Raw genomic sequence first — 72,089 nt, 5'->3', positions numbered from 1 at the left:
ATTATGTGCAAACCACTGTTGATATAATAACTTCTATTTTAGGTTGCTAGCAAAGAAAAGAACAATGTGACCCATTTAATAACTGGCTCACAGAAAAATATTAGCAAGCCATTTATCATTTCTATTTAATTTTGGTGATAAGTACCTTTTGATAGAAACATTTCTTTGTTACAAAACTAACAGTAGCATAGGATACATTTGACCATAACACACGTGCTTTGCAATGGTAATGAGAAATGGACTTTCTGTTTGTTGCCAATCATTTGGAAAATAAATTAAAAAAGGGAAAATTCTCACCTTTGAATTCTTTAGCAGATGGAGCCTGATTTTTGAAATCTCTGATTAAGAGGCAAATCACACTCAGCTGGAGTGTTGGATACAGCTAGAAAAAAGCAATCCAAGAGGTGTCTAGAGTGCATTGAAGGACAATAATGCAAAACATATTACAAAATTAATAATAATAATAATGATAAGAACAAAACAATAATAATACTAAAATTTCTGATACAGGTGACTGAGGAGGTGAAGAGAGGAGATGCTCTGCAAGATCTGAATTTCACAATTTAAGATGAACTGGTTGGGAATCACAGAATCACAAGGTTGGAAGAGACCTTCAAGACCATCAAGACCAACCCAGCTCTAACACCTCAACTAAACCATGGCAGTGAGTGCCACATCCAGTCTTTTTTTAAACATATCCAGGGATGGTGACTCCACCACCTCCCTGGGCAGACAATTCCAGTATTTTATCATTCTTTCTGTAAAAATCTTTTTCCTAATATCCAACCCATATTTCCCTTGGTGCAGCTTAAGACTCTGACCTCTTGTTCTGTCAGTTGTTGTCTGTGAGAAGAGACCAACCCTCACCTGACTACACCCACCTTTCAGGAAGTTTCAGAGTGATAAGGTCACCTCTGAGTCTCCTTTTCTCCAGGCTCAACAACCCCAGCTCCCCCAGTCATTCCTCATAGGGCTTGTGTTCCAAGCCCCTCACATGTCTCCTCTGGATGCGTTCAAGCATCTCAACATCCTTCCCAAACTGAGGGGCCCAGAACTGGACACAGCGCTCCAGCTGTGGCCTCACCAAGTGCCCAGTACAGGAGAAGAATGACCTCTCTGCTCCTGCTGGCCACACTACTCCTGATACAAGCCAGGGGCCATTGGCCTTCCTGACCACCAGGGCACAGAGCTGGCTCATGTTCAGTCGGCTGTCAGCAGTACCCCCAGGTCCTTTTCTGCCTGGGCACTGTCCAGCCACACTGTCCCCAGCCTGTGGCACTGCAGGGGGTTGTTGTGGCCAAAATGCAGGTCTTGGCACTTGGACTTATGAAACTTCATCCTACTGGACTTTGCCCATCCATCCAACCATTCCAGGTCTCTATGCAGAGCCCTCTTACCTTCCAACAGATCAACACACGCTGCCAGCTTAGTGTCATCTGCAAATTTACTAATGAAAGACTCAATACCCTCATCCATGTCATCAATAAAGATATTGAACAGGCCCCAGCACAGACCCCTGACTGTGAGTGCCAGGAGCAGATGGAACTCAGGATCCTGAGAGAAGACAGCAATTTAACAATCCTGGACATCAGGAAAGCAAACAGTGGGACCTGCTTGGAAGAATCCCATGTGACACCCTCTTGCAGGACAGAGGAGTCCAGGAGGGCTGACTGATTTTCAAGGATCTCTTCTTCCAGACTCAAGGGTTGTCAATCCCCACTTTCAGGAAGTAAAACAAAGGTGGGAGGAGGTCTGCATGAATGAACAGTAAGCTCAAAGGTAAAAAAGAAACATTCAGGAGGTGGAAGAAGAGTTAGGTGATATGTGAGGAATATAGAAACACTGACCAAGCATGCAGGGATTAGGTTAGTAAAGTCAAAGTCATTTGGAGTTAAATCTAGCTAGAGATGTGAAGGGCAAGAAAGGAGGTTTCTATAGGTACACCAGCAGCAAAATGTAGACTGGGAAAAATGTTGGCCAAGTGCTGAACAGGGCAGGTGACTGGGTGACAGGGGACACAGAAAAGACCAGTGTACTCAGTGCTCTTTTCTCATTGGTCTCTACTGGTAAAACCAACCTGCAGGGATCTCAGGGATCTCCATGTGTCCCTAAGAGATATGGAAACATCTGGAATAAGCAAGAATTGCCATTGTTGGAGACGGATCGGATTAGGGGACATTTACACAGCTAGAACGAATGCAAATCAATCTGATGGGATGCAACCACAAGTGCTGAGGGAGCTAATATCACTGCAAGACCTTTCTTGAAATATCATCAGGGAAAGGTCCTGAGGACTGGAAGAAAGGCAGTGTCACTCCTTGCTTCAAGAAGAAACTACAAGTCTGTTGGAGCAGTAAGATGTTATCTTGAGTTTAGCAAGGTGTTTGACACTGGCAGCTGTAACATCATCCTTCCTGGTAAATAAGTGATGTACAGACTAGATAACAGGACTGAGCTGGACTGAAAATTGCCTGAACTTCTGTGCTGAAAGGACTGTGATCAGCCACACAAAGCTCACCTGGTGGTCACTCATCAGAGGTGTACACTGCAGATTGATATTGGGGCCAAAAGTGTTTAACATCTCCATAAGATAGCTGGACAGTGGGACAGAGTCATTCCTCAGCAAGTTTGCAGATCACAGAAAACTGGAACGAGTGGCTGCTATACCAAATGTTTGTGACTGGAGAAACATGCTAACAAAAACCTCTTGAAGGTCAAAAAAGGGAAATGCCCTTTTCAAAGGAACCCACAGGTTCTGCAGGTACCCAAAAAAGCTGTGGGGTCAACCAGCTAAAAAGCAGCATTAATACTAAGGACCTTCTGGGCTTCATTAGGAAGAGAGTTTCCAGCAGGTCAAGGGAGCTGATCCTGCCCCTCTACTCAGTGCTGTTGAGTCCACATCTGGAGTTCTGGGTCCTACTCTGTCTCTGTCCAAGACAAGAGAGATGTTGAGCTACTGGGGAGAGTCCAGTACAGGGCCAAGAAAATGGTTAAGGAACTGGAGTGCCTCCTCTAATAGGAAAGGCTGAGATAATGAGATAATTGGGGTGATTGAGCCATGAGATAAGAAAGCTCAGGGGGATCTCATCAGTGTGAATAAATACCTGGAGGAGGTGACTGAAAAGGATGGAGTCAGGATCTTTGCAGTGGTGCCTAATGGCAGGACAAGAGTCAACAGAACAAACGAAACAGGAAATTTCACTTAGGTGTAAGAAAAACAATAATTTCTGTGAGAGTGGTTAAACACATTGGCACAGTGTTCTTGCAGAGGTGGTGGATTCTCCATCCTTGGAGATATTCGAAACCAAATAAGACATGGCCTTGAAAATCTGCTTTAAGCTGACCCTGCTTTGAGCAGGGGCTTGGGACTAGTTGGTTTCCAGAGGTACCTTCCAACCTCAGCCATTCTTTGAAATTATAGCTTATATAATAAACCAAAAAGTGTTGGCTCTGTAGGAAGCCCCATGTCACAGGCTGGATGCAATCATGCTCTTCTGCTGCTAATAAGTTCTGTTAGAAAGAATTAATGTAAAAACCTGCAGGGTGTAAGTGCATGTTGGATCCTGGCATTGAGGGAGACAGCAGGGAGCTTTTGGCACCTGATTCTGGGGTAGATGGGGCATGCTTTGCTGCTCCTCACCAGATGCATTCCCTAGAGGCTGGGCTTTCCCATCCTCAGGAAGGGATCACAGTCAGCATGATGACCTTGGTCTGTCAATCTGCTGGAGAGCTGGCAAGAGCTGCTGGTGGGGAACAGCTGGCTCTGCTGGCATCGGGGCACCTGGGGAGCCCTTCTCTCAAGGAGAAGCTGCAGCTGATTTTTCCAGCCTACTTTCTAGACCTTTTGTGCTGATCTCACAAACCACAAAGGGAATAGAGCAGGCCTGGGAATATGTGTGAAAAAATATCTCCCCCAGCCTTTTTAATACTGAAAGAAGGAGTATGTAGCAGCATGACTTTTTGTACCAGTTCCATAGAGATAAAACCACTTTGGAAATCAGCTTTTTCGTTGCTTAGGAAAACTAATTTTGTCCCCAGGTTTGAATTAGACAAAGTAATTTTATTTTCTGTCCAATTCCTATTACTGTTATGACTATTATCAGCAATGAATTGTTTTGAACACCAAGCATAAGAAGAAAGCTATATTATTTTTTTTTCCACATCATCCTTTCACTAGTAAGTTTTGGCCTAGACCACTTACTCTGTTTAGGATTAATGCATTCATGAGTCTTATTTTCAGTAGATATGAAGAAAAGACATTTTAAAGCAAATTTAGGTAGGTGATATCTTCTCTAATGCATTTTTAATGTATGAGATGTTGTAAGGACCAGAAGAGCATGCTGTGCTCTGCAATACAGTTTGACAACTAAAAATAAAAGCAAACAAAAACCAACCCAATAAAAAGGAAAGTAAGATAAAAACAAGAAAACAGAACATATGGGAGAGTGAAAGATACAGCCATGCTATTAGTGTCCAGTTAGCTAATTTTATTATGATTTCCAACATGTGAAAGATGAATATGATAACTGGTGGGGAGTATGAAGATGTTGTGATATTAATAAGAATGTAATTCCATAAGAAATTGTCTTGTGATTTATATCTAATAATATTACTGAAATGAGGCTAATGAAGGCAATCAATCCTATATAATACATTTTTGTAAATCTGATTCTCAAAGCATTTCTGATAGAAAGAGGATAGGTTTGTCTTCTCCCAGCAATCCCTGCTGATGTGAGAACTCCCACTGTAATCAATCGACAAGCAGACAGGGGAGTAAATAAACCTCTGTGGATGCACTTGTGCTCTGCCTTGGCTTTGTAGTTCCTCTCTCATGACAATGTCCTTAGAGTCACATTTTCTGTAAGAAAACTTCTCCAGTGGATCTGGAGTGCAGTCTCAGACCTTACTGATCTACTAATGAACTCTGCCTTTGCTCTTGCTGACTTGTGTACAGATCACAAAATCCTTTGCTGTGCTATATCAGTCTCCCCCTACCTGTGGGTATTTATGCAATTAGCTGGTCTTCACTGCACCCCATGCTGCTTGGTTTTACTGATATTACACTAAAGGAAGGCAAGCTTAATTGTATTTACCTGTTCTGTAGGAGCACTGCAGACTGCAATACATGTTTTCCTACCCCAGCCTCCCTTTCTCTAAGCAACTGAAATCAGCTTCAGTAAGATTTAGCAGATTCCTGAAAACATGCAGAGAGAAACTTGTTTCCTTCTTTGTCCCCTTCCTGGTCTGTTTCATTACCCATTTTCCTTGGAAAGGACAATGCGATTTATAACATGTATCTTTATAGCATTTGGAAGAACACCTATTTCTTCAGAGAAATGTCATGGGATATATATAAAAACAGAGATATTTTAGAAATCTGGCACTACTTTACATTGCTTGAAGTACAGACTCATAGTTCTCCTTATGAGGGGATATCTACAGTGAAATTACTAATCTTGGGAAAAAAATTGTGGATGTTAAAATATGACCTCTGTTCTGAGTACACTGTGAAGACAAGCTTCCACACGCATTTATCTCCTCATGCCCAACACCTTCCTCTTCAGGATTTTGGAAATGGACATTCTAGCAGAGGTTTCTGTCTCTGTCACCATGCTTATTTAAGTCAGTGGCAATAACCTTTTTGATGTCAGTGAGGCAGGATAAAATCTTGTGTAGACAGCCAGCACTCACATCTATCCCCATGTCAAGAACCTTGCTGACATCTGCTTAACACCTTACATATCCACCTCACTCAAATACTTAAGTAAGCACAGATATGTGACGGCAAGGAGGTATAATGGTGAAGAAAAGGATGTGAATATAAGGTTGGATTGAAGGTGTAGTGCTATAGACAAGATCATACCATCTATTCTTCTGTGCAAGTTTTTTCTATATCTCAGTCCAAGCAGCTGTTGAGACAAGCAGTGTGAAGCACAGGAGATTAGGGGCAAAAATATATTTGAATCATCAGATGCTTGGAAAAACTGAAGTCTTATCTGAGCTTGGTGAGAAGAGTCTGAGAAATAACATTGGACTGGAGAAACAGCAGTGACATGGCAAACAACGAAATGGCTACTGGTTTCAAAAGAAAAACAGTTGATTATATTTTGTCAGAAAAGGAAAGGTTTTATTCCTGGCTGGTGTTTTGTGTTTGAGGTTACTTATGAAAACCACTTAGCACAGAGCGAATTAGATCCCGGCACTGTTGTGCTGTCATCAGTGTAAATTCATTAATGTTTCACGGAACTGTTCTAATGCCATTAGATTGCCCCATGTCACATGTGTTGTGTCTGTGAATGCTCTCTTTGTCTCCCTGCCTAGCAAGGAAGGTGAAAGGCACTGGAATTGAACTGATTCTTCAAGCCGAGAATCTTTGCAATCCATAAATAAAGTAAGTCCCTTCAGCTTAACATTCATTGCCTCCTTTCTCATTTAGAAACAGATGTCAGCACAAGGAGAAGGCAGGTGCAGAGTGCCTCTTTCAGCTGCTTTTGAAGGAAAGCAGGAAGTGAGTAAGTTACGGGGAGCTGTGCTGTTTGGATCTTTAGAAAGCATTTATAGCTTCTAGATATGGTCCTGCTAATGAGGGTGTGAGATGCCAGCTCTTTAGAAGTTAGAACATGAACTGTTGCACTCTCATCAACTGATGGATGTAGTGTATATGGGAATATAATTTAAACATGAAAATATGAGGAATGATTTATTACCACAGAAAGTACTTAAGAAAAAAAAAGTCTAATACTAGCAAAAATGTCTGGCGTAGTTGAATGTTATATAAACTACAAATTTAGTTATAAACTGGAAACTCTCGAATGGCTGCTCTCCGTACACTGCAGCACTCTCTGAAACTGCATATAAATATTCTCTATAGTAGCTGTAAAATATTACAATTTAAAACAGCCAGACTCCTGAACCAGATGAAGGCCACAAACTGATTGTTGCAAATCGTACCAGTGCTGTTAAAGCCAGCAGCAATGTTATCTAAAAGCACACTATGTATTTGGGTGTGTAGTGAGAATCTGAATACTGCCGTTTTCCCCCTTAGGCAGTCCAACTTCCACACAAAACTGTGTCCTTTTTTAATGAGGGCAAGATCAGACACAATGTGATCCGTGGTCTCTACAAGACGCCAGACTGAGGTGAGCAGGAAAGAATAAACAGCACTGTAGCCTCTCTCTCCTCTCTTTCCACATCTATCAAGTTTGATGTGGGTGGAGACACGCTATTCATTGTAAAGAGCTGGCACAATTTGCCCTCATTAGCAAAGCATGCCCACTTTTTTTTGCCACTCTTGCTGTACTTCATTCAAAACACCACACTGCAGGGATTTTGCAGTGTCTGGGATTTTAACTATGAAAGGAGAAGTTTACAAGAAAAATGCCTGCAGCTTCCTGAGCTTGATGCACGGCATTGTCTGGCATGGATTTCACTTTCCCCGTGACACTGAAAAAGCACTGCCACAGAACAACTTGTTTTGATGCCCTATGCTAGCAAAGAAGTTCTCTGATAAACAAGCTTTTAATCCTGTATTTCCACACTTTTACTTAGCAAATTGCTGCTTGACAAAGCTGTGTGTCAATGACTGTGCCAAAAGCTCAGCCCTGAACAGAGATGGTAAAAGAGGGTAGGAGAGAAAGGGCTCACAGAAAGCACACAGAAGTATTGTACTTTAGAAATTTTGTCACTTTGTCAGTGCTTTGATTTAGTGCCATCAGTCCTACCGCAGCAGGCCTTCTACTAAGTGCTAGTGTAGACAGTCCAGAAAAACTCCCAAGAAGATATAAATGATGCTTGTGACCTGAAAAGCATCTTCTGCCTCCCTGAATTCTAAGGAGGGATCTGCCAAAGCAAAAAACGTGCCGGAACTCACGAGGAGTCTGCCCTTTCATGTGATAAGGTCTTTATGGAAAGAGCTGTAGTGTAATCAAAGTAGCCAAATCTCAGCATTAGATTTTTGGGAAAAAGCCCTGTTGACCTCTTCCATATGACACCAGTCCACATGTGTCACAGGGAACAGCCGGTGAAGAGCCATCTTCTGCATGAAGGGAACACCCAGCACTAAAATATATGTTAACATGCCCAAGACAAAATTTTTCAGTGCCAAAATTAGCAGTTTGGGAAGCAGCAGAGGAATGTATGTAGCAGAGGACCTTTTCTGCTTACCTGAAAGTAGTCTTGTTGCCTGAAATCTTCACAATATCCTGAAGTATTGCACTGTCTCCTGCTGCTACTCCTCTGTTCCCTTTTCAGATGAAGAGAGGCTGAGCTTATCTGCTTTGCTGATGCAGATACAACAAAGCACACTATGCTATGAACTAACTCCCTTCCTGTGGAACAAACATTAGAAGCAGCGCAAGAGATATTCAAGACTCAGTGTAAACCAGAAAATATCTGTTTTTAGATTCCTAAATAGGAGGGTGCAGACTGTTATACAGAATCTAATCACAAGAATAAGAAGTCTGATATCAAACTCTTTCTAGTGAAGAAATCTTCTCTGATGCTCTCCCCCCTGCCCTTTTTATACAAAACTGAAGTACACAGATGCATTGCAGGACATTGATAAAGTATTAGAGTCACTGCATGGCTCTAAATTACTGCACAGAAATCTGGAACATTTTTGGAAAATATTTCATATTCAGTGTGGGAAAGTATTTTTATTTTTATAGGTTTGAAGTTGTTCAGTGGCTTGGAAAGTTACCAGTTCCTTTTCATTTCTGAATATGAACATTTCTGTGTCTGTGCAAGATCTCAAATTTTGAGGCTGTGGTTCTTTCTACCACACATCTAACGTGTGCCAATTTTTTTACATTGTTTTTGATGATATTTCCATCCTGGAAGAACACAAATTCAGGAAATCAGTGTTCAATGTTTCTATAGAGAACATTTAAATTAGAATAAAATCAGTTGCTTTTTCCTAGTTAGCTACATGACACATGATTAATGATTGGTAAAATATAAATCTGAATGGAAATATCTCCTCTTCCAAGGTTCCAGTTGATCAGTTTTGAATTGCCAGACTGAGGATGTGATCTAAGAGCCTCTCTAGCAGCATTACAGTGACACACTGCCTGTCATTTACTGCCTCTCTTCCTTTTAAGTACTTGCTCCTTCATAATTATTATCTGCAGTTGGCCACTGGACTTTGAAACTGCAAACTGCTTTCCATATCTTTTGTTTCCTGCTGTGTATACATTGAAATCACACAGTTTGTTATCTGTCACTAAGATTACAAGCAGCATGACTTAAAAGGAAAAATGTAGAAAAATGTCAATGAAAAGAGGGAGCTCTTTACTGACTATAAAATGTGACACATCTCTGTAACCAAAAATAGAGCAGTAGTACTTGGAATCTGGTGAATAGAAAAAAAAAAATTAGCAGAAATAAGTAGAAAAAGCCTAAACAAATATTGATATGTGGTAGAAATTTCAGGCTATAAAAATATTGATGTACACTTCAGGAAAAATCAATAACCAGGTTTCACACAAATTTGTAACAATTTTTAGCTACATTAATTAGAGAAGGAACTCAAAGTCATTACTGGCTGAGACTGTGCATTTTTTGATGGTGATAAAGAGATAAAATATTCATAAATATTTTAGGAGTTTTATTTTTGGGTAGGAGTCTGATCTGCTTACATCATGAGTGGGTAAAGATTTTTTTATTTTATTAATAACTGTTATTATGCAATAACATAAAGTTAAAATCTTATTTAAATGTATGTACCTAGATAGGAACTTACCAGATTCTCTCAGAATCCTGGAGTTTTACAGGAACTGGCTGAACAGATCCTTTGTTCTGTAAAATTTTAACGAATACAGGAAAATGTTATAAGACATAAAAATTGTTAGCATTATGTAAATATTAAAGTAAAAAAGAGAGACATGAGATAATTTAGGTAATTACTCTCTGGTTTGACAAAACTAGCAGGAAAACTACAAAAAATATGGGACTACAGTTATAAAAACTTGATGTAGAGGACTAATTCTAGTGACAATAGTTTTATTAGAAGTATGCCTTGCCAAAGAAACCTATAATGAGATTACAGATTTGTTGAGGCATATGATTTCCTAGTGTAAAAACAAACTGATTATAAAGGAATGCTAGGGCTCATTCAAATGAATGGCATTTTAGGTCAACATAACACAAAATTATAATGCAGCCTGTCCACATTCTGTAGACTGGCTCCTGGATACCCTGACTCACAAAGAGGATTTTATGTTTATACTAAATCACAGCAAACAAGAGAGCCAATATTTGATTCAACAGCAAAAAAAGCCTAATGTGAATCCTAAATGTGCTGATAAAAAAGAAATAAATGTGTACCTAGAGGTGAAACAAGAGCCACACAGGAGGATTCCAGTATCTGTTTTTTAATGGGAAAAATAGGAAAATGTGCAGAAAAAAGCTAAACCAAAGATATCTTGGTCTTAACCCTCTATTAAGTGTTAATGACTTCTTTTTGTTTAGACCTCACAGAGGGGGCCAGACTAACACAGGTGAGTACACTAGAGAGAAAACACAAAATAATAAAGGCTCTCCTGTCAAGGCTAACAAGCATAACATGAACTGAAAGTTCAAGCTGGAAAAATTCAAATTAGAATTGAATACCCATTAGTTAACACTGAAAGAGATTAACCACTGGAACAAGCTTTCAAAGTAATGAATTCTTCATGTCTTGATGTCTTCAGGTCAGGCATTTCTGAAAAATGTGCTGTGGCTAAACACAAGTTATTATTTATTGATAGTCAAATAATTAGCTTAATACATGAGCAATTGCATGAAATGTAATAACTTATGATACAGGAAGACAAATTGTGCTCTGAATGTACGATTTCATAGCTTTTCCAGAACGGGGCACATGAGCACTTTGCCAGCTATGGATGTATGGATGTTGGCACATTGGTAAGTGAAACTTAGTAGAATGAATGATGAACTGACACCCCTTTCACCATCGTTTTACAGACTCAAATATGTTGTTATCTCCTTGTCACTTCATGCTGATCAGTGCTTCCTCTTTCTCACAAGCTTCCCAGCTGAAAAGGCAGCACCTGTAAGCCAACACCTGCTTGTGCTCTTCTAGTGAAAAAAATGATCAGGCCCATTATTTAGCTCATCCTCTCCTTTTATTTTAAACTGTAGAAGGTATTATATCTTTCCCTGATTCAGTGCTTCTCTTTGAAACATTTAATTTACAAGTGGTAGATTTAACATTTATCAGTTCCACTGACAAAAAGCCACTCCTTTTCAATAGCTATTAGATGAAATTCATAATCCTTCAAGAATCTCATTTAATGTTAAAGATCTGAAATTATTACAGCTAGGTAAGTACATATTTATCATCTCCTTATTGCAGATTTCCCCCCTGAGCTTCCCATCTTCTTCCTTTAATTTGCATCTGGGTGTATCTTTAATTTTGCTTCCTTCCTAAAGAAATAAAAAAATAGAAGTTTTGCCATGTCAGGGCCCTTGATTATCATTTGCATTCTGTGTTTCAGAAACATCTTATTTCATCCTTTAACTGCCTTTTCCTTTTAGCCTGGTAGCAGAAAAAAAAAATAAATCTCACTTCCCTTCTAGTCTTCTGCTGTCTTCAGGAATTCACTTTTTTTTTGTGCTTACTTTACTTCATCAGCAATTCCTTTTGTGTCTACCATTTTTTCTAATTCTTTATGCATTTTTTTTTCCCAGGGCTAGATCCCTTTAGGAAAAGCAAAAGCTCCAGGAGACTACATAGATTACTCTCTAAATTTTTTAGTGTGCCCTTAAATATACTGTACTTTATTATTATTTCTTCTGTTCCTTTTTGATGGTAGTTTTTTCAGTCCTTAAAAATTACTTTCTATTACTTGTGTTTTTTTTAAAAATCTTGACAGTATCCCCCTGTAGTTTTAGTGTCCTCAAGCTGTATGTCTAAATTCTCATGGGCATCCACATTAGTCCTGTTTTATACATTTGAACACTGGGAGAATACCAGGTTTCTGGCTTGTTCCCATTCCCCCCCCTCATCTCTTGTGCATGTAAAAGGTTTATAACTATACTATAGAAAAACATCTGTACACACTTGCAGATCAATATGTTGATCTTTAAATTCCCCACCCAAACCATGCATATTGTAAAGTGAAACACGTGAAGTGTGTTTAGGGCCAGTCTGCTGTGCTATTAGCTGGCAAAACCAGGAAGCACAAATTTACACTTACAGACCATAAAAGCATACAAGGCCATGGAAACCACCCTTTGGTGTAGATATAAGTGGAAATTTGGATTCAGCTGACATATTTTTGCAGTTTGCAGGATGGCATTTGCCAATGTAAATCTGACTTGCAAAGATACAGTGTCTTTCACTGTGAATGTTTCATTTTTTGCTATAAATGGCCCCTTTATTGGAAATGGTCTCCCTTTATTTTTTCATCTTGGGCTGTTTGAACTACCCAACCAAATTTTCCATTCTGTAACACATTACTACAGATGAAGAAAATATAACCAGGGAAATATTATTATTCCAGGAATTCTGGAATATTACTCCTCCTAATGAACTACTTCCTTTTAAAGCATGCAGAGAGATTTTCAATATTGGTACACATAAGCTTGTGCTTTAAAGTTCAAAGGCAGAAACTCTGTGTTTACACTTCTAAACTTGGAAAAGAATCAAACTTATTTGAGACCGTAATCTGGCAAGAAATAAAGATAGAAACAAGACCACGAGGGAGATATTTGGGGGTCAACCTCATAGTCAACACAGAAAGAAAAATAGAAAGCCCTTTTCACTGGAAAAAATACATGCTCCAGGTCCCTTCAGCTGCCTGTCTTGCTGTATGGGCACTGTCTTTTCTTTCAGGACACCTTGGCAAGAACGGAGATCAGGCTTGCAGAAGCATAAATAGACATTAAATTACCCCAAATGGAACGCTCTGATATTCCATTGAACAATTCCCTCCTTATCAAAATATTAAAACCTGCATGGCTTCAACTACTCTATGTTGGCAGCAATGTAATAAAGAATAAAGTGGATAATACAGTAAATACGATCATCTCAGAGTCTGAATTTCTCATCCCATGCACCAAGGAAATAACTGTCAGTTCTGCAGCTGCAAAGAGCCATGCAGGTAGGAATATATAGTCTAAAATAACTTATATGTAATTCTGCTTTTCTTTTTTCCTATAGATTTCTTAGTAACCTGTACAGCTCTCTGCACTGGACTCTCCTTTTTCAGAGTAGTGAAAGCAGTAAGTAAAGTTGTGGACATGTAACCTCTTAAAGAAATTTTGCAAGTCATTGATAACAATTGTCACATACAAATTTTTAAGCATTTGGATGAAGAATATTGGTGCAGTTTTCCCAGTATATATAATTTTTAAGGTGTCTGGGGAAGAGATATTCTCTTCTGAGAAAAAAAAAATTAAAAAAAGAAATACAGAATAAAAAGTATATCTAGATATAGAAAACAGAATAAGAGTTGTTTGGGATTTCACCAGGATTAAGTACTATACTAACCATGTTTCAAAATGCCATTTCTTGCTTGACAAAAGGAATGTCAGAGACTACACTGCTTCTGAACTACTGTTGTGTGAGTTCAAAGAGGGACTATTAAGCCCTGGATCTGTGCCTGAGCTTTTTATTCCTGGTACTATCAAAGGGTGTGATCATTAATCCCAGTTAAACAAGAAGTCAGCATGTTCCACAGAATCAAAGGGTGAAGCAGGATTCAGGAGACAGATGTCTTGCTCCTGCTTCTGTTGATGAGGTGCTATGTCACTTATGAAGGTCATGTTGGCTGATCTGCTTTTTGCTCAACAATTTAATATTAGCTTGGGACCCATAACTATACCTATCTATAGATTTTTCAGTGTGTTGAGCCAATATAGTAAACATAATGGGCAATGAATTTTTAAAGAATAAAGTGTTACAAGTATTATAGTTATATATTTAACATCTCATTGTATATGCAACTACTGGGAGATTCTACACAAACCTAAACAATTTTACATTTGCCTACATCATCAAAGGAGATCAAATCCCACTGATCTTGAACAAATCTTAGATCATGTCACTATCTTCATCTGATTGTCTCAGCCCTTTTACTTGAAGCTGGGTCCGTAAACAAATGAGTTGGTTTGTGCAGAGATCAGTAAGGTTAATATCCGCATGTATGATTGGAGTTTAATGTGAGGGCACAGTCCCATGCTTCATTTCTTTGTGGAAAAGTGAACTCCTTTGTTACTTACATACTTCACCATTAAAGAAGACCCAGGAATCTTCAGCGGAATCTAATCTGTTGATTAGATCATGCTATGCCTGACAGATACTAAGGAAGAAGCAGGATCTTTGCACAAAAACTACTCAGCAGACATATGGGAATAAAGAAATGTCAATTATTCAGAAAAGATTTACCTGCTATGCCTAATTTTACAGAGGGATATGGAAAGAATTGAAAGGTTAAAAGGAAGGGCAACAAATAGATGGCAAAGCCATGAAAAGAATTTACTGCAAGACAGGAACTCACAGGTCTGATAAAGTTGCCCCTCATAAGCATGAAATTCTAGAACAGACATCCCACAGGAAAGTTGCTGCAGGAAAGGACTTAATAGAGGGCATGAATGAATGAAATACTGTATTTCAAGGACTAAGGGAATGAACCCAGCCCCCTAGGACTGTATGGTTCATTTTCAAAATATGACACTACTTTTGAAGAAGAAAATTAATTTCCAGTCAGATGGACCAGAACTGATGATGATTTAGCGTAATGTTTGTTTTTTTCCCCATGCAGTTGAATAATGATTCAAAGGAATCTACATTGATAGAAGCAGCTGGTGTGTCTTTTAGAAGTGAGCTGATGATAAAACTTAACTTAATAAAGCCAGTTGGCTATGGGAGATGGGTATTGATGCAGTCACATTGATACCTCCCGTGACTAAAATGCATGTCAAAAATATCTGAGTTTTCTGTTTGTACTGATGTCAGGTACTCAATATATGAAAAATGTCTGAGTTTTTTTCCTCAATAAACTGCACCATGTTGTCATTTGGGTAGTATGATACTGCAGAAGGAAATCTGTGTTTCTTCTCTGCTCTTGAAAAAACCCAACCCAGTAAACTCTACTTCTTTTGCCCTATTTTCTTTTCACCTTGCATGCAGCTCATGAACAAGTATTCTCTTTTTTCATTAATGAAGTTTCATCTCAGTCCTTCTTTTTCCATCTCACACTGACACTGATGATAATTTTTGCTCCCCTGTCAGTGCTACACAGGAATCACAGGTACTGCTGCTGAGTTGGGGTTAATTGAAGCACAATGAGCTCCACATTGACATCAAACCTTGTGAATCAACAGCACAGGATCAAGATGTTATCATCTTGGGATACCAGAATTCAGGGAAGTCTGGTCACTGTCTTTAAGCGGACTAGGATGGTAAGCAAAGGGCACTTCTTACCATTATAGAAATACAATTTGACTGCCTCTGTTACCTTTTCTGATTTCTGTCATGGATTGCAGACTGCCAGTACTACATTCCCGTTTCCCTTCCTGTCACTGATGCAAGTTTTTGGGCCACTGCCTAGAAGAGATCTCTATAACAGAGGTCCCTTCTGTCCTTTTTTCCCCTGACAGAATGAATATTCTCTAGTTCCATACATGTCTGTTTTCAAAGGAGAATGAAGAGTCCTTTCATAACCTTGAACTGAGGCATCTTCATCTTGGGGAGAGAATTTCCTCAAACCCTCTATTTTTGTATTATTTGCAGTAGAAAATGATGCCACACTTCTTCCTTTAGGACAGAAAGGGCAGAAGTGGGCACCCCTCCTTATTCAGTGCCTTCCTTATCCTCACAGAGAGTCTCCACAGAAGGGACACAGTGCTCAGTAGTGAGGAGTAAACACAGAGTCACAGAATGTTGGAAGGAACTTCTGGACATCACCTAGTCCAAATCACCTGCTCAAGCAGGGCTGCCCACAGCAAGGACTGTGTTCAGATTAATACCACCATGGATGGAGACTCCCCAAACTTCTGGGGCTACCTGTGATAGGGCTTAGTCATTCTCACAGTAAAAATTGTTTCCTGGTGTTCAAAAAAACCCCTGCCATGTTTCAATTTGTGCCAAATCACCACTGGTCTTGTTATTGGGCCCCACCAAAAAGAGCCTGGCTCTACCCTCTTCGCATCTTCCCTCCGGCTATTTGTACAAATCTGTGAGATCCCATTCCTTGAGAAGATCCCTGCTTTTCTCAAAGCTGAACAGCCCCAGCTCTCTCAGCCTTTCCTCATAGGAGAGATGGTCCAGCACCTTAACCATGGTCATGACCATTTGGTGGACTCTCTCCAGTATGTTCATGTCTCTCTGTACTGGAGCAGCCCAGATCTGAACCCAGCGCCCCCGGTGTGCCCTCACCAGGGCTGAGCAGAGGGACAGGATCACCTCCCTCGACTCGCTGGAATCGATTTGCCTCATGCAGCTCAAGGTATTGTTCACCTTCTTTCCGGCAAGGGCACACTGTTGGCTCATGATGCCCACCAGGACCAGTGCACTCAATGCCAAAGCGCATTCCAGCCGGGTAGTCCCCCACCTGTCCCGGCGCCTGGAATGTTCCTCCCCAGTGGCCGAGTTTTGCCCATCGCCTTGTTGAAGTTGCTCTCCCTGGGTGTCCCCGGGTGCACAGAACTCCTGTGCCCAGCTGGAGGGGCAGCGGGAGCTGCGGAGACACCCACCCACCCGGGCTAGGGAAGCAGCCTGCGGAGGACGGCGAGGAAGGCGCAGGGAGGATCAGGGCAGCAGCGTCCCGCCGGGCACGCCCGCTGGCACCTCGCCTCTCGCCGCCGGGACCGCGACCGGCTCCCGGTGCTGCCCGGGGGCCACCCCCGGCCCTGCCCCTGCCCCGGCACCGCCGCCAGCCGCGGGCGGGGGCGGAGGGCGGGGGGAGGTCCGGGCGCGGAGCCGAGCGCCGCCAGCCCGCCTCGCCCCGCACACGCTCGCACTCCGCACACCCCGCCCGGCCGCTCCCGGGCCGCCCGCCCATGGCTGACAGGAGCCTGATCGAGGGCGCCGAGCCCCCGCCGCGCCGGGAGGAGGCTCCGGAGTGGGGCTACGAGGAAGGTGAGGAGCGGGCGGAGGGGAGAAACTTTGTCCGCGGCCGGGGGAGGAGGAAGCGGTGTGGGAATTTCAGTGGCCGGGTTCGCTCCGCTGGCGTCCCGAGGCGCCGGGAGCCGCAGGGGCGGCAGGTCCATCCCCGCCGGCGGGAGGGCAGCGCGGGGCGGCGGCCCCTTCCCTGGCCGGGGGCAGCGTCTGTGGGACGCGGGGTGCCGGGTGTCCCCGTAACCGCTTCTCCCTTGTGCCTCAGGAGTGGAGTGGGGGCTGATTTTCCCCGATGCTAACGGGGAGTACCAGTCGCCCATTAACTTGAACTCCAGAGAAGCTAAATATGACCCCTCGCTCCTGGAAGTGCGTTTGTCACCGAACTACGTGGTGTGTCGTGACTGTGAAGTGATCAACGACGGGCATTCGATTCAGATTGCCCTGAAGTCAAAATCAGGTATGCTGATTTCCCGGGTAAAGCTTGTGTTGCTTGAAGACTCCCTGTGCTTATGTCCCGGGGTGTAGGAAAAGCAGGCTGTCCCAGCAGCGAGCAGTTGTGCCCATTCTGCATGGACTATGCCCGGTGAGAGTGTTGCTGTTGACTTTGGTAGGAAGAGGAGCAAATTTTGCAATGGGACTTACAGATTTCGATGCCAGACTGGATGGTCAGTGAGATTGCTTCAAAGTGTATCCAGAATTTCCTCTTGTGGTGTTGGTATCCAATTCATTGGCATTAACAGCTGCTCGCACTCAGAAGCAGTACAGAATATTGCTAAGACAGTGTAGTGCCAAACTGTTCTGTAGAGCTGGCAAGATTTGTTTATGGTTCAAAGACCATGTAAGTTAAAAGTGCTTTTTCCCATTAATTTGAGTGGGTTCTGAGTACTAAGTACAGAATTGGACAGCTTGACATAGATACACCAGCTATACATGCTCGCAATATTGATGAGGACGAAGTAGAAGGCAGTCCTCATTCCTTAAAGGATGACATTTTTAGTATCACTCATCAAATATGATTTAGTAGGAAATAACAAAAGAAACAATTCCAACTCAAGTGAAGTTGCAATATCTGATTCAGACCTTTCATCTGGGTAAACTATTCTGTATGATGAAGTCAAGAAAGTAGGGAGGAAAAAAGTCCATTTTGCTTTCCAGCACTGCAGTAGTTCTTACCATGTGTTTGGAAGAGCTTGTTATTCCATGTTATTCCAACTAGTCTTAGCTAGTAACAGCCCTTTGGGGGCATTTAAACAGCTGAACATTGTCAAATCATGAGACATTCCAACTTTTGTTTCCTTCTGAGAACTCAGTAGTACTGAGAACTCAGTAGTACTGGGAACTACAGCTGTGCTAAGTGAGGGAGTCAGTTCAGATTTATACAGCTTTTTAAAAAGGGTTTATTATTTTAATAATGATGCTTTCCTTTATAACTTCCTTTCTATGATAATTTCCGTGTATTTTTGCAACACAGAACATTTCTTTCCATGGAATTTTGCAGATTTGTAATAAAAGAGAAATGTTCTACTTCCAGTAAGTTTTACTGCCTTGATCAGAAGCAGAGTTCTTTTCCCAAGGGATAAGGTTCTCCCTGCAGGATCAGAAATTCTTAAAATCTCCTGTGGAGTAAGTGACAGTGACCACAAGTGACCTCATCATTTGCATGCCAAAATGCAGTTCCTTCCATCCTACCTGTCCCAAGGGCAGTTTGTAACATAGTAGTGATAGTTAGTAGGATGGGGCTAACACACCTAAATGTCTTTGCAAAACCATTAAGAGAATTAGAAAAAAGGAAAGACTTTTATACTTGAATGCAATGTGATGCCAGATGAGTCTTGAAACACATTAAAAGAAAATGTGAAAATAAAAATGTGAAGTAGAGAAGAAGTTTATGACTGAAGTATGGAGTTATGATTTAGGAAATCTTAGTTTAGTTTCAACTTTTCCTTAGATTTAATATTACATAATTTCCCATTTTCTATTTTTAAACTGGGAATAATTTGGGAGGGAAAAAACAACATTTATTAAAACTACCAAGAGGAGAAAAGAGTTAATAAGCTGTGTTTGAACCTGGCCTAGTATTCTAACCATTTTTCAGAGATTGCAGAAACTCCTGCAGTTTCTTTTCCTCACAGGAGATCTCTGATGACAAATCCGTTCAGCCAGATTATTTTGTTGGGAACTATTGAGCACTGAATGCTTTTGAAACTGTGTCCAATTAATGTGCAAGAGCTCCTCATCTACTGTAATGTTAACAGTGAAAGAAAAAGTTCTTTATGGAAAAAAGTAAACTGATTAGGATACATATTAAAATAAATTTGTCATTACAGGTGAATGTTTTTACCCTTTAATTCAAGACACACAGTCCATATGGAATTCCCAAATCCTTCTCATTATTTAATTGCAAACATTTTCACAGCTGCTTTCATTTTGATGGTGGAATATATGTCGTGCATTAGGTGGAAGAACCATGACCAAGTATGAAATAGTTTTATCATGGGATCAGTGTCCTAACTGAAGCCTTGAAAATAAACTCTTTGAAGCTTCTGGAGATCCAGAACTGCATCATACAGAGAACATTTGTTCTTGTTACAGTTTTTCTCAGAACAATGTTTTAAAACAGAGAAAGTGCTTAGTTTTCCTAATTGAGATTATTATTATATTATTGCCCTAATTGAGCACTAATTGAATATCATGATTTCTATTGTTTGGCCAGATTTCTTAAATACTTCAATTGGTTGTTTCCCCAGGTGTTCACCAGATTTGTAGATTTTCCCTCTAGGGCATATAGGTATAGACAGAATATAGATAAAACAAGGTTAATAAGCAAATCTGAATATATAACTACATTTAGGACATTTCATTTTAGAAACTCTAATGGCTGTTATATTAGTTGTAAAGAATTATTAAAGGAGGAATGATTGGAATATTTGACTTTTTTTTCCCCCCTCCAGTATAATTGCTTATGAAAACCATAATTGATCTGTTTTCTCTCAGTTTATTTACAGTTCCATACCTTTGGTTTTGTGTTTGTACAGTTGTAATATGATTCAATTGCTAACTTATGTTTTAGTATTACACTACCTCTTGTGCTCCAAGCTTAGGTGGTATAGTTTGTGTGTCAAAATAGCTATATATTATGGAACTAATTCCCTAAGTCTATATTTCATGCAGTTAAATAATCCTTATCAATTATCAGAGATTGTAAACGATTAATTCCAAGTCTATGAAATGTAAACCAGAATTTAATGGATTCTGGGGAAGACTGTGAATGCCCTTAAATAAAACTCAGCCCTGCCTAGAAACCAATATTCAATGATTTTAGTGGGAAGTTACCTCCAGCTTGTGGTGTAATATTTGATCTAAAGCAGATTCAGAAATCCCTGGGCGAAATGTTTGTGTTGATTAATTCCATAGCAGATCGGGCCTCACAGTTGCTTGCTTTTACTACTGGTGGAAGTCTCAGTGCAGAAGTACTGAGCAACTATACACGTTTTTTGTGTGTGTGTGTTGCTATTGTGGACAGATGCTTTTTAAGAAGTTCCAGATGTTTAAAAAACTGAAGTAAGGAAAACCCATGTCTGCCTAGAAGCTGTTTTTAAGTAAATGAGGTATACTGTTTTTGCTCCAGTGTGTAGGTTTGATTATATTTCAGTATGGAGGCGTTCAGTGTCTCAGAAGCCTGACAGGTGGTATATGACTGAACACCTTTACCTAGCAAAGTATTTGCAATCAAAAGTTTTCTATCTATTTCTGTGACCCACAGTAAATATAGGTGATGGAGATTAAACACTTGGACAACTTGGAGGTAACTTCCCAGTTCAATTCAGAACCCTTGCCATCTGTTTAGAGCACACAATGTCTTGATTAGACCAATAAACATTCCCTCTTCTGACTGGTAAAAGTACAATGCTTTTATTTGGTGTTCTGCATCATAAAGAGTTTAGTATGACAACAGTTTTACTGTTTTTCGTAACTGCCTCAATTCGTGTTCTGTACCTGCAAGGTGCTTCAGAAGTAAAGGTGACAAGTCTGTCAACTTAACTTTTCTCCTATCTGGTACCACTAAGAATATAGAAAATTGCCACAAACTCCTTGTTGTATTTGGTGAATATATTCAGTGGCTTGTCTGCTTTGAAAGGCAAGTTCTTTACCACTTATCTTCTTTTCCAGTGTTAATAGGGGGGCCATTACCTCGGGGACATGAGTTTGAACTACACGATGTTCGATTTCATTGGGGGAGAGAAAACCAGCGTGGTTCTGAGCACACGGTTAATTTTAAGGCCTTTCCCATGGAGGTAAGAGTGCACCACATTGTATAACACCCGTGAAATTCAAAAGATCTTATTTCATAGCCTGAATTATTGGCAGCCCAAAAACTACTTCCTTTTAGCTCTGCATGCTTTATATTTCAACCACAAAGCTATCTTCCTGAGGTGTGCTTTAGTGCAGGTAAATTAGGATGTGCGTCTGGAATAGAATGCCTCCAGCACTCATCACACTGTATGATTAATTAGTCGTAAAGTTAACTTGCAGAATTATTAACTTCTTTCTTATTAGTGTTCTAACAAGATCTGCCATTTCAACACTTCCTATGTCACCTTGACTAATAGCTATAGATGGGGAGAACTAGCCACTGGAAATATTTCCATGGTGAGTAATAACAGTTTAGGTCAATTTGGGATAAGTGTAGAGCAATTTGTTCATGAAACAGCTTTACATACTTGAAAACTGAAGATTATGTGATAGTCCTCTGTATGTTCTGCAAGATCTGGAAGAAGTACACAATATTGAAATAAAAGCAAAGTGATAATGCAGTCTTAAAAAAATCAGCTCCTCCTGGGGTTCATGTCATAGGCAGCACAAAATGCCTTTTTCTCCTTCCCTCCAGCAGTGGTTTGTTGTACTACTTCACTTCTCACTTCTTCACTTCCATTGTTTACAGCTGTCAAGGAATGGCTTGGAGTATTCCTTAACCCCTGGGCAGCAAGACTACTTTTAACAGATACCAGCCCTGATGTTTAGTGACTTTGGCTTTGCATCTTTTATTTCATTTGTTGTGCACTATTTGTTTTAAAGAAACTCAAGATTTTTCAGAGTTCTTTAAGTTAGTTTTGCCTTCTTTATCTATCATAATCTCTCATGAGTTTGAAACTGTTTATTTTTTTCACTGTGCTCAGTGCTAGGAAATTTATTATTGTAGTGTTGATGAGTGCCTGACTACTGGAAAAGAAGTGCCTTATGGAAGAGAATATAAAAACATTGAAGAGTATAAAGCAACTACTGCAGAAATAAGTGTAAAACTCTTGTGGACTTACATCATCCATCTAATTCTTAGGGTTGTTAAAATACTTTTTTTTTAAGAGCTGTGGGTCAGATTTTGGTCTCTGCTGTTTGCTACTTTGCACTGGTCTATCATAACCTCTCACATATGAACTTACTCATATGGAGTTTTCAGGTTGGAAGGAGTAATAAGATCATAGAATAATTTAGGTTGGAGAGGACCTTTATGATCAACAAGTCCAATCATAAACCTAATACTGCCAAAGTCCTCCCCTAAACCATATCCCAAAGTGCTGCATCTATGTGTAGATCCCCTCTGCAGGTTGATTCCAGGTAGGTCTTGGAAATGCAGAATTGATTGAATAAGACTCATCAACAAAGGGAAAACAAGGGAATGATTCCTGCATCCTGGTTACATGGCATAATATATACAATATGATTTATATGGGCAGTAAGAGCTTCAGGATACTGCAGTGCTCCCCTGAGGTAGGAAGTAGCGAGTTCATTATAAAATAGCTCTGCTTAGTGCTTCTCTTCAAGACTGATCCAGCATGTGGTGATGCAGAGAAATACTCATATGAACTATGCTGAGAACTGTACTTGGGAATCTACCCGGGTTTCCTGTCTCTTTGTTTATTAGAGATCACTTGCAAAAAATCTTGGTGGTATGTGGGAACAGTCTATTGATAATCTGCCGATAACATAGAATTATCTACTCCAGATTGGCCCAGAATAAAATATGCTTGACCGAGAGATACAAAACAACAAACTCAGTAAGTCATGAAGGGATTTCATTCTTCACCTACTTTGAAAGCAGTACAGCAGCTGCACAAACAGGATTCTGGCACAGTTGAAAAACATCACCTGGAAGTGAGCAAGCCAGTGTTTTTCTGTTTCCTGCATCTGAGCAGCTTTCAACTAAACTCTAACTTCCAAGAAATAATTACGGGTGCAAAAATTCTCTAGCAGAAAAACCTGACCCATAATACACTTTGAGTACAATTTGAATGTTTCATTTTGTAAACAGATAAATTCTTATGGCGGAAAATGGCCAGTTTGTCATCTTCTGCCTTAAGCTGTAAGAAAGTGCAGAGCAATTTGTTTTACAGATGAACTGCATTTCCTTCTGCTATATGCACAAAGAGCTGTTATATTAATTCCCTCTCAAATTGTCCAAATCAAATATTAGACTTGAGCAATAATAAAACAGGTGTTTGTGACCACTGTAAATGTTTATGTAGCACACCTGAGACTCCAGAATGGAAGACTTGCTGTTTCCATTCAAGGCATAGCCTTATCTGTTATATTATTATTATTATTTTTTAAACAATAGCTTTGATCAGTGGACCTGGAAATCTTATTTTCTTAGCTTTTGACATTGGCATTGGTTTGTACAGTTGTTGGAAATCATCATATTCTGAATGTATATTTGCCTTGATTTCTATGGGGTTTCACAGATTGACAGAATGTCCTGACTTGGAAGAGGCCCACATGGATCATCCAGCTCTTAAGTAAATGGCTCATATGGGGATTGGTCCCACAATCTTGGTGTTAAAAGTGCCATGCTCTAATCAGCTGAACTAAGTTTATTGGTTACTGAACACAAATAACAATTGATGCCTATTTTGGCTACATCCAAGCAATCTTGTATAGTTTATGCTTTCATACAAAATAAGCTGGCAGTTGTTTGTACATCAGTGCATGCCTAGAAATATGTTGAGCACCAAATGCACAAGTTTGGGTCTTTATCAAGTGTAACAAATCTAGTAGGTCATCTTCCTAAGGAGCTAGAAATTATTTCCATGGCAAATGATAGGGATTCTCTTCTCTTTATGAAAGGAGATAAGCAGTAATATGAAAATGGAAGTGCTTGGTTTAAATGGGTACATTAACAACCCAACAGGTTGGCCTAGGTGATACACTCTGCTGATTTTAAGACCTGAGTAGTTCTACAAAAAACAGCTTTTATTTTGACAAGATCCGAGATTACTGTCTGACACTAATTCACTAATTATTGACTAGAGCACCAGTCTGTTTTTTTTAGGGCTGAAGACTATACAGCTTTATTTTATTACACTGGACAAAATAGTTGTGAAAGAGCTTCAGATTGTCGTGTAATGACCTTTGTAAAAGACTGAAAAAGAGTGTAATTTTTCAAAGTTTGGAAGACTAATCTTCAGTTACTTCCTTAATCTCTTCATCTTTGGTACTATAATTTCTAGAAAAAAATTAGGCAATATACCGTATTTGTTGAATAATATCCCACATTTCTTAGTGCAAAAATCCATTACTTCTTACTGCACAGCCGGGGCCTTTGCATGTGGTTAGGATATGTAGGTTCATGGTGAAGTTGGTTAGATTATGAAGCTTGTGCAACCTCTGGAACAGCTTCTTGAGATAATACATATTGTCCGCAAATGTTGTTCACGTGTCTTGGAGGCTGAGTTCTTTGGTTTTTTATTCTTACATGAGGTCCAGCAAAGCTGTGTTTTCCACCTTCCTTGACTGAAGAAACCAGAATGTAGACAGTGGTATGCCAGTGTTTTCATTTTCACTGAAAAATCTGTGTTTGCAATAAGTCAGGAAAGCAGGACAAAACAAAAATATTTGTCAAAATTAAATACGTTAATACCTCTTCTTAAGCCAAGGAAAGAGCAGAGGGATGTACCTACCAGTACCCCTCTCTTTTTTTCTCATGAAAACAAGAGCATGAAGACCACTCTTGCCCTTTGGCCAGGAACTGGAAGGAAACTGCAACTTTCTCTAGAATTCCTTCTCACCAACTACTTCTGCTGCATGCAAAAGAGTGCTACTTTGCCTTTTGGCCAAAGATACTTTGGCCATGACATGTGATAGATGTTTAGTAATGGTCTCAAGACTGAGAGACTGTTTCTTGCGAGTAAATGGAACAGGGTACCAAATATCTGTGCCTTACAGTACAAATTTCCACAAAGCAGTGGAATCCACCTTTACACATGTGATTTACCTGAAGCTGATTTAGGTGTAGGAAAGAGAGAAAATATTTGACATCTTTATTCCTCTCCTTGATGCCAAGAGTGTGGGTTGGAGAAGGAGGGAAAACAAATGGAGAACTAATGAAACTGACTCTTTCCCTTACCTCTGATGTATATAACAGGGAGATAGAAGAGGACAGGAATTGCAAATTGCTATTACTTATTTTTATTAAGAAAGTGAAATGGGAGCAGTTAAAATGAATTCCCATTGTATCTGATCTCTGTATAAACACAGCATATCATAGTGCCAGGCTGAATGAACTTACTGTCAAAAAAGAAATGAAATCCAGCAGGAGAAAGTAAATCACATGATAATATCAGTACAGGTTTGTGGAAAAAAAAATATTTTCGCTACTTCTGAAATGAAGGGAAACAGGGAAAAATATAAGGGGGCCTTAAAGTTGTCTCTTCCTCTTAGGTTGACTTAATTAGTCAAATGGTGGTGTGACCAAAGGCACAAACTGACCATAAAGGCACAGTTGTTTCTGGGCTACTGCTCTAAAATAAAACTGTATCAGGGAAAATAAAAAGGTTCCTTTCACCACTTGCAACATATCTGGGAGGATAATTCTCTGTAATCCATCCTCTTTAAAATGTAGGATTACATTAGCTGAGAACCATGTGAAAGCTCTCAGTAGAGGGGGGTTGGCAGAAAATAAATAAAAAAATGTTTCCAAGATGTGCAGGAAGATTAAGAACTATTAGTGTCTGTCCTCCTTTTTTTTTTTTTTTTTTGAGTAGAACAGAAGGAAATACAGTTGCTGGAAGGACCAAAATCAATTCTGGACAGGAATAAAAATTGTTCTTTTCTTTGTTGCATGACAAAGAGCGGACTAATTAATTCTGTAGACTTTCAGAGTAACAGAAATCCTGCTGCAATGAAGGTAACATAGTGCAGAACACATATCCTACCCTCGATTTGATTTAAACCACTTTTTCCTTTGTTAAGAAGAAATGGTGCCTAAAGTACTCACCGAACAGAGCTTTAAGGCTTCAGGTTAGGCTGTTAACATTACACTTACCTACTAAAGCCTTTACAGTCTTCAGCATGGGGTTTTCTCTGTGCCTGGCCCTGAAATCAGATATCTACATACAGTGCAGTGCCCTTTCTGGCATTTCTGGGGTGAAGATATCAGGCTTTCAACAAAAAAAATTATTTTTGCCACCTTTTAATATTATTTGCCAAAGCTATTTAACCTTTTAATTGTTTTCCTATTACCTTATCTGGACTAAAAAATAAACCAGAGTATTTGTAATTGTAATAGAAAGCCTGGGAAACAGTGTTCTTGCCAGCCTGTCTCTCTCTCTTTATTCAGAGATCTACAAGCTGCAGAAGGACTGGGTAGGTGTGAATGGCAAGCAGAATTCAAACCACGATGACAGTAATTTCTTTATTAGGACTATGATCCAAGTAATGAACTCTAAAAGATAATTCAAAGAGTAAATCCTGTTGCCTTAGCTGGTTGCATAGATTGCCTGCTTGTGAAAAAAAGAATTAATTTCACTCATATTGGCAGCACAAGACCTTTGAATGAAGGATATCTATCCTTCATTCCTGTTAGATATCTATCTAGGATATCTAACAGGAGGCAAAAATAACAGATTCCAGAAGAGTTTATGTAGCATTGTGCTGAGGTCTGGAACTCTGCTCAGACACTGTCCAAATTTTCTGGTGGAATATTAAGTTGTTACTAATACTTTTGGGCAGTCTTCTAAATTTTGGAATCATTGCAGGTGAACACTCTTAGCTGTAATTAAACACAGTGTACTTTATAAGGAAATGATGACATTTGTGTAATAGCTATATCTTTGTCAGGTTATGAATAAGACTAGTAATTGTTTAAAGTAGATATTTTCATTGGACAATATCTAATTTTTGAGGACAGAATTGTGGAAAAATACAGGAAAGTCGTGCCAATATTTAAACAGAAGTTTTCAGATTTGTTTTCTAAATCTCAGTGGTTTCTACAAAAGCAATTTTTTACGTGTTGTGTAGATTTACACAGCACTCCGTGGGAAAAATTGGTCTAAGCACCAATTCCAGGACTATCAGTGAACTGTGTTATGTGGGATCCTAGTCCCAAATGTGCCAGTGCTTGAGTATTTTTTTGCATTTTTCTATGTGTCATACACTTGCAATCCCCTAATTAATGTGACTTCTGTTTGGATTTTTTGTGGTGGCACAAAGCTGTGCGGTCTTTGTCTCCTCCCAATGTACAGGGAAACATGAAACCAGCAACAAGATAAAAAATTGCCATCATTGTAAAAGCACACATGATCAGCTTATGACTCCTGAGATTGCTAGTGCTTTAAGTTCTTACAGTGTTATGTTTTTATTGTTGTTGAGGGTTAATTTGACCTAAGTAGGCACATGCAGTCTCTGGAGTATACTTTCTTTTTTGGGTAATTTGCCAGCATGGGCTTTTATTGGCCCTTGTTTTGCTCACTCACACATAGCTTTTTCAGGAAGGCACCTATGTGCTTTCTATTGTGAATTCCTGAAAGCAGGTGCAAAAATGGGCTGATGTACTTGCACAAACATGCTTTTGTCTTGTCTGACACCTGAAAAAAATAAGCCCTGTGGAAAAAGGTACACATCTTTAGAGGTAGCCAATGTGATTTCCCTTCTGTGCAAAATCTACAATATATTTAATGGATTGTGGAAGATGTATGAGTTGCCAGACACCAGGTGAAAGAGGAGTGGTGCTAATACTGTGAGAATACTTCTCTGTGAGAAGACTCTTTATCTTTTTGTCTGTTTTTTAAGAGTCATTTGAGTTTTGTGTAGAGAACCTTTGTGGCCCATATTCACCTAAACCACTTCTGAGGTGGTGGTTGCATCTACTAGGATGGAGAATTTCAGTACTCATTGAAGAAATAAATAGTTCAAACTAAAAATGACTGAGCAGAGGAGAATGGGACAAACTAACAGGAAAAAATTTGCAAGATGAGAAAAGCTGGGTGAAGGAAAAGAGAATGAGAAGAAAACGAGGAGCAACTGAAGAGAGGAGTTCTTCTCTGGGCTTCCTATTCTACCTAATCTCAGTCTATTGGTGTAGCTCTTCCAGAAGCTGCAGGCACTCTTTGTGAGTGGTTTTGCATCAAATTTTCTTGCAGCCCGGCTGGGCTAAGGTAAGATATTCAGTTGCAGCCTGTTTGGTGGCACTGCATGCTTGTGGAGGCAGGTGTGTAACCTTGGATAGAGGAGCTCTTAGCATACCCTGTTTGTGGTAACAACAGCCTCTGACACTTATTAAAAATATAGGATTCTTTTCTATTCCTTGAGCAGATTTACAGCTTTGCCTTCTTACTCTACTTTCTTATGCGATTGTCTTGCTGACAGTACTTGGATTCATGGATAGAGAGGTTGCTATCAGACAAACCTTATGGAAAACTGTTCACAACTCTAACAGAATGGCTACTCATTATGTAGGTGCTGTGGGAGAAGACCTTCTGTAGTCTCTTAGCGGACTTCTGAAGAGGATTTAAACCTAGTTTGGAGCACAACAAGATTGCTGCTCCACTCTGCCATTTTTCTTGGCTGTGTGCCCTTGCTGTGATTTACTTCAGTTGTACATAATTTTCTAATTTCTGCCATGATCCTTGCTGGCACTCTGCTCGTATTTTGCTTCAGTTTCCTGCTGCCTTGGTTTTCCTATTTGCTTTTCCTTGGCACTTTGGCCTAACCATTAGGTCTAACTGTTTTGCTATATAAAACTTATCAGCTGTTGAAGAAGGGGAAAGGAGATTCCTTATTTTGTTGTTTTCCATGCTGATGCTTGAGTTCCAAGACTGGCCCCAATGCATAAGTAAAATCTCTAAAAACTAGAAGTAATAGCTTTCTGATGCTGAATCCAAATGTTGTGTTATTTGTGCTAATGGTGCAGTCATAGCCCTCAAGAGGCAAAGGATGAAACTTGTAGATCATCTAAGATCTGAAAACCTTGGGAGGCTTCCACAAGTATTTGCTGTTATGCCTGAGTGCATCGCAAGCACAAATAATATGATCCTTAAAACATCAGTGCAAAGAAGATGAGTTCTGCTATTGCTAAGGAACTGATAGAAAACAAGTTCAAAGGGATTAAATTGTTTGGCCATGGTCACACATGATGCCTTTTGTAGAAGTGGGAGAGAACTGACTCATGATTCCTAGATGCTCAAATTCTAGTAAGAGTTTCAGACACTGTAGTGTTGGAATACCTAACTTAGGTTGTAAATCCTGTTTCAAGTAACTTAACCACGGGGCTATCTGATGTCCATAGGCCACACTGTTGTTAATGAGCTCATTCCTGACTTTTTACTGTCCCAACATTAAGCCATGTAATGAACTGAACTGGGAAATAGCTGAAGTTTAGCAGAATTTATGGAGTTCATGGAACTATGGAAGATGAGACTATTACACAATCTGCAAACTTGAAATTCAAGAGAAAACTATTGGAGAAGCATAACAAAGTTTATTATTTCAAAGGAAGCTTAGCCAACATTACAGGAAAACAAAAACCTGAGTTTCCTAGAGGAGTGTATAATGGAAGAAAACTGCTCACTGGATAACAGTCAAGATTATGACTTAAGAAGATAATATGCAGCTGCAGATTCTCATATCTTAAGACAGACCATTACCTTTGAAACACAGAACTGTGGAATACAAATCAGTTATTAACAAAACTTGGCAAATTAACAGGGAAGGAGTGTTTTCTATTCTGCCTTCATGAGAGAATCTACCACTAAAAATTAAATTGGTGATTTAAAACCTTCCACATAAGAACAGTCTGGTTTTAAATCCCAAGACAACAGATTGCAGGCAACACTTTAGAGCTGTTCATATTTTTATTAAATGCTTTGTCATATAAATAACACTTCCAGAATTAAATGCGTAACCTAGCTCTTTGTGTTTTCTGTCTTCTTGATGATATTGCTAGTCTGTAATATCATCAACTATCCATCAAGGTCCAATCTTTTTCCCAAGCTTCACTCTGTCTAACTGTGGAGCTTTAAAAGCACATGCAGACATGTGCTCACCCTCTCAGGCTGGCAAGAACCCAGAGTGAAGGTAGGCTGGAGAATCTTGCAGTAAAAGCCTTGCTTTTTCCTTCTTGGCTTTTGTATTTCAAAGGAAGGAAAAAGAAAGGCTTGAAAGTATATTTGTTTCTGTTAGCATAGGTAAAGGCAGACCCAGGGCACTTCAGCCTACATGTTTGCTGGGGCCAAACACGGTAGGGAACAATAAGCTGCTCTGCAGTGCTCCTTGCTTCGCACACTGAGCAGAAACTTGGCACAGTGAAGAGGCTGACCTATGAATCTGACAGTAATAACTGTGTAGTTGTTTAGTTTCTTATCATTAGGTTGATATTGAAAGTTGGCAGCATAGAAACTGGCACATTTTGTCTTTTTCAGTCCTTTTCTTAGCCTGTATACTTACATTACAGTTAAAAAAATGTTAATTTTGATTAATTCCTGTTTTATTTTAACATGAGTGCCAGTAGACATAAGCTGTGCTTTTGATTTCAAATGTGAAGAAAAAATAAATACACACAAGTGGCAAATTGTGGATCCTCAGTTTCCCCTATACTCTATGATGGTTTTGCCAGTGATTTTCCTTAGAAGCAGGCAAGCTAATTTTATATGTCAGGAGCTTCTGTGGGCAAACAAGGAGACAGGTAAAAACATCTATGTTGTAGTTGCATTAACCATGAAGATTCTTTTTTGGTTATTTTTATTTTTTTTTTACTTTTTTAGACCTTGTGACTTCTTTTCCCAGAATAGAAAGAAGATTGGATCGGGCTGGTTGGATTTTTATGATTCCCGTTACGTTTCTTTTTAGCTTACTGCTTGTAGCTGTCGTGTCTTGAGGTTTTCCGTGTACATCAGTACTTCCTGCTGTTAATTTCATTTTTTAAATGGACCAATAGTTCTTTGTGTTAAATGAAATAAGGATGCTGCATGTGATTAGACTTTTCAAAGGGAACAGAGATTCCTGTTTAATTATAGATGTTGCAATGTTTTTATTATTGTTTTGTAGATACTTTAGTGAGTTTGCCAAAAGAAACTGCAATAGTGTTTCCTGAGATGCTGCAAATAATTCAATAGTCCCATGATTCGTTACCTTTTGAGTGGCACATCTGAAGGTATGCCACACAATTGCTTAGACTACTTCTGCTTTCACTAGGCTGGCTTGTTTGAAAAGAGAATAGATTTTGAAAGGTGTCTTTGCAGTCCTTCCTTTCATGATTCAACAAAAATAACTTTTTTTACAGCTGTTCTTCTTTCTTTCAAAGATGTTCATGGAGAGGGGAGCACCAGTCAGCAAAGCTTCTGGACTATCCTGGTGTCCAAGTCAAGCATATGTTCAGCATGTTTTAGCTGTGAATTTAGCTTTTGACCTGAAACATGTAATATCTCACACTGTGATTGTGAAGTTGTTTGAACAGTGTCTCCAGGATACCTTGCTCCATCTTGATTTATGTGCACCTAATTTCTCTGATCTTAGATTACAGACTTCTTTGTTCAGGGAATGTCATCTTGTTCTGAATGTACTTGGAGCCTGACGATTAATGCACAGACTAGATCTGCTCAATCTTTAACACTTTCAGTAATTTATAACAAGCAAAAGTTCAGCAGAAATTGTGCTTTCTCTTCTCCTACATTGTATTAATCAGAAGATTTTTAATGCCAACAGTGTTGTCATCTGTGTTCATTGGCACTGCTTTCAGTTGCATCCCGTAGTGGTGAATTTAGTGTTTCAAAGATAGGCAGAGAGTTCCCTTTATGTAATTTTTTCATTACAATGATCTATGTATGGAATTTTAAAGAGGATTTTAATTATACTGAAATTCATTGGCATTTTGGCACCTATCCACTATAGAAGCCTTGAAAAATTGAAGTCTGGAAGCATAAGCCAAGTGCACTAGCTTATAACCTAACAACATTTTCATCTTCTTCATTTTGCCCAGAGTTCACGATCTAGTAATTTGTTCCTATTTTCAAAGGAAGCATGTTTACATTGACTGAGCTATAATGTTTAACCATGAAGACTTTGTTACTTTATGGGTATTTGTTTTGTGGCATGAAGTATGTACACGTATTCTTTCATCTCCTGAGACATTTTCAAACAGTCTCTGTATCAATTCCATTAACTTTATTTTCTTAAACCTCTCCTATAGGCTGTTAATAACTAACTTTCTGGTTTTTTAATCACTTTTTCTGGAAGCTGTGTGCCCTGGTCATATCCATGGTTCGGTTCCCTTGTGGGGATTTGAAACTTAATTACTGTATGTTATGGTCACTGCCAACAGCTTAGTCAATTGCTTCCTGAAACAATTCAGTGCCAAGTCAAGTATCAACTCATAAATTCTTGTGCACATGTAAAATAGCAAGACACAATTTTTCCACATTTTGTCCTCCTGAGATGTTGCTTTCGCAATATTTGTGCTGTTGAAATTATACATCATTATTGTACAACTAGACTGTGTTGCCTTCCATTATTATTAGCTGAAATCTTCAGCTTCATTTCATCCCTCTCAATCCAGGAAAAAGCCTTCCTGCCGGCCCTAGTTAGGTAGCCAGAGTTTGCCATTTTTACTCTTCCCTACTCCACTTTTATGGCATGTTGTGTATGAAGTATACTCATCCCTGGCAAACTTGGGTGAGTCAAGGAGAGTATTTTTTATCTCTACAATCTTTAGCAGAAGAATTCTAAAGCTGCTATAATTTACCTTAGAGATATAGATTTATCCCTGAGATGGTGTTTATGGAATCAAGAGTGTTTCAGCTACACTCTTAGCAGTGACAGAAATATCACAAAACCCAGTCTGCTCAAAATTTCCAGACTGACTTGTTTTCATTGTCCCTCTAATTAAGACATCATGATGCAGTATTCCCCTGTTAGAATTTTGATGTATGCATTGAAATGAGAGTTGGGAAGATATGAGAGCAATAAAAAAATCTGTGGTCCTTGAGAGGTTTGTTGAGAGGTCCCTTCTATCCTGTAATATTGTTAGACTAAACAGACTTTTCTGGAACTTGTAACAGCTGGTTGCACAGCTAACAAGGAATAGCTGTATATCCTAGTTCTGAGCAAGGAACAAAGGTTACTAGAAGATTAATTTACACCTGATGCAGCATGCACTGAAGAAAGACGCTTTTGTAATAATTAGCTTCTCAATCAAGAGTCTAGAGAGTGGGAAAAATGCAATAGGTGATCATGCCAGCTGCACAGTTTCAAGCAGGCCTACTGACAATTGTGTCCCAATCAGATATTCTAATTGATCTGAAGAGGAACTATTTAAAAATTATGGTGTTCTACTGTGTGTAGAGCACAAACAGCAGCCTGTTAAACAGAAGAATCCCCCATGTTGCAAGCTCTTGCAATATGGGTTATGGTTACCAATTGAATTGAGGCAGGACCTACACCCAGGCAGGGCAGGTGTTTCTTGTTGCCTCTTGCAGCCTCAGCTGCCAGTGGTTTTATCAGGCCCCTGTAGGTTCTGGTGCCAGGAGGGTCGGGAGGATTTTTGCTGTTGACACATTTCCCTTTGACTCCTATGGAGCGTGGGTTCAGTGCTCTGTTCTGAACTGCTTGACTTAGCCAGTGGAAACACAGCACATTGAACAGAAAATTAGGGTTTAAGTCATTTAGCAGTAAGTATTCATAAAGAAAGGAGTTTCAGCATATGAGCTGCTTTTTATGGTAGCAGGACGTTCCAGACTATGCAGGTTCATAGCAAATTTGCAACAAGAGTGCAGAAATGTTGGAGCAGAGTCCTTCTTCTCCCTTTACCATTAATCAGATACATCACAACAGATGATGAGCCATGATTTATTTCAGGATGTATTTTCCTGTAGGGAATTAGACTGTATCACATTTGGTCTGACATTTGGGTGACATATGCACACCAGCAGGCCACAGTGAGGGACAGAGCTAGTAGCAACTTTCTTGACATTTCAAAAGCTGGGCAAGTTTAGTTGAAAGTAAGTTTAGGTGAAAGATGGCCATTCCAAAAAGCAGATGACTAAGGAGGTTTGAGAAAAGGCATCATTCAGGAGTCAATCATGAGATGCTGATTTGGTGGTCACAGGCAATTCATGCCTGGGCTCCTGAAAAGAGAATCCTGAGGAGTGCAAAATTATAAGAGGCAAGGGACTCAGGTTGCAACAGGTGATTAAGTAGAAGGAGAGATAAATTATGGAGGAGGTCAAGCACAGAACAGGTTATCTAGAGAGGTTGTGAGACCTCCATCGTTGGAGATATGCAAAACTTAGTTGGACAAGGACCTGAACAACCTGCTCTGACTTTGAATTAGTAGCTAACTTTGAAGTTGGTGCTGCTGTGAAAGAGTTGAACTTCAGAGGTGACTTCCAACATAAATTATCCTGTCATTATATGTTTTATATGTGAGCTGGGAATAAAGTAAGGTCATCAACAGAGCTTAAAAGATCATTTTTGCTCTCAGTGAGCTTTAGACCCTGCAGATTTCCACAGAGCAGTCAGTGCCACAGACAGGAGAAAATGTACATTTTTGTAAGTGTGGTTTTTATTGAGAGACACTGGTTTCCAGGATTGATGAATGTGATAGGTCATACGGAGTGACTCTGATTCCTGCTAGAATCTGTCATCCCAGGACTCCAATTTTGTGCAAAAAATCTACCATCAGGCCTTTTCATATTGACATAGGAAGTATTTCTGTGGTAGAGAAAGGAATGGATTTAAGGGATAGGGTTTTCATTCAATAGATGTTTATTGACTTTAAAGCCACAATGTCAGGTCCTTATTCAGTTAAGAGAAAGTCTTGTTTTGAGAGAGGCCCTGTTAATGTCTGTCAGCTTTTCCTGAATAAGGGTTAGGTTCAGTAGCCTTTTGGTTGAGTGGGGACTAGATGAAAATGGAGAAGTTTCTCAGAATTTGTTCCATACAGAATAATCCTTCCAGGGGGTTTGCTCTGCTACCTGGAATGATTTCTTAATCTGCACTGTGTAGGAGAGTCTCTCCAGCTGTTCACAGAGCAAATCAACTTTATCAGAATTTTATTATCATTTGCCTTCATGAGTTTTCAGTTTATCTGATTGTAAAGAAGTTGCTGCTACAATTATTTGATTTACAGCTGTAGTGTTAAAAGGCCCAAAATTATGTTTTTTTTTCAAGAGGAAAGTGGATTTTTTGAGTGCTGAGGATTTTCTGATAGCTTTCCAATTATTTTGTAAAAAATAAACTGGCACGTCAAGCCAGCCACTGATAATCAGTAACAGCATAGCTGACTCGTTTTGGCTATGTAGAACCATCATAACTACCAAGTATGAAAACATTACCTACCAAAGTGAGCAGAACCTTTCCTGCCACACTGACACGTGTGGCTGCTTTGTGCTCTGGGTGAAAACCGCACAACAGGAAGCTGCCAAGGCACTGCAGCTGATGGTTTAAAATGCCCTGCATGGTTATGTTCATATCAGGGGCTGGCACCCCTTTTCAAACAGCTGTCTCAAATGTCAAAATGAAGGTTACTAACATACTGAACATTAATAGCCTCTGTGATTATTCCTAGTTGTGAGATACAGGGGCGTGGATGTGATGTTTTCCATGTGCATAGGCATTATATTTTATTGACAGTTTCAAGATTTGTGAAAGCACTGTGGTTTTTCCTCTGTGCACATCTGATTCCTATAAATATTAACAAGAGTTATAGGCCGTGTTTTTTGTGGTCTGTACTCTCAAGAGTTCAGATTTTGTAATGTTTGTAGACTTGTTGCCATCTTTTTTTGAAAACTGTTGTCTGATGTTTATATCTGATGTTACATTACAAATAAAAAAGAACACACAAAAGTCAGAACAGCTCCAGAGAGCAACAAATACACAGGATTAAACATGATTTAGAAAACCCATACACTTTACTACTAACAGTTACTTCTTCCTTGCTAGCTCACTTTCTGAATGACTTTTTCATGTATTTACCCAGCCCTGCTTTGAGCTACATTTTTCCTGCTTTGTAGAAGAAATAATTTGTCTTCCATTTATTTAAGTGCATAACCAAATGTGTTTAATTATTTGAGTGTGCATGCATGGCATGGCCTTATGGAGTTAAAACAAACGATACGTTGGCTTGCTATTGGAAAGTATCATGGTATTAATTTTTATTTTTCATTAGGTTGCCTTTCTAATTTCAGTTTGTAAATCACTAATGATAGATTATTTTCTGTGAACAGCTAATTCTGATTATCACCTTGAGTCAGGACACAGGAACATAACAAATACACTGCAGTGCATCATCCAGTGTGCGGTTGTTAGCAGTACCAATAAGGGATGCTACGTAGAAAGAACATAAGGGACTGACCACTTTTTGTTGGACTCCCCAGTCATCTACTGTCATGGGGCTAGGAGTGCTCTCTACCTGTTTTCTTTAGTGTTTATGACAACAAGTCTGCAACCTGCTGCTTAAAAAAATAAATCACTAATCCACTCTAATTATGGCCGTCTTTAACTACAGCATCTTAAACACAGATCAGAAGTTCACTCTACTTTGGGTGTTAGCAACCTTGTACAGAATGATGGATCTTGTTCCAAGGATCCTACTATGAAATTTTAACATCCTTGAGCAGACCATCAAAGTTACAGAAACCTTTAGACCAGAAAGTGCTGACTGTCTATTTTTCAGTACCTTTAGTGATGATTATTAAACCTGAATCTACTCTGGGCATGTCAGCATTACCGTTACATATATATGTACTGCTGCACAGACTAATTCTAGAGTTCTTAACATTTTATAGCATTACACAGAGGTTTTGGTGTCATTTTTCTAGGTGATGTGGCCTTATCATAGGGAAATTTGTGCCCTGAACATGCCTGGTCTGAGACAGGACAATCGGTTTCTGCATAAACCAGGGTCATTGCTTGAACAATTTGAAGTGCTTGTTCATTTTCCTCTTTCTGGGGTTCAGCATTTTCTTTTCGGATCTATGTAGAGCAAAGGTGCTGTTGTCAGAGGCAGACAGGTGTCAGGTTGGACTTCACTCCAAGGCAGTGTAACACGCTGAATGCCCCAGCAGCCTTGGCCAAGTCCCGCCTGTTGACACAAAGTCACGGTCCCGCACATGGGGATCGTCCTGGGCGCTGTAGCTCCAGCCACCAAGGGACAAGCTTGCTTTGACGTGTCCAGCCGAGAGAGTCCTGGTGCCACACAGCACTGTCCTCGTAGCAGTGAGCCACTGCAGCCAGCACAACCTTTTTTCTCTCACATTTCCCTGTTAAACTCGGGATTTTGGTGCGGGTTTTGGGACTCCGTGATCCCCCTCTAGTGGGGAGCTGGTGCGAGCGTCGGGCTCTTCTCCGGGAAAGTGCGGGGCTTTGTCTTCATCTTCGCAGGTGGTTGTGGCTCTGAGTCTGCCCACGGGAGCCTCGGAGGCTGAAATCTCATTATTTGATCCTCTGACTTTAAAATCCAAAGGCAAATCAAATGTGTAACAAAGCTTTTTATACGTGATGAAGTGCACACAACCAAGTAAATTCATGGGCTTAGTTGTAGCAGGGAGCATTTGTATGTCTAGAAGTTTTGCCCACTTGCTGTGGGCAAGATTATTTATATTAGTGTTCTTGTGTGAAAGTGATTTATTATATTTTCTAAGATTTTTTTTTTTTTTTGCACAGCAGATGCCTTGGATCAAAATGAATAAAATTATTTGTGTGATAATCTGGAATTTAATTCAATTTACAATGTGTTCATTTAAAAGTTTGTGTTTACTTTTGGAAGAACAGTCATCAAAGGAGTGCCTAAAATTCTTATTGGAAATAATTAAGTAGAGAGTGCTTTCTTGAAGAACTGGTGTTTTGAAATGCTGAGATGCCTGAATGAACTCCTGTAGTGTAATAAGTATTTCACAGAGGCTGTTTCTGCACAGAAATAAAAAACAAAATAGGAAGATACACTGTTTTAAAATCTAATTTTGCTGAAGGTGGAAACAATGTTTGCTATAAAAATGACATTTTAACTTCTTAGACACATGACTGAACAAAACACTGATCATGATTTTACAATGGAAATTAAGTCTAAGTGTTAGGAGATAAACTTCAAAGCTGCTATGCTTAGGATGTTGAAGCTCTGCAGTGTTATCAGACCTGGGCACAGAGATTACATTTACATTTATTTCTGGAAAAACTCATGTTTGAAATGCATATTACCTTTCAGTAGATTCCTTCCTTCCTTCCTTCCTTCCTTCCTTCCTTCCTTCCTTCCTTCCTTCCTTCCTTCCTTCCTTCCTTCCTTCCTTCCTTCCTTCCTTCCTTCCTTCCTTCCTTCCTTCCTTCCTTCCTTCCTTCCTTCCTTCCTTCCTTCCTTCCTTCCTTCCTTCCTTCCTTCCTTCCTTCCTTCCTTCCTTCCTTCCTTCCTTCCTTCCTTCCTTCCTTCCTTCCTTCCTTCCTTCCTTCCTTCCTTCCTTCCTTCCTTCCTTCCTTCCTTCCTTCCTTCCTTCCCTCCTTCCCTCCTTCCCTCCTTCCCTCCTTCCCTCCTTCCCTCCTTCCTTCCCTCCCTCCCTCCTTCCTTCCCTCCCTCCCTCCCTCCCTCCCTCCCTCCCTCCCTCCCTCCCTCCCTCCCTCCCTCCCTCCCTCCCTCCCTCCCTCCCTCCCTCCCTCCCTCCCTCCCTCCCTCCCTCCCTCCCTCCCTCCCTCCCTCCCTTCCCTCCTCCCTTCCCTCCTCCCTTCCCTCCTCCCTTCCCTCCCTTCCCTTTCCAACTTCCTGTTAGTCTGTCTTCCAGCACTTTCCTCAAACACTAATTCTCAAATTCTGCTGTGACACTTCACCACAGCAGACTTTGTGTTTACTATCCAGTGTCTTCTGCCTCCCATGTATTCACTCACATATCAGCTCCTTTGCTCTTTACCATCCCTTTCTTTCAGCATTATCCTTAAGGTGGTCCTCCAGCCACTTTTCCCTGCTTGACTTTCTCTGTGTTTAACCTTCCCTGAAATCACTTCTACTCTTACTACTGACATTTGAATGATTTGTCTTGGGAGGTAGTGTGTGAGACAAGTGACGTTATGATAGTACAGTCAGTCAGTCAGACGTGTGTTTGGACAGCCTGTGTCCATAATAATTCTCCTACCTTGGGAGAGAGTTGGCTGGATGAAAGGCAATGTTGGTGGATTTCATTAGCTGACATTTTTTCAGTATTGAGATTGAGTGAGTTGTTAAATCATCATTACTATAGTAATTCACACTTTTGATGTAGATTTTTGTTAACTGGCTGTACATCACTTTATCTGCAACTTTATCTGTTTTTTTTTCTTGTTATCCCTGATATTTACAATAGTAAATCCAATTAGCCCTTCATGCACAGCCATGAGCATGCACATACGTGTAGTCATGCATGCGCACACACAACATGCTGAGGCTTTGTTAATTGGTGTTAATTGCTGGTGTTTTAAATTACAAAACATATTTCTCTATCGCTCTATTTGCACTACTTTGTTCTAGCTTCATCTAATGCACTGGAACTCCACATTGTACGGCAGCATTGATGAGGCAGTAGGGAAGAAGCACGGCATAGCTATTATTGCTTTGTTTGTGCAGGTAAGTTTCCTGTGTTCCACTTGTTACGATGCACTGTCATTTGTCTGAGGATAATGAGGTCCTTTCCATGTTATTTAATTTTTAATGATTTCATAAAAGAAAACAATGCATGACTGCTGGTATTCTATTTAAAAGATATTTTTCAGTCATGTCTTCTATATGTGTGCTAGCAATCACTTCTTATTTAAACAGGATATTGGAAGTATGTTAGTTAAAGAAGGAATAATAGTAGTTAAGCATCTTTCTGTGACTCTGGCTATAAGCAGACATCCAGTCTTCAGTCCTCTGAGGGCAGAATGAGAGCTGTCAGGTGGGACAAATGCTTCACTATCTCTGTGATGTATTTCTATTAATTCCTGGCTGGGTCTGATGTTTGGGGGGTTGAGGAAATAGGCAGAGGAGGAAATAAAGGAGAGGAGGAAAGATTAAAAAAGAGACCTACTTAACCCATTGGCACTGCTGAAAACTGGTAGTGGAATTGTGCTTTCCTGAACACAGGGACAAGTGTGTTTCTTCACACAGGACAAATGCAAGGTGGAATATTACTCCTTCAGAGAACTGAGAGTGTTAACAAGACTTGGCAGAGACCCCCAGAAAAGCCTGCAATGGGAAGGCTTAAAGCTTCCTGGGGACATGGCATAATGAAATCTGGGAAGTTAACACTACAGTCTAATTGCTGTTGAAGGTTTTTCAAGGTCTGCACCCTATGAAGATTTTCAGTTTTAGTCCTCAAACACCTCATCTTCCTCATGAGAAATGGCAAACTGTTTTATTTAAATGGGTTTGGGGGAAGAGGTTTAGAGTTCATGCTTAGATCAAATGGGTTTTCTTTCACAGTGATATTACTAATTTTTCGTATTTCGTAACGAGTTTATGAGTGCCTTTGAGCTTTACCTCTGAATTTAAAGGTACATTGGTAACTGCCTCAACACTCAGATAGAACTTCTAAAAATGGAAGTTAGGAAGTCTTCAGCTTTGTGTCCTAGAGGGCTGTGTGATAATTGCTTATGTAAGTCACCTTATTCCAGCAGAGGTAACCTTCAAGTCAGTTAGAAAGTTATATATAAAAGTTCTTAAATAAATATGAAACTTCAATGATATATTTTCCATTTCTGGTCTCTCACCCACATCGGTGTTCTTAAGCATTCCAAAAAGGCTTTTTCATTAGCCAAGAAAGGAATCATATAATTACAACTGACCAAGAAAAAGTAATTTTTAAGCTGTTTATTAAAGGAACAGTGAGAGGAAATTTGGTGATCATTTTTTTCTTGGTAAAGGCATGGAAAAATAATTTTGTACCACAGTTCTCAAAATACATTATTTTAAGGTCAGTGAAAATATTTTCACTGATTTAAGTGACAGCCCTTGGGGATTATTAATTTAAAAGCAGCATCTTTGAAGTGACTTCAATATCTTTTATTCACTTTGAAGGTTTGGAATTGAAATTCCATTCTGAAACAAAAGAAAATGCTCTTAAATTCCTAGAAATAACAAAGTACCTTTTGTTGACATTCAGTTGTTTCCTTCCACTGGCTACTGTGTCATTCTATTCCAAGAAAAACAAAAAGCAATCAAATTTTTCAGGGTATAGCTCTCCTATTCTCACTCGTACTGGCTTATTTCTTCACCTCTCTTTTGTACATGTTGGCAAAGAAATTAAGTGGATCAAGAGGCATTCTGCCTCTTCTGATTTTGTTCTGAAGGTAAAACTGGGATCCTGGAATGGGTGATTTGAGTCAGAAGCAGCTGAGTTTAGTGTGCAGAGTGAGCAACGTCCATATAAAATTAGAATCTTTTATTTCTTTAAAAATGTGTGTTTCTTTAGAGCCCCATCTTCTGTGCCTTACAGGCGATTAGCAGAGGCAGTGCTGCAGCCTGCCGGGAGCCTGGCTTTCCCTGGCACGATCCCAGAGATGCTGGGAGAGAGGGAATCTGCTGTTCTGCACTCTGCAGGCAGGAAAAAACTCCCCCGAGCTTCAGAGATACCTTGGGCCAGATTTGCAACACTATGGGAACAAATTCAAAAAGTGTCTGTTATGCTTGCTCACTCTGTTCCTTTCTGTGTACTTTTATGACAAAAACCGTAAGGGCAAACTGTATCCTTGGCATTTACATGCCACAATACTGCATGATTTTGACTCCACATAGGATAGGTGCTGCAAAACAGGGTTAATCAAAACCTACCAGACTTAATTATGACTCTTTTTCTGTGGGTTTCTGTCTCTGCTTTAAAGTTATTTAAGCCCTGTTTACTTTTGGCCGGTGATTTTATAATGATTTAATTTTTTGGAGTTGTCATGTATCAGTGTGTTTGATTAACACAAGGTTGTGTAGCTAAACTGAAAGCAGCTATAGTACTTACTGTTTTGCTTGACCTGTGTTTTGCCTCACAGTTTCTGAAATACCGAGATACTGAAACTCATCTTTGCTTGCTGTGTTTCAGATAGGAAAAGAGCATGTGGGCCTAAAGGCTGTAACTGAAATTCTTCAGGACATCCAGTACAAGGTAAGGCATTTTTGAAGCAATGCTTCCTTTAATGACCAGAGACACAGTGAGCAAAGGGTCTGTATGGAGCCAAGAGAAAGATTTCAGATATTTCTGTAGTAAAACCACATGTAAAGGCCAACATGAAAACCTCAGCATTTTATTCAGATAATATTGTTCAGCTAATATATATTTTTTGTATTTCTTTCTTTTTCTGGTGGCCAGAAAGTTTGATCTATACCAATAACTGCTTGCAAGTCCTGCCTTTTCAGTGATTGTCATGGAGCCAGTGTGAGTGCAAGCACTGCAACGTGCTTTGTGAATACCCGCAGCCATATCTCCAAACTTACCTGGTTTTAATTTGTAGAGATGAATAGATGAACTCAGCACCCATACTAACTTGCAGGGAAATTAGCAAAAACACAATACCAACTTGTCAAGTGGATTATGTGTGGGGATCTTGAAGGACAGATAGTAATCCTAGCAGGACTGAGGAGATTTGTGTGCTCTCCAAAACGTTGACGCTATCTTAGATGACCTTGAGCAAGTTATTTCCATCTCTTTGCTTCATGATCTGTAACATAGAAATAATCATGCATACCTTTGATTTTAAAAGGATTTTGAGGTGTATTGATGACACATTTTTTTATTGATCTGAAGAGATTACCATTCACTTCAGCAGATGTTGAAGTGCAGAAAAATTAGAAAGGAATCTAAATCTTTTAGTCAAATAATATATGGTAAACATCAGTCATAATGTTTAATATTATAAACTCTTTATTTATGAAGATATCAGAGAAAACAATAGTGTATGGATCTCTAATTATGTTACTGAGACAACAGCCAAGCAGAGGAAGGTCAAGAAAGGCCTCACCATTGTGTGACTGCGTTATAATGGTGACTTTCAAAGGGTCAGAATCAAACACACTTTGGCATACGTAACATTTTCATGTATTAAACATGTGGAACCAGCATTACTTTATTAAAAGTCAGTTAAGGAAGGCTTATTTTAGCCCTTGTTTTTTTTTAAACTTTTTTTGTATGAAACTCCTGAATTTCATATAGAGAATTTCAAGGCTGGTACCTGAAAGAAGTCCAGGTGCTAAAGGCAGAAGGTTGACAAATTGCTGGGATAAGCTTGAAAATTAAATAAAAAACAGAATAAAAATATTTGTTTGTGTACCTGCAAGGACAAATGCAATGATGATGAAATGGGAGCTATCAATGAGGTTGCTTTCCACAGGAATTCAAGGCTTAATGTTGTAAGAACATAGAATATGTTTTATCTCGGCATTCATCAGCATTTTAATTAGAAGCTAGTGATGAGATTGATTTGTATTCATTTTTTCAGGGAAAGTCCAAAACAATACCCTGTTTTAATCCCAACTCTTTATTGCCAGGTAGGTGCCTTTGCTTACTTTCGCATGTGTGGATTAGTAGCTGATTGCAGAGGCTGAGACAATCTTAATCTAAAGCCTTGCCTAAACTGCAAGCCTGAGTGTGTCCCATAAGGTGGTAATGCGTTTTGGTAATGCACATCCTAACAGGGATAGTGGTGAAGTCCCACTGGAATTTACTGTAAATCTGCACCTTTGTCATGTGAGTGGGATGTGTTACCGTAGTCTGTGCGCTGCTGACAACACCGTGGCTAGCTTTGTTGAGAATTTACCAGCCCCTCTAGAGAGACAGCTGTGTGTAATTCTTTCTCTACTTGGGATAAACTAGGAAGTGTAAGGCTACCCACTTAACAAGGTAGTTTGTTTGGCAGAATCAAAAGGCAGTGCCATTATGCAATGACAGTTGTATAGCATAAAAGGAGAAATGAAGAAAGGAGGCAAATTCAAACTTATGTAGCTAAAAGTTAAAGGGTAACAGGAAGAAATGTGACTTCATAAAAAAAAAAAAAAATTCTAAAAAGAACAACCTAAACTCTGTCCTAGTGGCAAGATCTTTAATTTTTCAAAGTAGCCCAGGTCTACATTAAGAGACATTAATTATATCAAAAGAATATTGTCTAGGTTGCAAAGTCAAGTGCTCAGCAATTAGGAATTGCAGGAATTAAGGGAGCCTGTGCCTCTCATGCATATCCATTACGAAACATCACCTGATATCATGACCATAAGTTAATTTTTACAGGACCCCTGCCTCACAGTTCCTGTTTGATGCTGATCAAGTCACATAAAATTTTTCACAACTGATCTCTAACTACGTGCTCCTCATTTTCTAGGTGCCCGACTTGAGATCATGGGGTCTGATTTGCAGAAGTGCTGAGTGCTTACACCACCAAGAGAAGTCAATGGGAGCAGTGCTCTGACTGTATTATGTGCCACAGAAAGTTAAATACTCTGAGAAATCAGGTTCTAAGCATGTCATATTGAACACCTCAAATGAATAGATGCATTTGGCCTCATCTTCTCTGCCTCAGTTCCCCAGCTTTAAAGTGAGGGGATAATCTATCCTTCCTCACCACTCAAGGGTATGGGAGGATAAATTAATTCACTTAAGCCCTCAGGCACTGGAGAAGTGAGTGTATTAGAAATGTGAAAAATGAAAAAATATTCTAACAAGCAGGATTTCAAAAGCATGGGAAAAAGAAGACTAAATGCCTCATATTGTTCTGAGAATTCTAAATAATATTAGGTACTTTTAAAAACAGAGTCATCTGTCTTTGCAAGTAAACGCTGAAAGGTTCTTCAGAAAAGACCTGATCGTGTAACAACACTGTATCACAATGCACAGGATGGGCTGAATTAATTCTTGCAGTTCTTAAATACTGAGTGTTTGATAATGCAACTTGCTGTCAATGGATTTGCTACATAATTTCCTAGCTGAGAAAGAAAATTACACAAACAAAACAAAATCCATTTACTGACAATCAAAGGCTTCATTAGCAAGATTTAATTCTACTGATATTCCTCTGAGCTAGTAGTGAAGTGACAGTAACAGGTTAGTTCAACCAAGCAGGTTTATTTGTTTCCAGTCTCCCATTCTGTCCTTGTCAAGCTAGTCACAATCTTTCCCCTGGCTCTCCATGCCGTCATTAACCACCCTTTGTCTCCAGTTTCACACTAGGTTTGTTTCTTGTGCCCTTTTTTACAGTCAGGCAGTTTCCTCTCCGTACTTTTTAGGCTGTATGGCCTACAGCAGCAAAGGAAAAAACTGTGTTGTCTCACTTATGAAGTGTAGTGTGATTGGAATCTATGAGAAATTAAAATTAAAATAATTAAAATAATAATTAAATGTGTTGTATGTAGAGTTAAAACTCGGCATGGGCAAAATACATTTTCTGCAGTGACAATTGTTTATTCTAACTATTTATAAACCTATTAGTAAATACATGAACTTAAAAAAACATGTAATTATAATGGAAACCTTGATGTTTTTCCCCCTCTGAAATTCAACTCACTTTTACAAAGGTAGGAAGCACCAGTTAATGTCAAAAAATATGTCACCAGAATTGCAAAGTGAAACGTTTTTCTTCACCTGAGTTTTCATTGATTTTTTTTCTAAAAAATGAAATAAAATTAATTCTTGAGACATAGCCTTAATGTAAAAGCAAGTTAAAATTCAATCACTGCAGACCCTCCGCCTTCAAAATTCAATGTCTCTTTTAGCTTTTGACATTAACAGGAATTCTTTTATTCCAATAACATTTCTTATTTGCCGTGTTAATTTAAAGAGCTGTGTACTTGTTATTTTTCAGATCTACAAAGTGGCATTTTAACATCTAAAATGCTCATCTGCAGGGTAACTCACTGTAATATAATGACCACAAGCTCATATACATTCATATGTAAGAAGCAGTGGGCAGTGCTTGGCAGGTTATAAATCCACACCTTAGCTTCTGCTTACTAACTTCATCATGCGAGTGAGCCCACAGCTGTCATAACTGAAAGACACCAACAACTTCCTTAATGTCATTAAAATTCCACATTTCTTTTGATTTCAGACCCTCTTCTGCGTGACTACTGGGTGTATGAGGGCTCTCTAACCATTCCCCCCTGCAGTGAAGGTGTCACCTGGATATTATTTCGCTATCCTTTGACTGTGTCCCAAGTGCAGGTAACAGCTGTGCTTAAAGTGACCTTGGAATATGGTTATGAGCTAAAGGTTATAGCGTGCAAAAGTATATATCAGAACGTTATGTCTGTTCTCCTTAAAGATCCCATTAGATCAGTACATGGCTTTTCAAGTAAAGGTTAAACCTTTTGAGTCACTGAAAGCAACGCAAAGGTCAGAGATGAAAAACCTTGTTATCATTTATCATCTGCATTTAAAATAATTCTTATATTTAAGTGAACGAAGAAGAAAGAGAGAACTCAATGGGCAAAAGAATTTCAATTCTTTGTAATTGTAAGCTTTCAAATATCACTGCTTTTTAATGTTAAGGGAACAAAAAAGCACAGGGAGGCACTACATCCTGGGGAATGAAAAACGTTAATGTAGTACAGACTGGCTAGATTGCATTGAACTACATTTAATTTACCTGGCCCTTTTTAAAATTCCGTTTCATAATAAATGTCAAATGAAAACTGCCTATTTAAATTTGATTTCACACATATGTATTTTCAAATGTTTGGGGTTTTTTCTTAAATTAAATCTAACAGTTGTGAGCCTTTCTATGTAAAACTTTTCAAATCTGTCTACAAATAACCCCAGTAAAAACAAAGAAAACTCCTGATGAATATTCTCCCACAGTCTGTGAATCCCAGCTGGAGAAATGTGTGTTTAATTTAAGTGAAACTACCTAGAATCCCTGAAGCTGAATGCATTCATTTTCATTGCCTGCTCTGAAGCATGTGAGAAAAGTATAAAAGGTGATAAATTCAGATTTAAATTATTTCAGCTTTAATAATTTAAAACCTTGCTAGTGATGCCAGCACAATATTTTGACAATTTAAAATTGGCAGCATTTCTTGTTTTATGGAAACTGAACTTGGTCTAATCATAGGATAAAAGCAATAGCTCCCAATAAGTTCTTTGTCTGGTAGCTGCAACTTAAATGCATCCCATCATGAATCTGTTATTTGTTTATGAAAAGGTAAGAGCTGTGGCTGCTTACTACTGAGTAAATGCATTACTTACTATTGAGTAAACAGCATTCTGTTAGCATTATGAGATTCAGAATAACTTTTAAAGACAGAGTGTATTTTGTAACTTGTCAGCTAATTGTCCAGATATGATATTGATAATATCATATGATATTGATAAATAAGGGGACTTAAGCAGGTGTACAAAGTTCACAGCTATTACACTGAGACATAGTATGATATTGCTAGTTGCAGATTTTGTGGTCTCTATTCCCTTTTAATCCAATCAGTGTACAGAGAAGAGCCAAGTTTAAACTATCCACACGTAGTGGGAGACAGCAAGAGGGTGAACAAAAGAGGAATTAGGAAGAGAAGTGCAACTTTAGTTAGTATTACTATGTACTAATTTGCCACTAGAAGGCAGGATGTTGGAATATTGTGTGAAGGGGATAAGACTCCTGAAAGGAATATTGTGCCTGGAGAAAAGACCCATAGTGCAGGGGCAAAGACTGAGATTCACAACCATGGCCTTTGTTAGGTGAGGGGTAGCTGGTTTGTGTTGCTGCATTCCTTTGATAGGCGTAAACCCAATCCAAAACCATTGCAGTGATGAAGGGCATACAAGTCAAGGAGCAGCTTTTCCCTCCCACTGGCACTGTTTGTGGGTGAGAAGTGTCACTGGAGTCAAGTGAAGGATTGGAGCAGACTTATGCCAGGATGATCCCCTATGCTTGTCATAGATAAATATCAACTAGAAAAAAATTCCTCAGTGATATTTATGATCGCAGCATTAAAGTTAACGTTGTGCAGGAAAGATAATTATTAAGAACTTGAAAGGCTTTTACCAAGGTGGGATAAAAAAAAATATATTTCATCAGCTATTTCGTTCAGATGTCAATGAAAAATAAGTATGTAAATAAAATTAATATATAAATGAAGAATAAATATGGGATAAGTGAGAGGAGATGATTCTGGGATTCGTAAATTGAAAGGTATTGTGAGCTCTCCATCATGCCCAAAATAAGATTTTGCTGGTTCTAGAATATTTTGCTATAGCCTAAAATTCCAAGATTTTAAATTGTAATTAGCATTTTGGCTGCAGTGATATACCTGGCCTATTTTGTGCATGTGGGCATGAGTGCCTATGAGAGATTTCATTTAATCACAGAACCGCAGAATGATTTGGGTTGGAAGTGACCTCTGGAGATCATCTATTCCAAATGCCCTGCTAAAGTGGGTTCATCTAGAGCAGGTTGCCCAGGAGAGATTAAGGAGAGATTAGAAATGCAAGGGCTTTTGTCTATGGAAAATAAGAGGATGTAGTATAGGATATACCATTTTGAATCTTCCATGGAAGGCTCGTAGAGGCATTTAATTTTTTTGAGCCAGCTTGTAGTATTAAATCATAGATTTCGGTGCAAATGCATTTCTAATGGGTTTAAATACATTATTTTTACATGAGTCATTACCTTGTAGAACCTTCTTCTTTGGGATGCTAATGAAATGCCAAGTGCTTTATATAAATACTAGTAGCATCTGTGGTTATAGCCAGTGAGAGACAAATTCAATGCTACTTTTATTTTTCAGGCCATGCAATAATCATGTTCTGAGTGTCAATATTAAGCAAATAAAGAATTACGTAATATAATATGAAATAGGTTTTAATTCTTTCCTCTGATCAAACTAGCTCATATATTGGAGACAAGATGCTAATTTTCTGCAATTAACACAGCAATATTGATCAGCTTAATGAAGTGCGGGTCATAAGGGCAAAGAAGTGAATAAAACTGCCATTCTATTTCATGGTCACACTCATAAAATATTTTCACATTTTGTTATTTTGAAGTAATGCAGTTACTATTTTGACAGTCACAATATGCTGACCATTACAAAGTAGAGAACCCTTTTTTTTTCCTGAAGACATTTTAAGATGGTAAAGTTCAGCTGATGAGATGTGTGCTACTGAATTAAGTCAATGTTAAGTGAAAGGAGATCTGAGTATGCTGTTTATGCGAATAGCAAAAGAGTAGTTCAGGACTGCAGCATCAGGATGTGCTTTCCTGGAATCCTGAGAAATGCTGTTTCCTTACTGGAAGTAATTTTCTTTGTCATGAGACTTCACTTGCATCAAAAAAGTCCTTTGTGAGTCATTCTGTGCATATTCCTGTCCTCCTATTGAGATTTTTGTCATCCTCACTTGACTTACGTTGAAATACACTGCCCAGAAAGAACCGTGTTGATTCTTTTTGTGAGAAACCTCACACAGGCATATACACTGGTGAAATCCAGTGGGGGAAAACTCTTATTAGGCCAGTAAAAAGCAGGAAATAATTGAAAAAGACTTGGTTGTTCTTCTCTCCGCTATATTTTAAAAAAATGGGACATTTGTGAATAATCTGCTTTGTGGTTCACTGAAGCCCAGAATGAGTGCACTGTCTAAGCCACTCAGAGTAGGGATTTTAAACAATGATGCAGAAGGAGCTGTCATTCTACTGTATTCATTGTCAGAGTTAACTGGTCTTTTATTGAATGGCAGGGTCTCTAGACCTTTTGTCTACCTCATTCAGAATCAAAAACTGCCAAAGGACAGAAATAGTAACTAGCATATGGAGCTGTAGTGGAAATTGTGCAAAATTTATGTAAACTGTAAGATAAAGCACTCAGAGCTTCATGGTATTCTGGGTGCTGGGAAGTAGGTCTGTGTTCTTGGAAGGTGTCATGGAGACATGTGAAATTGTCCAACAGAAGGATAACACTTTTATGCCTCATATGAAGGAAATGTTTATAGAAAACATGCAAATTCTTAGTTTTGTGTGCTCTATTCTTCAGCAAATATGTAAGTGAAACAGAAGAACACAGTATTCAGGATCTGAACACAATGAGTAGTAAAAAAAATTCTATACAACATGAACATGAACAGTTTTACTCAGTCGAAATGGAACTGTTCACATTGTGGACTTGCCTCTACACTGGTTAGAAGTTACTATCAAATTTCAGTGTGAACAGGCATAGGTCATCCTTAATGTCTTCTGGGCAGGAGAAGAACTTTTTAAAGTGGCTATTCCTGGTAAATGTGTGTGGATATCCAAGGGTGCTTAGCCATATGCCTCTAAAACATCTGTTTCATTGGCAGTCCTGCAGGGTGTACTCCATAGCATTGACTTACAAAGGGTTGGGAGGAGATGATAAGTGGTGTAACAGGATGAGCAGGGCACACATACTACTTTGCCACGTGGAAATGTAATAAGGAAAGTAGTTTTGGCACAGGCAGGGTCCCAGGGAGAAGTACTTCTCACGAGTAGAGCAAACCACCATGTGTGCAGAGGGTCTCTGTCATGGCAGTCTGAACCATGGAAGTAACAGCTAAACAAGGAGGCTGTTGATCTCAGAAGAAATTCCCCCTTGGAGCAGAGCTACAATTCTTGACTTTCCTAAAGACTAAAGAGCAGGCACAGAGATCAGGTCAGTTCTGCCCTCCTGACTGAAGAAACTGGAAGCTGCTTTGTGAGGAGTACCTCCTGGAGAAAGACTTCACTGTGGGAACTGGGACAGAGCATTTGTAGTTACAGTAGGAGACAGCTCACAAATGCCAGCTTTGCAGAGAGTCTGCTCTTCCCTCTCCTTCATCTGTGTTTGTTTGAAGTATCTCATTCTCACAAGATCAAACAAAAGCCACATTTTTGTAAAGTGCTCCTTCCTAAACTGCAATTATCTCAGACTTTCCAGAGTTGATTCAGATGGTGAAAGAGGATGCTTTTACAAAATGATTTCAGTGATTTACCAGCTCTTGAGTTCTGAAGACTTTTCCAATTCTAAGCTGGTAGTGGGTTTGTTTTCAGTTGCTTTAAGTAAATAACAACAACAACAAAAATCTTCCATAACAGGATTCTGTCTCTAAAAGCACCTTCAAGAAGCTTTTTTCATTTTTGCAGTCTAAGCTCTTGCCTTATATCTCAGCTGCCAGAAGCTGAGTTGATTTCCAAGCACGCTGGTTTTTTGAGGAAAATGAAGCAGAGAAGAGCTAAGCTAGCCTCTAAATCAAGTAAATAAATCTGTATCAGTACTGCTATAGAGTGGAAAATAGCAATGAGGGCAGTTGTGTTCCAGGTTGCAGTAAGAAAATATTCTCTGGAAGGAGGCAGGATGAGAATAAAAATTCCATTACCTGCTGTTTAGTACCTCATTTAATTTAATTCTGGAATCATGCTTACATTCTCCCTGTAATATTTCCTAGAGTGTTTTTCATGGAGAAATTATCTCTGTAATGTTTTAGATGTTAAAATGATTGTGTAGGCTCCATTTTACTTTCTGGTATCTTCAGTTTCAAGTTAGAGATGAACTGCATAGTGAAGCATCACAGGGTCAGTACAATTAAAAAGGCTGAGGCTTTTGGGTAATCATCTATTAAGCATATTTGCTGTATCCAGCTAAGAGAGCTTGTGAATAAATCAAAGAAACATAATTTTTTCTAGGAGTTGTAACTATTTAAAGTACCAGACACCACTCAGCACTGGTGAACAGTAAGGAAAAGTGTTTTATCACGCAGCACTTGATGCTAATACCAGGGATGGAGATGGAAGCTGCTCATATTCTTCCCTACACCAGATTTAGATTTAGAAAAATCTAAAAAGAGTCTGTAAGCAAGAAACATATTTGTTTTGGCTCAACTGAAATATTTTATATTTATTTTTTACTGTATTTGACTTTCTGACTGTCAACATGTACAGATCTTTTGAAGCAGTATTTTGTTTTGATCACAAAAGCTGTATTTTTCCATATAAAATGTCAACAGACATCCTCTAAAACTAAGAATCTGTTCAGTATTCTTCTGATTTAGAAGATAACAACAGTTTCAGGCAGTAAATAAATCACTAGGAGAATTTGCAAACAATTTTTAGGCAAGCAAGTTATTCCTGGAATGCACTTCTTTGAAGAAGGCCAGAATTACTACTCTAAGCACACAGCAGTCAGGCTGATTCATAGGATGTAATCTGCAATGGCCAAGATGGTTATAGATCCTAAAAAGAAGTTGTGAATAGGCAAAGGTTAAGTTTGTCAAACCATGTGCATAAGAGTTCTTGTTTTATTCTGTATCTCAAGAGTTTTGACAGTGCTGATAACTATTTTAAAATGTTATTAATGTTATTAATTACTGACCTTACTATATAGCACCTCAACACTCCAGATTTCAAAGCTGTGGAATTGACTGGACAAGGCTGGTTTTGATCATTAGTCCCATGGTAAAGAATGTATCTCAGCTTCTTCATTTCTGTTTTTAGTCCCATGGTGAAGAATGTGTCTCAGCTTCTTCATTTCTGTTTTTCTGTCTTTCAGATAGAGGAATTTCGAAGACTGAGGACTCATGTTAAAGGTGCTGAACTTTTAGAGGGCTCTGATGGAATCCTAGGAGATAACTTCAGACCAACTCAGCCACTTAGTGATAGAGTCATCAGGGCTGCATTTCAGTAGCAGAGGAGGAAGAACAGTGACAAATCTTCAGTCAGGTAAGTAAAAACTTTGAAATAATTTAGCTAAAGCAGAAAATGCACTTAATTTTAGCTAATGTTATGACACGTTGTCATAACTGTAAATTTTGACACTGTAATATCTTTTTCATCCTGTGTACAATAGTTTGGTTATGTCATGGTTTAACTCCAGTTAGCAACCAAGCCCCACAAGCTGCTCAGTCACTTTGACGTGGTGGGATGGGAGAGAGACTCAGAAGGGTAAAAGTGAGAGAATTTGTGAGTTGAAGCAAAGACATTTGATAGGTAAAGCAGAAGGCATTCATGCAAGCAAAGCAATAGAAAACAAGAAAGTCATTCACCACTATCCAGGCAGTGAATCAGGATGCCTATTTACATCACAATTACTTCTTGTAGCTTTAAATTTATCCTGCTGCAGTGAGGAAGAGCACAGTATGCCTTGGTTATGTGGTATATTTCCCCAGTTACCGAATTTTACTGGTTGATTCCTCACCATGTCTCTGGAAGACCAGCCATCATTCCATCATTGGTGGATCTTTTCACCCTCACTACTACAGGGTAGTAGTTGTGGAAGGAGGCACTCTTTTTTTTTTTTTTTTTTTTAATGATGCTGTTCTTTCCCAACAAGACTAAATTCTAGCCAACTCCAGTGAAGGTGCAAGGGGAAACAAAAGTAGTTACTGCTTCTTTTCCACCTTTTTTGACTCACAGAGCAAGAATTTGAGGATGACATAAGAGAAATACACATATGAACCTGCATTAACCGTGCTTCAGTTGTCAAAACGTCTCATGTCATGGGGGATGTCATGTTCCCCCATCCTCTATCAGTTACAAAATAAATCCCCTTAATGCTCAACAGTTACTCCTAATCATTATTATACTTAGTTAAAGGCTGTTTTGCTATAATGAAAAACGTGGCAATGAGATTCAAAGAGAGTAAAAGTCCAGGGAAGTGGTTGAGTCACCATTCCTGAAGGCATTTAAGATGTGTAGATATGATTTAAGGGACATGGTTTAGTGGTGGACTTGGCAATGCTGGGTTAATAGTTGAACATGATGATCTTGAAGGTCTTTTCTAACTTAAACAATTTTATTATTCTAAAGCAAATTGAAATTGAAAGTAATGAGCTGAGGCACCAGCTTTATGGTTGATTTTGAAAAGAAGTGATCCCCCTTTAATGCAAATAATAGGAGAGAAATTCTGGGGAATCTTCAAGAAAATAATCTGTTTGATTGCTTTCTTCAATAAGTACTACTGCTTTTTAACATAATAAATTTTTTCCTCTAGTTTTCAACAAAGAACTTTATTTAAATAATAGAAACATTGGGTATTCCCCGTTACCCTATTTACTGTTGAAATACATCATATAAAAGCCTCAGATTTTCTATCTTCATATTTCTTCAAAGCTAAAAAATAACAGATTCTTCTGGGGTTTCATCTGCAAAGCATGCCACTAAAAAGGTTTTGATAAACTGTTTTGGGTAAGGATATTTATTTGCACTTTAAATTCTTGCCCTTGCTAGTTCGTATCAGGCTCTGTTGTGGAGTTAAGCCCATGCAGAGCATGCTCAGGGTCCAGTCTCCAGTTTCATGTGAAGTAACAAGTGATCAGGCAGCAGATAACCCATAAAAAATTTTCATAATTCAGTGCTTCCAAGAAAGAGATCCATTGAAACTATGTGAAAAGATTATCCTCCCTCCTGCATATGATAGAAATTATTAAATTGACTAGGACATTGACCAACAATTTCATGGTCTTTCCATATAGCATAAACATTCGATATAGTGTATGCATCTAAACATTTTTGAAGTAAGGGTTTATTTGTATTTTATAACCCTATTTAATATCTGCATCCCAGAAGTTAAACAAAAACCCCAAAACATTGATTCATTTTTAAAATATTATTTTCTTATTCCCATATTTAATTTTGGGCATATTCCTAAGACCAATTCTCAATTACATGGTTCTCTGCAGTAACCAAGTGTTGTCACTTTAATCTTGAAATGGATGTTTCAAATTCATCCCAGCTTCTGCATAAAAATTACTTGGGAAAATTGTAGCAATATTAAAGTACAATTTTTCTCAGAGAGTGAATAATGCCCTCAGGCCAGTGCAGGTAATTCAAGTCTGTAACAGTGAAATTACTTGACACACTGAGTTTGAATTTTAAGCATGAAAGAGTTTCCTTTACAATGATGGAATTGAAATGTTAAAATTTCCCTTTTGCTTTCATGTTTGAAATTTTATTACATTTGTCAGTACTTATAAAGATTTGTTCTATATAATAAGATTTATCTCAGCTTTGCTTCACAAAATAATCTGCAGTTTTAATTCCCAAATGATGGAATTTTTAATGCAAAGTAATAGTCCTCACTGTAGGGCCATACTAATTGTGGACACTCAAGCACTGAGGAAGAGCTGTGACTCCTGACACAGTGTAGCTCAAAGAAGAAATGATACTTGTTTCCCTACACCTAATTGAATTATTTATCGGAAGATCTTTTCAGTTTTGTGTGCATCAGTCCAAGTAGCGCTGAACTAATCAAGGTTTCATTATATATCTTTGCTATTAAGTTTAGGGAGCTGAAAAAATGAAGTGTAAAAGGAAATCCCGTGGCTTTGTTCACAGTTCTTCTATGCAATGGGGTAGAAAGGGATGGAAACAATCCTACTTACTTTGTAGTGATTTCCTCACACCTCTCCAGGACGAAGGTGTTGAGGAACAGTAGCTCCTCACACGGACCTCAGAAATCCTGGAAAAGATTCCTTCCTTCACAGGAACAAGGGAAGTCCCTTAAGCTGGGATTGCTGGCAGCAGCTGAATATTGCTATGAAGACTCAGTAGTAGATGGGGAAGTAATAGTTTTCAAGGTAGCATCTTCCTAGTGATTCAAGAGGAGCATTCCTGCTTTTCAAAGCACAGATTACCTTTCCTTATAAAGCTCTGGTATATCTTTAATATTAGAATTACAAACATACTGGCTGACTTTTCTTGCACACTGGCCTCTCTGCCAAGGTTGCTGGAATTCCTGTCAGTAAAATTTCAATTGTTTTTTTTATTTCAAGCCAGAGTGGCACAGCTGGTTGAATAACCTTGAGTAATGTTAGTTTGCCATGACTTTGTTACTCTGTCAGGGAAAGAAGAAGACAAATGTTTCAGCAGTGTATCCACAGGAGTAGAAAGAGGTTTTTTTGAAAGGTCTAATTAATTTTGACTGAATCAGAAGGCAGGCTCTATACACACCATGCTCCCAAAGCTTCAGGACATCTGCTCCTCAGCCTTGATTTAAGCCTTGACAAAACTGAACCCTTTGTGGGTTATGATCAAATGGCATATGTTGGTCTTTGATGTAATTTCTTCTAATTTGTTGAGTAAGAAGCAGAGTTGACACAAACATGGAATATCATGGTGTGTAATACCAAGGAAAGAGCTAATTTTTTTTTTTTTTTTTTTTTTTTTTTTTTTTTTTTAATGTTCCTCTTACATGGAAAAGCCCAGATCTCAAAATACTCCTCTCCAGTTCTAAGACAAAGTTTGGTCAGGCTCTAAAGGGGGCCTCCAGGATGACAGATAACAGATATAACTTTGTAGCTTCTCTGCTTCCTTTAACCCAGTGGGTTTTAGAAAAAGTTTGCTGCTATCTAGTTGGCCTCTCCTGGCTCTGCTTCTTTCCTGCTAAAAACATATCTCTCTCATATAGCTTGGGGTTAATGAGCTTTTGGATTCTGTTTTGGTAGAGTTTTTGACATGCATCCAAATTACATCCCATTAGATGACCTTTTAATCCTCCTCCTGCAGTTGCTGAAGTTTTCAAATACATTTCTTTTGAAAAAGCCATGTAAAAAAGTTCTAACCTTTTTAAATCATAGTGAAAGAATCAGTTGGGTGTTAAGGAGTTTGAAGGAAAAGTTCAGTACAGATTTGCTTTCAGACATGGAAGGTTAAAAAATTGAGTTCAGACTTAGAGAGTGAAGAACAATAGAATAACAGGGTAGTTGTAATTGAAAGGTGCCTCTGGAGATCTATTAGTTCTATCCTCTGCTCAAAGCAGTGTTAACTACAGTGGGTTGCACAAAGCCGTGTCCAGCTGGGTTTTGAATATCATAAGGATGAAGACTCCTTAATCTCTGTAAGCAAATTGTACCTGTGTACTCCTGCAGGGAAAAAGGTTTTTCTTAATTTTAAATGAAATTTCCTGTATTTCAGTTCGTACCCATTGCCTCTTCTCCTTTCACTGGATGCAGCTGAAGATGCAGTCTGGTTCCATCTTCTCTACTTGTTCTCATGAAGTATTTATTAAATACTTTATTTATTATTTATACATTGATAAAATCCCTGTTGAAACATCTTTTCTGGAGGCTGGGAAGTTTCAGCTTTCTCAGCCATCCTTTTATGGCAGGTGCTCCAATCCCTTAGCATGATTGTAGCCTGTTGCTGATCTCCAGTATGTCTGTGTTTCTTCTGAACTGGGGAACCCAGGACTGGACCCAGTGCTCCAGATGTTCTATCAGTGCTGAGTAGAAGCATTTCCCTTCACCTGCTGGCAGTGGTTTTCCTAGTGCAGCCCAGAAAGCTGCAGAACTTCATTGTTGCCTTAGGGTACATTACTGACCTAGCTTGAACTTGAGGTTTGCCAGGACTCCCCAGTCCTTTTCTGAAAGAGAATAGAAGGGATAACATTGTGACTTCCTCAGTGTTAATGCTAGTTTCTTTTTTACTTTCTGCTTGACTCAGAACCCGTGCTATGGTCATTGAGCTATTTCTTGATAATTTCAGATGATCTTGGAATAAGATTTCTAGTTAATATTGTTATACAGCAAAGCCTAACAGTGAGGAAAACAAATGCTGCCACTCTCAGAAATCAAACAACAAAAATCTTAAATCTACCATTTCATTAAAGGCTATTTATTTGACAGCTGTAGGCCTGACACACTATTTCTCAATATGTGAATTGTGACTATTCCAGAAGGCTTACTGGAATTTTGGGCTTTGCCACCTTTTCTAATGGATAAATACTTTTCCAGTGCTGCATTCTTCACTGAAGAAAGCATTATTTGTGGTTTCCAATGGATTTATCACCTCCCCTCTTTAATTCTTGTTGCTTTACATGTAGCTGATAGACATGCCTTTCCCCTCTTTTATGTCAGTTTTATCTGTGAATGAGCAAAACTTCAGATTTCAAATACTTGAATATCAACTTGATGTTGTAATGATAATGAACTCAGTTTGGCATGCCAATGTGTCTTCATCCCTTTATACACCAGGGTGTTGTCGTGGTTTTAAAGCAGTAACTAAAAAAAAACTTATTTCTTGCTGTGAGATATGGATTAGAACAAGAGCAAAACAGGCTTAAAACTTAAAAGGAATAAAGAAAGTTTATTAACTACAAGAATAAAAAAAAAAAAACAAAACCCAGAATAAACTTCCAGAATACTCTTTTATCCCCCACTACTTGACCATTCCTTTGTACATGTGACAACATAGAGAGAGAAAAACTTTAGAACTTTGGTGCTTAAAACAGTCCCAATTCCTGCTACAGTCTTTTCATCAGTCTTTGTAGAGAAACAGAAGTCTCCTTCTGTTAATCTACGGAGTTTCTCACAAGAAAACTATTTCTGTTATAGTTTTCTATTTCCCTGATGCCAGCTGCCCAGAAATCCTGTCATCAGAGCTCACTCCTCCCATTTCACATCACTCTGAGGTGTGTATGGGCCATGAGTCTAGGGATGTCATTTTAAGGATGAGTTATTCAAAGGCAAAAGTTCTCTTTATCTGTCTCTGTGAGCTTCCCTGGAAACAGATTTCTCATTGCTTCAAGCAGCCTCAAATCTTCGCCTCACTCTGTTCCAGCACCTCACTGTATCACAATTACTCCACTTTTTGCTCAAAATCCAAACTTTGAACACTCCATTCCTCCCTATATACTCTGTCATGAAGTAAAGGAGTTTTTTCAGGACCTTATTGTCCATCTCCATAGCTTTAACGGAAAAATATTTCAGCTTATAAAGCATCTCCTTATTCTCTACCTTTTCTGAAGCTTCTTTTCTTTACTGTCTCTGATAGTTTATAAAGTCTCTTTACATGTTGATTACTCTCTTTTTCTCTCTCTGGATAAAAGGATTAATCTGCAAGTCTCATCTAGGTAATGAAAAGGTTAAAATCTTGCCCAGGCTTTTGTAGATGGTTCTGTGATCTCTGCCGGAGCTGGAGCTGTCTTCGATAGAAGATTCTTCATGGCTGCTCTGGAGAGTGTGGTCGCTGTCTCAGCCTGCCGCAGATCAAGAGCTTTTTCCTTTCTTTACTCGGCAGTCTCTGGTGAATTCAGCCACAGCAAAACCTGCAGCCGAGCCAGGGACCGGCCTGGCCCGGCCAGAGCCCGGGGCAAGCCCCGCAGGCCCCATCTCCCGTCCGGGAGCCGCTGGGCCCAGCCCCGGCCCAGGCTGCAAGGCTGGTGTCCTGGTTTAGGGCAAATTTGGGAGAAAACCTCCAGTGGGGCTTCCCCCCCCCTCCCCGGGAAGGAAACTCACGTGGCTCTTTTCCCCCACCCCCCAACCGGTTCGGGAAGAGATTTCTCTGAGAGAAGTGGAAAAAACCTGTTTATTTCACAGGCACAGCACCACCCAGCACAAAAATGAATGCTATCAAATTACAAAACCTCTCGCCGTTCAGAAGAGATGACAAAACTTCAGAGGGTCTCTTTCCTGTGGGTGTTTGCTCTGTTATCAGTCCCTTCGGCGCTGGAAAATGCCGCTGCCCAGGCTGGGCTCCCGGTAGTCCACGGGTGCAAGCTCCCGGTGCTCCCCCGAGTCCCCAGTCCAAAGCAGGTTCGATTTGTTTCAGAAAAGGGAAAGAGAACAGTCCAGGAAGACCTCTCTGCTCCGGCTAGTTGGAAAGCCAAGGCGATCTGTGTCTTGTTGTCTGTCTGTGCTGTAGTCAAAACTCCCGATATGGGGGGGGAGCAAGTACAGTCTCTGATAACAGACTCGGTGCTTCTTTTCCACTCACTTTTAGTCTTAGATGGAATTTTAAGAATATAAAACCTGTCTCTGGGCTAGGTGGACGAATGGGGATACAATTTAACATCATAATCAACCCAGGACAGCTGGGCAGGGAATGGGAGGCCAGCCAGAGCTCTGTTACCTTTCACAGCCAGGAAACAAAGAGAGCAAGAGTCCTCTGACTTTACATCTTAAGGAGGTGTTCACAGGTTGACTTCATTTTTTAATGGTCAAAACTGCTGTCAATTCTTAGAAATGACTGATAATTGGTCAGGAGAAAAGACTCCCATCAGCCACCAGCAGTTTCAACTTCCTTAGCTCCCAAAGCTATCTTAAAGGTAAAGTCACCCCATGACAGGTGTATACACGATTCCATGCAGAGTTGGTAAATGGCATTGCTCCTATTTACTAAGAGGAGGTCAAATAGCTGCCTGTTATAGAAGTCATTAAAAATCACATGAATCTTTTAATACAAGACAGTAAGAGCTTGTTTGAAAAGACAATTTGCTAAAATAATATTTTCTTTTTAAAGTGGTAAACTTTAATTTTCTTTCCTTTGAGAATAATTAATAAGAATGTGATCTCTAGTGTGTTGTCTCAAAACTCCCCATCTCAGACACAATTTGTTATGTATTCATAATTGTCCTCCAAATATGATGGTGTCTCATACCTACTCCATCTATGTACATACACTAGTCAAGTTCTCCTGAAATTTTTTTCATTCTTGACTGATTCAGAAATTCCTCAGAAAGCATCAATTTTTATATATACAAGTTTATATACACACTTATCCATACACATGCATCTGTGGTAGACCTCAGACTGCAAACATCTGCAAGTTTATCCAATGTCCTGTAGGTTATGGTAGCAGAAATTAATTCAGATTAAAAACACGTTTAATATAATGACTGTTTTCCTAGATGTAAATTCAAGATTAGAGAAAAAAAAACCAAATGACATCATTAAAACAGCAAGCTTAGGGGAACAGGAGGGTATAATTTAGGGTGGGAGGAACAGAGACCGCATTTCTGATGCTGCAGAGACTCTTTGCATGATAGTGAGAAGTCTGAGCAGACAAGGAAAAGCTGGCACAACATTAGATCCACAGCAATGAGAGAGGGCGATGTGGTGACTGCATCTGGTGCATTTTGTGAATGGATAATGCTTTTGAAGCTGTTAACAGCTCTGGTGGCAACAAAACCACGTTGCTCCTTTCCCAGGATATTGAACAGGGAATGCCAGTGCGAATGAACTAGAACTAAACAGGTGGTGGTGCACTCTCCTCTTTATGGACTTGTGAATTGTATGATAACAGATTGTAGAATATGAAAGAACATTGATATCCAGAGTGAGCCGTGCAGTTGTACCTTGCCTTTGAGAAATGGGAAGGGTGACGGAATGCTATGGACTGTATTTCTATGTTAAAAGATCTCAAGTGAAAATTCTGTTTTAATGGACATCCACAATAGTAATCCACAATAGTAATAATTACTCTCAGTTTACTAGAAGCATTTTCAATTTGTGAATTCACAAACAAGTTGCTCTGCAGAAGTTCTAACAATTGGTGATTTTATCCTTTCCTGTTGTGTAGGTCCAGAGCTCGAATGAGCTGTCAGCAGCCATGCATCATTAGGCTGCTACAACTGTTCTTATCATTTTCCTGCTTGAAAAAACCCAAATCAACCCAACAGAAGGATTATCAACATTAGTTCTTTAGAAATGCAAACAGCAGTTTCCTAGATTTGTTGAAATATGAGTGTTTATGCTGTTTCTAAGTGAGTGATATTTTTATTGGTCATTGTTTGTCTCCATGAATTTAGAGTTTGTGCTTAGAAGGTAATTGGTTTAATTGTTCAGTTTCAGTTTTTTAAAGAAACTGAACTTCATGTTATCACCAAAACTGATGATTGTACTTCTGTATTTAAGGTCTTATGCCCAGTGCCCAACCTTCTGCTGCCACTTCAGAGTTCTTGAGAATGTGCTTACACTTGAGTGCATGACTGTAGGACAGAGGGCAAAACACCTTTGGCTTGTGAGCCACACACCATAATCAGAGGCCTACTGGAAACAAAACTTTTGGAGACTTCAGGCAACCAGAATCTCCAGGAACGGATGAAAAAGGGTGCCTTTTGAGGTTGTTTTCGTCTACTTCATTGTACTAGCAGGGAGTAGGGTGTGCACTGAAATTGCAAGTGAACCCTGTAATATCAGCATAATTTTTTTCCCACTGCTGATGGTTCAAATTAGTGACTACAAAAAGACTTTTGTTGCTTATATGACATACCTCTGACATGGGGGCCAGAACGTAGAGACTTGGTAGCCAGAGGCAGACAAAAGTCATAAACTGGTCGGTCCTTGCTGTGGTAGGTATATATGTGTCCAGGCCAGGATAGCAGATGATCAAGCCTAAATGAGAAAGAAAACCATTTTGAGTTTTCAGTGTTAGTATCATATTGGAATTGTTCAGCTCCTTACTGAGCTCTTTTTAGAAATACAGGAATTTTGGAGGAATGGAAAATGGTCAAAATGTTAAGAAGCAAGGAGGAAAGATTACTGTGCTTCCTTTTCAAAGCTAAAAACGTCATAAAGTAATCTAGGAATCAGATCCCTGCTTATGCTTCAAATAAGATACTTTATGGTGACAAGTGCTCCTAAATTTTGTGACCTGTGAGTTTCTACCAACATCACACAGTGTTTCCTATTCATAATTCACTGTTGCTGTCAACTTTTCATAAAAAGAGTTTTGAGAATATAATTCCCAGCAGCTTACCATAAACCATGTATGGTTTGTAGACTGCTACTTGGGAACTGAAAATGTAGCCAGGAACCCAGAGTCATACAAAAGACCCTCATAACATATTTATTTGCAATCACAATAAACAAGTTAGAGTCTGAACACACATTGAAACTCTGCCACGGTATTTTCACTTCAGGGGAAAATGGTGCAAATTAGTGGTGTGTCAAAATAGTAGGAAGCTTCAATCATCATTGATAAAGCTACACCCATTTCTAGAAAAAGAGAGTAGAGCATAATATAAAATATAATGCAATAGGCTCTCAAATACCAAAGGTACTAGAAGGACAGGTACATATGTCTGTACAATACAGAGAAGAGAGCCTGCAATTTGCTTTCCTTCTTCACCAATGTTATACAAGTTAGGCACTGGAAGTGCACTCTGTTTTACCTGGATAAAATCACACAGATTTAAGCAGAACGTTATTACTCCATTGAAACTGAAGATCCAGGTAGGCCCAGTTCCTTACTCTTATTGGAATTTTAATTCTGATTATTTTGTATGGATAAAGACAATGCAATGAAAAATATGCAAACTCTTCCTATGCAAACAGATGTGTTTTGTAAATAAATAGCAATGAAAACTACCAAGTTATTTGGATTACTGAAAATGGTTTTGCGACTGATACTTGCCACTCAAGAAACAGTGTCAGTACTAACTGTTGTTAGCAATGTTTTATGGATAAGAGCAGAGATTATGACAGAGCAGTGCTACCCAACAAAACTTTCTTTAAAAACATTTATGCATCCCCATAGCTCAAGACAAACAGAGATATATTTTAGTTAGCTAGATGTAGCTAAATGCCCGCAGAACTTGATGTTGATTTCATGAATTGTAACCTTTTCATGGAAGGAATGCAAAGCGTTTCAAGAAAGATAAGTTTGATCAGGTAGTCAGTTCTCTTTTCTGAGACACTCTGAATCCTCTCCTGGCTGTACTTTCAGCTGCTGTTTTTAGGAAGGTGTAGGATAAAGGTAATGTTTTGTCAGTATTATACTGTCTTTTGTTTTTTAAAAACTTTTTGATTTATCTTAATGTTAGGGAGGAGAAGACAAGATTCCTTCCATAAAGAAAAAGATAGGACATTGTGTGAGACAATGGGGATAAGGAATATGGTAAGACAAAAGAAGTAGAAAAGCACTCCAGAAAGGAGATTGACTAGTTTTAAGCAGCAGAATAAAGGTTTTGATCTTGTGTATTGATCTTGACCTAAAGCTGCTGCAGTGGGACATCTCACTTCCCCCCCATCAGATGGAAAGACTTATTATCATGGCCATCCTGTTTAATTTCTCCAGTCTTTTTATTTGCACTTTCTCAACACTTTTGAAAGACTTTGAAAAATAATCCTTTTCACTGAAGTTTTCTCATATCTTCTCTTTTAAATATGTTCTCTCTATTGCTATAGGAACATTGGGACCTTTGGTTCTTAAAAATATAACAGCTTTGCTCCTTATCTTTGCTCCTGCTTCTTCTCCTTGTTTCTGAGATGAAATTTATAGTGTTCCATTTGTCCCAGTTTTGTGCAAGAAAATTTTCTATATAAAGAGTATAGGTGCATAAAATTTCTATATAAAGAATTAGATATAAATCTTCTTGAAAAATAATGATTTTTTTAAAAAAAAATTCTGAGGTTGATTTCTGAGCTTTGATTAACTTTTTTAATATTTTTTTTTTTTCAAACCATGGGTATTATGAAGAATTCTCAGATTTTGAAGGTATTTGCACTTCATGACACTGATCCTGGAAGGTTTTCTTTGGGAATAGTTATTTGATCTGTAGAGGACCAGAAAGTAGGAAAGTTATTATTAAACAAGAATAAACAAGTGTAAACATGGATAACAACACTACCAATGCATACAGTCTTTTGCCAGACAATACATTAAGTATTTCTGTAACAAACACAGCTGAAATCTTCAGACTGGCTCATAATTAGGCTCCTTTCAAAGAGTAATTCATTAATACAATAGGCACCAAATCCCAGTTCAACTTAATTTCACTGACTTTGACTTTTGGACTAAAAGCATTAAGCTTGAACTAGCTAAAAATGTACAAAATGTGCATTCAATTAAAGAGTAATTAGATACTCAATCACCCTTACATCACACGAGGGATTATCCAAGAAGGAAGAGAGGTACTACTCACTGCAGTGTGTAAAACAATTTTCTTAATTAGTTTAGCACTAATTGAGATTGAAGAAGTGTCACTGTGTCACAGCATTAGTTTACCTAAATGGAATCTTAAAAACACAAAGGTTTTAGCCTCTTTTGAACTTTCTCACGTGGATTGTTCAGTCTTACTCACTGATCCAGTGCTGTCTGGCCATAGAAATGGAAACTTTCTGTTCACTTCAGGGAGGGGGCAGTTGGTCCCTGCACCCTTGTATCAGTAGCCCACTGAAAAACATGCCAAGAGTTTTTCCAGAGATGGAGAATAACTCGTTATTATTACTTGGTTGTTTTGTTTTTTCATGTTAAACCTTTATGCCAAGCCCCAGGAAGAACTTGGAATCCTCTGTGCTGTGTAAAACCTGCTGCTTACAGCCTGCCTTAGGAGGCAGCTGGTAGCAAGCTCTTCAAGTGGACCATCAAATGCTGCTGCTGCCAGAAAACGTGGTTTTTGGGGGCTATTGAGTGATAACCAGGGAGTATGTGGAAATCACAGATTGTCTTGTGGATGGGCACATCTTTGTAGCAGTGCTGCTTGTCACTGACAACCTCTACACTCCCTTCCCCTCTCAGGACCAGAGCAGGAACTCTCTGGAATGTGTTGACTTCCTGCAAGCACTCGTAGTTGTAGCCCCAGGTGACCATTTACACACGAGCACTTTCAGATTGTTATGTGTACACACTGAGCTATTGTTAGGACTATAATAACCTCGGGGGAAAAAAATAAGGAAATGATTAGTACAACAGAATGAAGCAGTCAGACACTCTCATACCCACTGATTCTGAACTGAGAGCACTGGGGCAACCTGTGATTCCTAAGGTCATACCAAAGCACGTGAATACATGTTTGCATGAAATCAAATATTGATTAATGCTGCTGATGGATAAGAATATTACTGCTATTAGGAGAAATTGGGTGGTTCCTTTCTATCCCTTGAGCCTACCTGACTCCCATGAGAGTTAGTACTCAGCATTTCACTTAGTAAGGCCCCTAAAATAGTAAATGGTAAAAAGTTTTCTGTGACCAGTATATTTTTTCAAGTTTGCTACCATGAGCACCAGTTTTAGTTACCAGACTGATTCAGAAAGCCAATTGTAAAACTTTGTTTCGAATTCATAATTTTACCACTGCATTTAACTTTGCATTTTTACTGCCATTTCCTCCATTGCTAGTAAATCTTGCAGCACTGCCTTTACCCTAAAAGAGAAGAATCAGTACCATTATGTCACTGAAGTATATACCCTGAAACTGCTCCCACCTGCTGTCATGAAATCCCAGCTTTTAGTTTTCCCTGTCTCCCTGGCTGGATATAAACAGTCTTTCAGACCCACTGCGGAGGAATTTCAGTAACATAATTGTTCCATTCTCTTTTCAGAGAGGAGGAAGACAATGCTCCCACAGTGCCCGCAGATGAGAAATGGAAACTTTCGAGACTGCTGCTTCAGTTGAACCACAAAGCCTGTATTGTTTGTCTTCATCTAATTCAGCCTTGATAGACAGCTGTGACAGTTGGTCTGTCCACATGGTCCAGTAAAATTCTGGGAATGGGCTGTACATTAAAGGAAGAAAACATATTAAATCTTCCAATTCACACTGTTAACTATTTTAAAATTGTTGTTATTGTTGCTTTTATAGCTACTTCGCCATAGCATTCAATAGTCATCTGTGATCCAAATAGTACTGAATTTAAGCTTGGTATGAATGCTAATATGTAGAAATACTCATTATTGTTTTGAATGTTAGATTTACTTTTATTCCATATCATCTCTTGTGCTGTCGGTAACCATATTTTCTGTAGAGAGGAGATGCATTCTACAAAGGTAATAAAAACATTGTTCACAAAGCGTATTAGAGAAATTCAGAATTAATTTTTTGGCAGAAAGGAGCACTTCTCTGCTAAACATATGCACTTGACATGGTTTATCTGAATAAAGCTGAATGACATTTGCATTACTAGGAACATTACTGAAAAAAAGGGCAGTTTGGGACAAAGTAAAATTAACCAATATAACAATAAACAGAATTGTCTGGATTATTTTCTACTTGGTGAGCCATGGAACTTTGCGATATAGTGCTTGATTGAGGCAGAAAATTTTCAGTCTTTGTTCTCCTGTGAATTATGACAGTTCTATTTGTTCTGTGCATTGCTGAGGATGGTGGTCTGGGGACTTACTCTGCATGTCCTGAGCTCGCTCCACAGCATGGGGATTGCCACTCTGGGCCACACATGGCTTATCTGACAGAGAAGATAAGGCAAGGGTAGTCTGAACCAGCTAGTCAATGTCATAGCTTCTCATTCATGAGAAACAGTAAGATCTGGAAGACAGAGTCACTAATATGGGAGGCAATAGCTTTGATCACCCTAGCTATTAGTGAGGTCTCCTGTCCTAGCATGAGATCCATTGCAGAGATCTGTGTCAGTGGAAGAACCCCAGAGACAAAGATGGTAACTTCCAGTCTGGAGCACAATGAAGATGCAAACTGAGGGCTCACAAAAAGGAGGCCACTCCCTTGGAGCTGATTGATCATCAGTCAAAAAGTCATTCCTGAGCAATGGTAAATGCAGAGTCAGAAGGCATCCTTAATCTACTTTGTCAAGGGTTATGGGGAGAGCTACTGCTGAATAATGAGTTACAAGCTCTCTGAGTAATTTATGTGTATATTAGTGGCAGCAGAAACAACAGGACAAACCCACACAGTGCATGTGAGCTGGGTGAGGGGGACCAGATGTTGCTGACCACTCGATGTCTTTGTAAGTGGATGTACCTCAGAAACATGTGCTTGCTTTGGATATAAGCCTTGGTAGCATGCATTGCAATAAATGCACAGAAAATGTAAAGCAAGCAGCCCACCATGAGATCATCTGTTCATTTGGGCTTCGAAGAGTAGCAATCAGCATGTTGTTCCTTGCGCTTAGAGAAACTATATTTCTTAGGGTTATCTCCACATCCTACCCACATTTAATGAAATATAACCCTGTTATCTATAGAAAATGGGTTCAAGATCTGAGTGCTGGCCAAAACCAGACTTCCCACCTGCAGTGTGTAACATGTGCATGTTAGCAGCTTCACTGGCTGGTGCCCCTCTTCCTTCAGCAGTTACTCCCCAGGCAGCTGCAGCCAGAGCCCAACCCCAACACCTGATTACCAGACCCTGGCTTCCCACTGATCCACATCATAACCACAGGACAGGAGAAGTCTCTGCTGTAATGGCCTGGCTGGACTGTCTGTAGTTTTTGACAGGAGCCTGATAATTTTTCTTAGTTGTCTAAAATCTTGGGAAAATAAAACTCTGTGAGGTGGAAGCCAACTGTTTTCTGCCAGGGCTGGTTTTGTCTCCTTGCACTCAGCAATGAACAAACCCTCCAAAAGTGGAGTGAACCATGTTCCAAACCTGACAATTCTCAGGTTATATGCAGAGCTCATTCAGATCTTCTCCCTTTGCATACAACATATTATTAACTACTGAGTGTTAACTGAAAGGAACTGTAGTAGTAATATGGCAAATATTGACATTATGATGAAATCTGAACTAGCTTTACTGTAAATAAACAAGTTCCTTATCTTGGAGCTGGCTGATACTCCTGTGGCTGTGAAATACAGATGCTTTGCAAAGCAAATGATGTAATGTCTCCACCAAAAAGTCCATTATTTCCCTTTCCTGTGCTTCCTTCCTGTGTTTGCTGTTCTTTCAAGCATTGCCTTGTGCAGCGAAATTCTAGTCATATAAATACTACTACTGAGGAATTGAAGTTAGTAAATTAGTCTCAACACTTGTCAGACTTTTTTTCCTAGGCTTGGCTTTGAAAGAAAAATAAAACCCACTGGTAAAAATACTTAAAGCAGTTTTGTGTCTTAAGAGCTGGATCTAATTATAACAACAAATTCATTCACAAAGCATACGCATTCTAATTGAACATTGGTCAACCCACATTCATTGTGTGTTGGGGAAAATTAGTCTTTCTGGTTTTGGTAGGAATCCACAGGGAGGAATTTTCAGGAAGTGTATTATTTCAGTTACACTGCACCCATGAGAGGTTTTATTGAGTGTGGCAAGGCTCTGCTACTCTCCAATTGGAGTTCCACATGCCTGCCTTTGTATTAATATTTTTAAGAAATCATAAAAACTGATAAGGGGGTTTTGAGGGTAGTGGAAGGCCATAAATTAATAATATCCTCTTCAGGCCTACAGCTACTGAAATTTAGAATCAGTTTGCTCTCTGGAAGTGTTTTTAAAGGTAAATGTTAATGGGCATAATACTTCACATAATTTTTGAGATTTATTAGAAATGTGAATTACAAGTTTCCAAGAGATGTTGAGCAGTTGCACACTTGTTGGTCATGAAATCAATGACATAATACTTAAAAAGCAACTTTGTGCTTCACCAGGCAAAAGCTGGTTCCACAGGCTTGTGATAAACTGTAGGAAGGTATTGGGAATAGGAAGAAATCCTTTCTTGAGAGAAGGAAGGTGAATTGGGGCAGATGCCTGCTCTCAGTGATCATCCCTCTGCATGTGATGTGTTCATTTTCCTCTATAGTTTTCTATAGCTCAGAAAAATTTAGAGCCTTTAAACTCTTAGTTTGACTTCAGACCATAGTACAATGTTCTTTGCACGTCGGGCTGTGATCCTGGGCTCCCACTTAGCCAAATTAGAGGATCTTCTTAGAAAGCACTGTGCCTCCCTAAAGCTGCCTTTTCCCCCAGCTCCCACCTTTCCTTTGTGTGAAAATTAAGTCATAGGTAGGTGGATGAATAATAAATTCTAGCCCTGATCCAAAAATATACCTGGGAGGTAAACAGGAATAAATTGGTGTGGCTTAAAGGATAGGCTTGATCCCAGACATTACGCTGGCAAGAATGGGGTAGTGGCTGTGTATGGAAACAGATGTGAGGTAGGACATGACTCTAAGAGGAAATGAGTGGTCCCTGGCCAGCATCCTGGTCTGCATCCTAAAGGTTGACTCATCTGTGTTCCTGACTCTTAGGGGGTAATTGAAGACTACTGTTGCTGAGGAGATAAAAGTGCCTAACAGCACGGCAACAGAAATTTCAGCTGAATTTTGTGGAGACTGCAGAAGGAACAAGGAGAGGAGATCCATGCACATGCAGCTTCACAAGAAATCATGCCAACCAGCACTTTCCAGACCCTGCCAGGGTGCAGCTGCCATAAGCACAGACTCACCTTCATTGAGTTTGACTGGTGGGCACAGCACTGGTGCAGTAATGGCCTTGGGCAAACTATTCCTTTCATGGTTGTCACATCCACTCCAGTGAGAATGAAGGGAAGCTTCCTTTTTTGTAGAAATGGGGTGAGTCTCAGGGGGAATGATGGCTGTAGAGAAAAAGGAGAAAACCCTCTAGGGGTTGAGAACTGTGAAAGGAGTGCAGATTTTGGCTTGCTTCTTCTTTCTTGGCTGGGTTTCACAGTGGCATCATCAGCCATGGAGTTTGCTTTGAGATGTGTTCTTCCTTGGTGCATCAGTGCTGCCTGCTCAGGTAGCTGGAGAACCACCCACTACCCCTCCTGAGGCTAGACCATGCAGGACATGTTTAGAAGTGTTCATGTGCATATTTTTTATGAAACTGTAGCTGCCATTGTAAGCATACCTGTGTGTGTGTATTTATCTCTTGAGAATGCTGCACATAAAAAAGCCCCAAAACTATTTTAAAAAACAAAAACAATTTAAAATGAATTGTAGAACTTCTAATTAAAGTTAATATATTTCAGTATGAAGACTATATGCCTTGCATAAAATGCTCAGCAGCCCTGTTGGTATTTGTATGATTTAGTTTCTCCCTTTGTGTAATGAATTTGTGTTAAAGTCCTGTTCCTTTTCTTTTTCCCTCATTATTCATTTTACAGCCCCAGGTCTTTTATATTGAATGCTGTTCGAGACTTGCTCTGAAGACATTAATCACTTTCTTGTGAGACTTTCTCTTACATTACTTGTTTGAATGCTTCAGGTGTATTAAAGAACTTTACAATCCCTTTGCATATGCTTTCTCCCCTCTATCATGTGAGGATTCCTCTCTGATCACAGATTATCTGTATGATGCCAGCTATAAGAAAAGGACACAGCAATCAGCCGTGTCAGAGAGAGATTCTTCATGTGGATCTGCAATGCATGTTGTTCTTGTCCAGGAGAACTTGTTATACCTTAACTTAGCCTTATTTGCAAATTAAAACCTCAGCATTGACTCAATAGTCAGATCGCCTTCTAAGTCTTCTCCCTGATTTGCTGGGATAATTACTTCTAATGCAAGGTTTGCTTTTCAGTGCTGGGTAATTTTTTTTGTAATTCTTCCATTCAGTATCTTCAAATGCTTCTCACCAGTGTCTTCCCATGCTGTTTACAGAGACAGTGGCAGCTTTTATGCTTTTTCTTGGCCTTCCCTAGAGCCTGACCTCATCTTGATCCAAAGAGGCCATCCCCTCCCCAAATATCAGAGAAACAGCTGAAGATAGGGTAAAAGAAGGGAGATATTTGATAAACTTGGAAAGAACTTGCCCTATAAAGTACACAAGGAGCTATTTAAGCCTTGGATAACAAAGAAAAAGAAAGCATAAAGATAACAAAGAAAAACAGCATAAAAAGCTTCCTTAACTGTCCTTTTCACTAGCAGGGATGTGGTTGGAAATATTCCTTTTCCATTTCCATCTCAACTTGCTTGTGTTGGAAGTGATCCATTCTGGGTTGTGTAACACCAGCTGACTAGCCCACAGCCTACTCCCAAATCAGTGATCAGAAACCATATCCAGCCAGCCTTATTCCCTGAGACTGCTTCTCTTCTGCACCTTTCCCACCAGTGACAGGGAATTGGCTGCCTGTCCTTGGAAAGCAAACCTTATCCAAAACCTTGGGTGTTCACTGCATTTCCTGTGCTGAGTTACCTTCCCATCCCCGCCACATCTCCTGAGATGGAAGACAGTAAAGAAATAAAGTCAAAACACAAACTCCATTCTTTTCTAAAGAAAAGCACTCGAGAAGGCCGGAGCTTCAAGCACATAAGCAACTCCAGTGCTTATTATTAAAGGTGATGTTTGTGTCTAAGATGGAGACAAAAACAACATGATCTTACATAGACATAAACTCTTTTTCTCCCTTAGGCTTTGGTATAAATATACACTACAAACAGTGCTTTCTGAAGTGCCTTCCATGTAAACATCTGGCAATGGTGAGCATGAAACAGATGAAAGCTGTGGTAAGTCAGTGAACA

General features: G+C 39.2%; 1 protein-coding gene and 1 long non-coding RNA gene across 2 annotated transcripts in view; one reads left to right on the top strand and one right to left on the bottom strand.

The window, feature by feature from the left end:
* Positions 1 to 8,287, bottom strand: part of LOC131576372 (uncharacterized) — an 11,327-nt gene extending 3,040 nt beyond the window's left edge. The window contains exons 1-2 of the long non-coding RNA XR_009276966.1: positions 8,164 to 8,287; positions 298 to 408 (exon numbers count right to left, since the gene is read on the bottom strand). This is a non-coding gene — a long non-coding RNA (uncharacterized LOC131576372). The remainder of the gene's footprint in view (positions 1 to 297; positions 409 to 8,163) is intronic.
* An 8,512-nt stretch (positions 8,288 to 16,799) lies between these two features.
* On the top strand, positions 16,800 to 66,711 carry CA8 (carbonic anhydrase 8). Its single transcript, XM_058833013.1, has 9 exons — positions 16,800 to 17,083; positions 17,328 to 17,519; positions 21,233 to 21,357; positions 39,810 to 39,905; positions 42,349 to 42,411; positions 43,742 to 43,790; positions 46,340 to 46,452; positions 52,755 to 52,924; positions 66,244 to 66,711. Exons 1-8 carry the CDS (start codon positions 17,005 to 17,007, stop codon positions 52,887 to 52,889), a joined length of 852 nt encoding a protein of 283 aa, XP_058688996.1. The 5' UTR covers positions 16,800 to 17,004; the 3' UTR covers positions 52,890 to 52,924; positions 66,244 to 66,711.
* Positions 66,712 to 72,089: the final 5,378 nt, after the last annotated feature.

The sequence above is a fragment of the Poecile atricapillus genome, chromosome 2 (genome assembly GCF_030490865.1).
Source record: "Poecile atricapillus isolate bPoeAtr1 chromosome 2, bPoeAtr1.hap1, whole genome shotgun sequence".
NCBI classification, from domain to species: Eukaryota; Metazoa; Chordata; class Aves; order Passeriformes; family Paridae; genus Poecile; species Poecile atricapillus.
Note: the sequence above shows the minus strand (reverse complement) of the source record. Positions and strands in the feature narration are given on the sequence as shown.

Coding starts and splice junctions, on each gene's coding strand:
- CA8 (XM_058833013.1), top strand. CDS start 17,005: ATGGCTGACAGGAGCCTGATCGAGGGCGCCGAGCCCCCGCCGCGCCGG. Junction 39,906..42,348: donor TTATTGCTTTGTTTGTGCAG/GTAAGTTTCCTG, acceptor GCTGTGTTTCAG/ATAGGAAAAGAGCATGTGGG. Junction 46,453..52,754: donor TGACTGTGTCCCAAGTGCAG/GTAACAGCTGTG, acceptor TCTGTCTTTCAG/ATAGAGGAATTTCGAAGACT.